The 72089-nt window shown below is 40.8% G+C and overlaps 1 protein-coding gene across 1 annotated transcript; it reads left to right on the top strand.

Moving 5' to 3' along the window:
* The first annotated feature begins 30309 nt into the window (after window positions 1-30309).
* Window positions 30310-55423, top strand: LOC148200647 (uncharacterized). The gene is made up of 5 exons (XM_088113018.1): window positions 30310-31729; window positions 33287-33730; window positions 34349-34491; window positions 54925-55025; window positions 55114-55423. Exons 1-5 carry the CDS (start codon window positions 30310-30312, stop codon window positions 55421-55423), a joined length of 2418 nt encoding a protein of 805 aa, XP_087969144.1.
* Window positions 55424-72089: the final 16666 nt, after the last annotated feature.

Raw genomic sequence — 72089 nt, 5'->3', positions numbered from 1 at the left:
GGAGAAGGTATGTGGGAGTGTTTGTGCAAAGAAAAGTCTGAAAGTGTGAAGAATGCGCAGCTTAGGGTTTAAAAATACCCTAATGGGCTCGGGTCCCGCTAAGGGGAACTAAAACCCTATTCTGCGAGAGTACCGCTCAGCGGTAAAGTACCGCTCAGCGGCACTTTCGTGAAGTGCTCTTCTCCTTCTTTTCTTAACCTACGTGCCTCCTAGACATGCCCCTCACTGGCTCCCTGCAATTCAATGTTCAAAATGCTTATGCAAACCCTACTAAAACAAACAAACAGAAATATTCAATCAACTGGGTTGCCTCCCAGGTAGCGCTTGTTTAACGTCACGAGCCTGACCAAAATCCACCAACACCCATCATAGGTGTTACAGCCATTGTATCCTTCAGTAGATACTTACCCACCTAGCATCCTTCAGTAGATGCTATCTCCAACAAAATAATTACAAAAATAATGTTCAAAAATTACAAATTACAAAACCAAATCAAAAGTTTTTAAATTCACTGGGTTGCCTCCCAGCAAGCGCTCTTTTAACGTCATTAGCTTGACCCAATAAAGTTCAAGTTCCATCTTCTTTGTAATTGATGTTGTTATTCCACCAATTCCTCAGCTGTTTCCTTTGAACTGTTTTGGTTCTTCTAGAACATGGAGACTCTATCTCTATCATCTCCTTCTCTTTAAAGCCCTTCACAACCCACAACTTGTTCTTGATTCTAACAGGTGTGCCAAGTTGGAGTCTTCTTTTCTTCCAGTCTCTAGGAATTTCTTCTCCTCTTCCAATCTCTTCTACCTTGGGTACCTGAAACAACAAACAATGGTTACCTGAAACCTCAAGATTTTCATCTTTACGGCTAGTCATGGGTGCATCTCGAAATGCAGCTTTATAACTAGCTTCTTCCTCCTTTGCTTGCATCTCATCTTTGAAAACATCTACCACCACTCTCTCCTCTCTATCCTGGAGCACCACTATACCTTCATTTACATCTATGATAGCCCTGGCCGTTTTCATAAACGGTCTTCCAAGTATGATAGGTATCTTTTCAGTCTCCATCTTCATCACCACAAAGTCTGCCAAGAACTGAAGTTTGCCAACACAAACTATAATGTCCTCTATTTTAATCTTTGCATGTTTCATTTTAACATTGCCGATTTGCTCCAGTAAAGAATAAGGTATCAAGTTAACACTTGAACCTAAATCAAGGAGAGCTTTCTTTACCTTTTTCTTCCCTATAGTACAAGGGATAGAAAAACTACCTGGATCTCTTTTAGCGCTTTAGGAGGGAATGACTCTTTCTTAACAGTTATACACTCTTTTGCCTCATCATCTCTACGTCTCTTCTTTGTAGAAATTTCTTCATCAGATTTTGTGTAAACTGCAATTTTCTGTAAAATCTGTTCCCAAGGTGCTTTATTATCCACCATTCTGAATAATTCTGTGAAATCCATTTGTTTCTCTTGATTTATTGGAAAAGGAAAATTATTTTTGCTCTCTATTCTTTCTTCTGTTTCTCCTTCTTCTAACTCAATTATCTCTTCATTCACACTCTTTACCACTTTGCACTCTTCTCTAGGGTTAACCTCAGTATTAGCCCCAAAATTTCTATTTGGCCTTTCTTCCAATTGCTTGGTAATCTGACCCATTTGAATCTCCAAATTCTTTATAGCAGCTTCAGTGCTCTTTTGAGAAGATTCGGTTTTCTGTATGAATTGCTGAAGAGTTTCTTCCAACCTTGTTGATTTTTCATTAAGCATAGATAACTGTTGCCAAAAGGTTGGTTGCTGCTGCTTATTATATTGATTTGCTTGCCCAGTTTGTCCTTGACCAATGCTTGGATGTGGTTTCCACCCTTGATTGTAATTCCCTTGACGGTATGGAAATTGATTAGCCATGAAATTAACATCCTCCAAGGCCTCCACTGGAAAAGCACATTGACCATTGATATGATCACCTCCACATAATTCGCACAACTGAGTTTGCACCTGTGCAGCAGTTTTCAACTCTTTAGGTAATTGTGCAAGAGTTTTAGTCAGAGTCTCCAGCTGTTGAGTTAGAATTTTATTTTGAGCTAGCAAGGCATCATGTGTCTGTAATTGGAGAACCCCTTTTTGTTGCATAGGAACTCCTCTTTCGCTGTTGAGCTCATTATCACTAGTAGCCATGTTGTCAATAATTTCTATAGCTTCCTCTGGAGTTTTCCATTTAATATTGCCTCCTGCTGAGGCATCAAGCATCATCTTGGTTTGTGAACCAAGCCCTCCAAGGAAAGTTAAGACTACTTCCTGTTCTTCAAAGCCATGCGTGGGTGTTTTTCTTAGCAGACTTTTGTATCTATCCCATGCATGCCCCAGTGATTCTTCCATGCCCTGCTTAAATGAAGATATCTCTTGCTTGCCTTTTGTCACCTTTGATTGTGGAAAGTACTTGTTCAAAAACTTTGTTACCACTGCTTCCCACTCTGTGAAACTTCCTTCTGGAAAAGAGTTCAACCAAAGCTTAGCATTGCCTCCCAATGAGAAAGGAAACAAACTAAGTTTGATTGCTTCGTCTGGCACCCCATTGATTTTCACTGTGTTGCAAATTTCATTAAATGTAGTAAGGTGCTCATATGGGCTTTCATGAGATAACCCATTGAATTGATTACTCTTCACCAGTTGGATCAATGCTGGTTTGACCTCCATATTGGCTGCATTGACTCTAGGTCTAGCTATGCTGTTAAAATGTTGAGGTCCAGCTACATTGGTGTAATCAGCAAGAGTTCTTCTGATATGATTATTCTCCATATTTTCTGTGCTATTGTCAGAACCTTGTGGTGATGGTTGCAACAGAGTTTCCGGAGGAGGGAAAAGTTCTCTAGATGTTCTGATTCTTCTCCTCCGTCTACTGTCTTCTAATCCTTCAAGCAACGGTTCTGTTGTTTTCTTGCTCCTAGTTCGAATTGCCTCCTGCATACACAAGAACACAAAACCCTAGAAGATTTGGTTAGCACAAAAAGATATAAAAGAAAATATAAGATTCAGAAAATAAAGACAGAAAACAGAAAAAAATAAAAAAATAAAAAAATTCGAAATTTAAAAATAAAATAAAAAAAATAAGTCAAAGATAATTAATAATCACACAAATTAACCAGTTAAACCACGAGTCCCCGGCAACGGCGCCAAAAACTTGATGGACAAATTTATGAACACCAAATTATGATGTCACAAACTTGTTTTCAATCGGCAAGTATGACCGAATCGTTCAAGTAATAAAACTTGGTAAGACCAAGTATCGTTCTTCCCAAAGGACTCACGGCCTAGTTTAGTTATGTGATTTCTTAATTAACTAAGACTTACAAACGAATTAATTGGGGTTTAAAATGCAAGACAGAAAATAAACATGTATGCATGAATTGTGATCAATGGCAAAAAGCAAAAGATAAACACTTTCAATGAAATTTATGTATGGATATGTTGTTGGGGTTCAATTTCATCTTATCCACTCTCATATATTTTAGGAATTCAACGATCAAATCACCATTGTTAATGCCACTCTCTAATGTACCTTTCCAGAAGGCTTCTCCCTAATCACGAGTTCATACAATTCCTAGCATTCCTAATGATTAGTTCATAAGTCAGGAGCTTAACGACAACCAATATAAAATTGGGAGAAATTCCCCGGATCTAGACTTCCCCGTACGTTCCCGTATCGACAAAACCAATAATCATGCATCGAATGAGTTAAACCATGCAAGCATTAAACAAAGAGGAAAAACCCTAACTAATGATGAAAGAAAGCATAAGTCTTAATTAAAAGATGTAAAAACAGATTCCATATATGAGAGTTTCACAAGACTACATTGATTCCCCAACAAACATAAGAGGTTAGTTCACCATATTCATGGTGAACCTAGATGAATTACAATGAAAGAATGAAAGATAGAAAAAGTGAAGAGAAGAGAGAAGCACCATCTCCAGATCTACCCCAAGGGGTGGAAGAGAGAGTGTTTGCTTCGTTCAGCCAAGATACCTAACCCTAGGAAACCCTAAAGCTTATGTATCATTCGTAAATTACAAAAAGTCAAGTCCAAGCCCATTAAAGTGCCGCTCAGCGGTAAACTACCGCTCAGCGGTGATTGCGTGACTTGTTTTCTCCCCTCAGCGGCCATTTTGCCCCTCAGCGGATCTCCCGTGACTTCCAGAGTACCGCTCAGCGGTAAAATACCGCTCAGCGGTGAGTGCGTGACTTGTTTTCTCCCCTCAGCGGCCATTTTGCCCCTCAGCGGACCTCCCGCAAACTCCTGAGTGCCGCTCAGCGGTAAACTGCCGCTGAGCGGTGACTTCGGCTTCTCCTTTTGCACTTTTTGTTGTCTTTTCTGATTTCATCTCTCTCCTTCTTCACTTCTTTCACCAAATTCACCTTAAAACCTGCACAAAAACACTGAAATCAAGCATAAACCTGTCCAGCTCTCTTATTTCCAAAAATATAAAGAAAAGCATGATTTCAAGCTAGTTTCTAAGTGTAAAGGTTGCTTTTAGTGTCAATTTTAATCATGAAAATAACAGTTTTTCAACTGTTATCACAACCCCAAACTTAAAACTTTGCTTGTCCTCAAGCAAATACGATGTAACTCTATCTTCAACCAATTCATATGATGATTTACTTCATTCAAAAATCTTCTTTTCAAGATAAGCAAAAACTTCACTCAAACTTATGACCAAGAGTTCAATCAAGATGTGCACATGCTTTAGTGTTCACAAATTCATTTAAATTCCAACAAATGCTATTTTCATGAATGATCAATCAATTAAACATGGATGTTCATGTGTTCATGTGATATTTCCTCACTAAGTCAAGTGTTTCACTCACACTCAAGTGTATAAGAGATGATCACTCATTCACTCTACTATCACAATGTTACATGAATTAACTTTGCCTTTCATTTTACCACAATCAAAAACATTCACAAGCATGCATCATCACAAGGACTTTTCTATGGCTTATAATGTGGCTGGGCTAACAAGAAAATTGGTTTTTCTGGATCACAAAATCCTTGAGTTAAGAGAATCATAACAACACAATCATCTTATTCTTCCCAACTTTCTTTTGCCTTTGCATTGAGCTTTGCTTCTTTTTCTTTTCTTTTCTTTTTCTTTGCATATTCTTACTTTTTAGCTCTTAGCTCAATGCTTTTCATGTTTTCCCAACAACCCCAAACTTGAACATTTAACAATACCACACAAGATCTTCTACTTAACTCAAGGTAAAGATTTTCAATCAAGGGTTTCAGTGTATATTCAAGGCTAAGGGTTCAAAGGATAGAACACACAGTGTTCTCTTTTAGTGGGCTAATTTTATGAATTTGGCCAATAAAAAGGTTTCAACAAATGGCCTTGATCACATGATGCAAAACAAGCAATTGATTCAATCATAGAAAACCTGGGCAAAACATTCATGCTTTCAAAGTAATAGCATTCAACAATAACAACTCTGGAGCTCAAAATCTCACATATAAGCTCATTCACATTTGACATACACATCCTGCTTAATTTCACAATCACAATCATGATATCATGCATTTGTTCACAAAGCTTGTGAATCACCTGTATAAGCATTTTAATGTGCACATCATCTCAACATCAATCAATCATAAGCATCATTCAGTATTACTTATCACACAATCACAGTTAATAGCAAACCATCACAAGAAACCAGGTTTCAAATAGAGTACATCAAACCCTAATCTAAAAACAAAAACAAATAAGTTCAGAAAACTTAAACCACAAAGCATAAGCACATGATAGCATTCATCAGTAAATGCTATCTCAGCTCCTCATCAATCTGAGCTGTCCTCTGTATCTTTCTCTTCCTCCTCATCTTCATCATCTTCAAATGCATCATCCTCATCAGCTTCATCTTCTTCCTATCTCTAGCTGAAGCTTCAGCTGCTCCAGCTCCTCCTCCATGCACTGGTCCTCTGGCCAAGCTACCACATTATGGAATTCATCCATAGTCCACCTGTGGGCTGGAGGTGTATCATACATCCCCACAATCATCTCAGCAGTGGCCACCTGCCCTCTGTGAATGGACTGCAACTGAGCCCTATAAGAGACATATACATGTCCCTCATCTGGAATGGTCTGCTTCATGTGTCTCAGCAGATGTCTGGCTCTGTGCTGGCCCTCTCTCTCTACGAGCACGGCGTGGTGGAACTGGCTGAGCTGCATCATCACCTCCACAGTACTGTCTATAATAGGCCTCATCAATAGCTTTTCTTGGCCTCTCAAATGGTGGAGCAGAAGTGTCCACCCCAGCTATCTTGCAAAGGTGCGTGATCAAAGAAGGATGTCCTAGTGGTGCTTTGTTGTTTGAAGTATTGGCGCACACACTAATCTCATCAGCTATCACCTGCCCAATATTAACATTCAAGTTTCTGATAGCACAGTAGATGAAGAATGCCCTGCTGAGAGTAATATCTGACACATGTGAACATGGCTGAATGTTGGCATGAGAAAACGCCATCCAATACTTTGCAAGAGGAGTCAAATCTGTCCTCCTAATGTTAACCACTGAGCCAGATCGATTCCTTTGGAAGTGTCCTCCAGGTATACACAGTACTCTCTCCACATCCTCATAATCAGCACCTTCCTCCATGCAAAGAGCAAACTGGCACTGCTCACCAGCCCATACAGTGTCCAGAAAGTTATTAATTGAATCAGGATCATACCTGATAGCATGGCCTCTGACATAGCCCAAATAATTCTCAGCTGGATAATCACCAATCTTCTTTGCATTGGTGTAAAATTCCTTAACCACAGCTATGTTGGCAGGTGCAGGATAAGTGGCTAGCTTTCCCCAGTCATTCCCTAACACTTGCTCTCCAAATTGAGGAGCAAGTTAGGTATCATTCCAACCTTTCTCTCCATCAGAAGTCTCCTGTCCTGAACCACTTTAAAGTGCTTCTCATGTTTCCTAGAGAGGAACCTGCTAGATGGGGTTGCTCTGGTTCCTTTTCCTTTCTCTTGGTTGCCATGGTTTTCAATCTTTTTCCTGATGAGGATGCCATTCCTACATTCAAAACACAAAACAAACCACAGAACATGATGTTAATCATTAGTAAAACAGAACACAACTCCTTTCGAAGCTAAACCACCGCTGAGGGCCAGAATTTCCCCTCAGCGCCACCAGTACCACATTCCAGATCACAAAACCAGAAAAATCAAATCTGGCAGAGTGCCGCTCAGCGGCAGTTTACCCCTCAGCGGTAACTCTGCAGATTTTTGAAAAACCTGTTTTAAAGCTTTCCTAACTCCACCCAAATGCAATTTTCAGTTTTCCAGTTCATAATCATGCAGTTTAATCGGTTCAAACATCAAATATATCATCAAATCATGCAAGAAATCAAAACCCCTAAATCTTCATGCTTTGACAATCATATTCAAAATCAAAACCCTAGAATGAACAAAATGCATTTTACTTACTTGGGTGGAGATACTAGATGCAATGAGAATGCTTCCAAGCTAGAATGCTCTCTTCCAACCCCAAACTTTGATGGCACACTAGTGAAAAAGTGAGTGGAAGAGAAATTTTCTTAAGAGGGAAGAGTGAAAAGATGTGGAAAACCTTGGAGAAGGTATGTGGGAGTGTTTGTGCAGAGAAAAATCTGAAAGTGTGAAAGAATACGCAGCTTAGGGTTTAAAAATACCCTAATGGGCTCGGGTCCCGCTAAGGGGAACTAAAACCCATCTGCGAGAGTACCGCTCAGCGGTAAAGTACCGCTCAGCGGCACTTTCGTGATGTGTCTTCTCCTTCTTTTCTTAACCTACGTGCCTCCTAGACATGCCCCTCACTGGCTCCCTGCAATTCAATGTTCAAAATGCTTATGCAAACCCTAACTAAAACAAAAAACAAAATATTCAATCAACTGGGTTGCCTCCCAGGTAGCGCTTGTTTAACGTCACGAGCCTGACCCAAAATCCACCAACACCCTTCAGTAGGTGCAAAATTTTCTTTCCAACACCCATCAGTAGGTGTTACAGCCATTGTATCCTTCAGTAGATACTTAACCACCTAGCATCCTTCAGTAGATGCTATATCCAACAAAATAATTACAAAAATAATGTTCACAAATTAAAAATTACAAAACCAAATCAAAAGTCTTTAAATCACTGGGTTGCCTCCCAGCAAGCGCTCTTTTAACGTCATTAGCTTGACCCAAGCTCAAGTTCCTTCTTCTTTTTCTTCTTTCTACTGAACTTCTTCAGAAATTTGATCAAACCAGGAACTTGTTGCAGTGTCTCAATCATAGGAACTTTAATCTCCAATTTCTTGAAGATTTCCATAAAGCACTTAATTTCTTTTCCTTCCTATGATTCTTCTTTAGATGAGGATGTGATTTTTCATATGATTTCTTCTTCTTTCCTCTCATCTTCTTTTTCTTCCTTTTTCTCTCCCTAAATTTTCTCTTTTTCTTTTCTTTTATTTTTTTCTTCCCTTTTCTTTTTCTCCTCAACTTCTTTATTTTCACACAAATTTTCTTTCTCTCTTCTCTCTCAACCACTTCTTTTTCTTTTTCTTCATCTTTATCTTTCTCACTCAACTCTTCTTTCTCTTTTCTCTCTACCCTTTCCTCATCTCCCTTAATTTTTCCTCATCAAGAATCTTGTCACTTTCAGTGATAATGACTTGCCCTTCCTCCTTAAGGTTAACTTCAGTATTAACATCATCATTCAATCTCTGATTGATGTAACGAAGTTGCATCTCCATTCTTTTACATGATTCTTCAATGCTTTTCTGAGTAGAGTCGGAATTTTTCAAAAATCGTTGAAGGGTGTCCTCCAACCTATCCAAACTTCCTGATAGAAAGGGTTGTTGCTGCCATTGTTGTTGTGGTTGGTTCTCAAATTGTCCAGCAGCTTGCCAAAATTGGCTTTGATCCATGCTTGAGTGAGGTTCCCACCAGTGGTTGAGATTACTTTGGTGGAATTGAGTGCCCATATAGTTAAATTCTTGACCAAATTGCATTCTGCAGACATTAGGCACAAAACCCTAAAAACAATTGTTAGCACAAAAAGATAGAGAAAAAAAAATCAAAGGATATAATTGAAAAGATAAGAAGATAGGAAATAAAAACAGAAAAATAAAAACAGAAAAATAAAATAAAATAAAATAAAATAAAACAGAAAATAAAATAAAATAAAATAAAATCTAATCTAATCAAATAAAATAAAATAAATCAAATAAAACCGAAAAATAAAAAACAGAAAATAAAAACAGAAAACAGAAAACAGAAAACAGAAATAAAAAATAAAATAAAATCAAATAAATACAAACTGAAAAATATAAACAGAAAAATAAAATAAAATAAAAAAAATTCGAAATTTAAAAAAAAATAAAAAAAATAAGTCAAAGATAATCAATAATCACACAAATTAACCAGTTAAACCACGAGTCCCCAGCAACGGCGCCAAAAACTTGATGGACAAATTTATGAACACCAAATTATGATGTCACAAACTTGTTTTCAATCGGCAAGTATGACCGAATCGTTCAAGTAATAAAACTTGGTAAGACCAAGTATCGTTCTTCCCAAAGGACTCACGGCCTAGTTTAGTTATGTGATTTCTTAATTAACTAAGACTTACAAACGAATTAATTGAGGTTTAAAATGCAAGACAGAAAATAAACATGTATGCATGAATTGTGATCAATGGCAAAAAGCAAAAGATAAACACTTTCAATGAAATTTATGTATGGATATGTTGTTGGGGTTCAATTTCATCTTATCCACTCTCATATATTTTAGGAATTCAACGATCAAATCACCATTGTTAATGCCACTCTCTAAGGTACCTTTCCAGAAGGCTTCTCCCTAATCACGAGTTCATACAATTCCTAGCATTCCTATTGATTAGTTCATAAGTTCAGGAGCTTAACGACAACCAATATAAAATTGGGAGAAATTCCCCGGATCTAGACTTCCCCGTACGTTCCCGTATCGACAAAACCAATAATCATGCATCGAATGAGTTAAACCATGCAAGCATTAAACAAAGAGGAAAAACCTTAACTAATGATGAAAGAAAGCATAAGTCTTAATTAAAAGATGTAAACACAGATTCCATATATGAGAGTTTCACAAGACTACATTGATTCCCCAACAAATATAAAGAGGTTAGTTCACCAAATTCATGGTGAACCTAGATGAATTACAATGAAAGAATGAAAGAGATAGAAAAACCCGTGAAAGAGAAGAGGAGAGCTGTCACCATCTCCCAATCTACCCCAAGGGGTGGAAGAGAGAGTGTTTGCTTCGTTTCTGCCAAAGATACCTAACCCTAGGAAACCCTAAAGCTTATGTATCATTCGTAAATTACAAAAAGTCAAGTCCAAGCCCATTAAAGTGCCGCTCAGCGGTAAACTACCGATCAGCGGTGATTGCGTGACTTGTTTTCTCCCCTCAGCGGCCATTTTGCCCCTCAGCGGATCTCCCGTGACTTCCAGAGTACCGCTCAGCGGTAAAATACCGCTCAGCGGTGAGTGCGTGACTTGTTTTCTCCCCTCAGCGGCCATTTTGCCCCTCAGCGGACCTCCCGCAAACTCCTGAGTGCCGCTCAGCGGTAAACTGCCGCTGAGCGGTGACTTCGGCTTCTCCTTTTGCACTTTTTGTTGTCTTTTCTGATTTCATCTCTCTCCTTCTTCACTTCTTTCACCAAATTCACCTTAAAACCTGCACAAAAACACTGAAATCAAGCATAAACCTGTCCAGCTCTCTTATTTCCAAAAATATAAAGAAAAACATGATTTCAAGCTAGTTTCTAAGTGTAAAGGTTGCTTTTAGTGTCAATTTTAATCATGAAAATAACAGTTTTTCAACTGTTATCAGTGATCTTCGTCAACTTCGTGATCTTCGTCAACTTCGTGATCTTCGTCAACTTCGTCTACTTCGTCATCTTCGTCAACTTCCTGCATTTCGTCCACTTAGTCCAGTTCCTCCACTTCCTCCACTTCCTCCACGTCCTCCATTTCGTCCAAATCGTCCACTTAGTCTACTTCCTCCACTTCCTCCACTTCTTCCACTTCGTCCACTTCCTCCGCTTCCTCCACTTCGTCCACTTCACCAACTTCGTCCACTTCGTTAACTTCCTGCATTCGTCCGCTTCGTCAACTTCGTCCACTTCGTCCACTTCGTCAACTTCGTCAACTTCGTCCATGATGGACAAATTTATGAACACCAAATTATGATGTCACAAACTTGTTTTCAATCGGCAAGTATGACCGAATCGTTCAAGTAATAAAACTTGGTAAGACCAAGTATCGTTCTTCCCAAAGGACTCACGGCCTAGTTTAGTTGTGTGGTTTCTTGATTAGCTAAGACTTACAAACGAAATATTGGTTTAAAATGCAAGACAGAAAATAAATATGTATGCATGAATTTTGATCAATGGCAAAAAGCAAAAGATAAACACTTTCAATGAAATTTATGTATGATATGTTGTTGGGGTCAATTTCATCTTATCCACTCTCATATATTTTAGGAATTCAACATCAAATCATCATTGTTAATGCCACTCTCTAATGTACCTTTCAGAAGGCTTCTCCCTAATCACGAGTTCATACAATTCCTAGCATTCCTAATGATCAGTTCATAAGTACAGGAGCTTAACGACAACCAATATAAAATTGGGAGAAATTCCCCGGATCTAGACTTCCCCGTACGTGCCCGTATCGACAAAACCAATAATCATGCATCGAATGAGTTAAACAATGCAAGCATTAAGCAAAGAGGAAAAACCCTAACTAATGATGAAAGAAAGCATAAGTCTTAATTAAAAGATGTAAAAACAGATTCCATATATGAGAGTTTCACAAGACTACATTGATTCCCCAACAAACATAAGAGTTAGTTCACCATATTCATGGTGAACCTAGATGAATTACAATGAAAGAATGAAAGAATAAACCCTAAAAAGGTGAAGAGGAAGCCTCAGCATCCAAGATCCTCCTTCAAAGGGGTGGAAGAGAGAGTGTTTGCTTCGTTCCAGCCAGAGATACCTAACCCTAGGAAACCCTAAAGCTTATATATCATTCGTAAATTACAAAAAGTCAAGTCCAAGCCCATTAAAGTGCCGCTCAGCGGTAAAACTACCGCTCAGCGGTGATTGCGTGACTTGTTTTCTCCCCTCAGCGGCCATTTTGCCCCTCAGCGGACCCGTGACTTCCAGAGTACCGCTCAGCGGTAAAATACCGCTCAGCGGTGAGTGCGTGACTTGTTTTCTCCCCTCAGCGGCCATTTTGCCCCTCAGCGGACCTCCCGCAACTCCTGAGTGCCGCTCAGCGGTAAACTGCCGCTGAGCGGTGACTTCGGCTTCTCCTTTTGCACTTTTTATTGTCTTTTCTGATTTCATCTCTCTCCTTCTTCACTTCTTTCACCAAATTCACCTTAAAACCTGCACAAAAACACTGAAATCAAGCATAAACCTGTCCAGCTCTCTTATTTCCAAAAATATAAGAAAAGCATGATTTCAAGCTAGTTTCTAAGTGTAAAGGTTGCTTTTAGTGTCAATTTTAATCATGAAAATAACAGTTTTTCAACTGTTATCACAACCCCAAACTTAAAACTTTGCTTGTCCTCAAGCAAATAAGATGTAACTATCTTTAAACCAATTCATATGATGATTCACTTCATTCAAAAATCTTCTTTTCAAGATAAGCAAAAACTTCACTCAAACTTATGACCAAGAGTTCAATCAAGATGTGCACATGCTTTAGTTCACAAAGTCATTTAAATTCCAACAAATGCTATTTTCATGAATGATCAATCAATTAAGCATGGATGTTCATGTGTTCATGTGATATTTCCTCACTAAGTCAAGTGTTTCACTCACACTCAAGTGTATAAGAGATGATCACTCATTCACTCTACTATCACAATGTTACATGAATTAACTTTGCCTTTCATTTTACCACAATCAAAAACATTCACAAGCATGCATCATCACAAGGACTTTTCTATGGCTTATAATGTGGCTGGGCTAACAAGAAAATTGGTTTTTCTGGATCACAAAATCCTTGAGTTAAGAGAATCATAACAACACAATCATCTTATTCATTCCCAACTTTCTTTTGCCTTTGCATTGAGCTTTACTTCTTTTTCTTTTCTTTTCTTTTTCTTTGCATATTCTTACTTTTTAGCTCTTAGCTCAATGCTTTTCATTTTCCCAACAACCCCAAACTTGAACATTTAACAATACCACACAAGATCTTCTACTTAACTCAAGGTAAAGATTTTCAATCAAGGGTTTTCAGTGTATATTCAAGGCTAAGGGTTCAAAGGATAGAACACAAAGTGTTCTCTTTTAGTGGGCTAATTTTATGAATTTGGCCAATAAAAAGGTTTCAACAAATGGCCTTGATCACATGATGCAAAACAAGCAATTGATTCAATCATAGAAAACCTGGGCAAAATCATTCATGCTTTCAAAGTAATAGCATTCAACAATAACAACTCTGGAGCTCAAAATCTCACATATAAGCTCATTCACATTTGACATACACATCCTGCTTAATTTCACAATCACAATCATGATATCATGCATTTGTTCACAAAGCTTGTGAATCACCTGTATAAGCATTTTAATGTGCACATCATCTCAACATCAATCAATCATAAGCATCATTCAGAATTACTTATCACACAATCACAGTTAATAGCAAACCATCAACAAACCAGGTTTCAAATAAGTACATCAAACCCTAATCTAAAAACAAAACAAATAAGTTCAGAAAACTTAAACCACAAAACATAAGCACATGATAGCATTCATCAGTAAATGCTATCTCAGCTCCTCATCAATCTGAGCTGTCCTCTGTATCTTCTCTTCCTCCTCATCTTCATCATCTTCAAATGCATCATCCTCATCAGCTTCATCTTCTTCCATATCTCTAGCTGAAGCTTCAGCTGCTTCAGCTCCTCCTCCATGCACTGGTTCCTCTGGCCAAGCTACCACATTATGGAATTCATCCATAGTCCACCTGTGGGCTGGAGGTGTATCATACATCCCCACAATCATCTCAGCAGTGGCCACCTGCCCTCTGTGAATGGACTGCAACTGAGCCCCTATAAGAGACATATACATGTCCCTCATCTGGAATGGCTCTGCTTCATGTGTCTCAGCAGATGTCTGGCTCTGTGCTGGCCCTCTCTCTCTACGAGCACGGCGTGGTGGAACTGGCTGAGCTGCATCATCACCTCCACAGTACTGTCTATAGTAGGCCTCATCAATAGCTTTTCTTGGCCTCTCAAAAGGTGGAGCAGAAGTGTCCACCCCAGCTATCTTGCAAAGGTGCGTGATCAAAGAAGGATGTCCTAGTGGTGCTTTGTTGTTTGAAGTATTGGCGCACACACTAATCTCATCAGCTATCACCTGCCCAATATTAACATTCAAGTTTCGGATAGCACAGTAGATGAAGAATGCCCTGCTGAGAGTAATATCTGACACATGTGAACATGGCTGAATGTTGGCATGAGAAAACGCATCCAATACTTTGCAAGAGGAGTCAAATCTGTCCTCCTAATGTTAACCACTGAGCCAGATCGATTCCTTTGGAAGTGTCCTCCAGGTATACAAGTACTCTCTCCACATCCTCATAATCAGCACCTTCTCCATGCAAAGAGCAAACTGGCACTGCTCACCAGCCCATACAGTGTCCAGAAAGTTATTAATAGAATCAGGATCATACCTGATAGCATGGCCTCTGACATAGCCCAAATAATTCTCAGCTGGATAATCACCAATCTTCTTTGCATTGGTGTAAAATTCCTTAACCACAGCTATTGGCAGGTGCAGGATAAGTGGCTAGCTTTCCCCAATCATTCCCTAACACTTGCTCTCCAAATGAGGAGCAAAGTTAGGTATCATTCCAACCTTTCTCTCCATCAGAAGTCTCCTGTCCTGAACCACTAAAGTGCTTCTCATGTTTCCTAGAGAGGAACCTGCTAGATGGGTTGCTCTGGTTCCTTTTCCTTTCTCTTGGTTGCCATGGTTTTCAATCTTTTTCCTGAAGAGGATGCCATTCCTACATTCAAAACACAAAACAAAAACCACAGAACATGATGTTAATCATTAGTAAAACACAGAACACAACTCCTTTCGAAGCTAAACCACCGCTGAGGGCCAGAATTCCCCTCAGCGCCACCAGTACCACATTCCAATCACACAAAACCAGAAAAATCAAATCTGGCAGAGTGCCCTCAGCGGCAGTTTACCCCTCAGCGGTAACTCTGCAGATTTTTGAAAAACTGTTTTAAAGCTTTCCTAACTCCACCCAAATGCAATTTTCAGTTTTCCAGTTCATAATCATGCAGTTTAATCGGTTCAAACATCAAATATATCATCAAATCATGCAAAGAAATCAAAACCCCTAAATCTTCATGTTTGACAATCATATTCAAAATCAAAAACCTAGAATGAACAAAATGCATTTTACTTACTTGGGTGGAGATACTAGATGCAATGAGAATGCTTCCAAGCTAGAATGCTCTCTTCCAACCCCAAACTTTGATGGCACACTAGTGAAAAAGTGAGTGGAAGAGAAATTTTCTTAAGAGGGAAGAGTGAAAAGATGTGGAAAACCTTGGAGAAGGTATGTGGGAGTGTTTGTGCAGAGAAAAGTCTGAAAGTGTGAAAGAATACGCAGCTTAGGGTTTAAAAATACCCTAATGGGCTCGGGTCCCGCTAAGGGGAACTAAAAACCCAATTCTGCGAGAGTACCGCTCAGCGGTAAAGTACCGCTCAGCGGCACTTTCGTGATGTGCTCTTCTCCTTCTTTTCTTAACCTACGTGCCTCCTAGACATGCCCTCACTGGCTCCCTGCAATTCAATGTTCAAAATGCTTATGCAAACCCTAACTAAAACAAATCAACAAAATATTCAATCAACTGGGTTGCCTCCCAGGTAGCGCTTGTTTAACGTCACGAGCCTGACCCAAAATCCACCAAACACCCATTCAGTAGGTGTTACAGCCATGTATCCTTCAGTAGATACTTAACCACCTAGCATCCTTCAGTAGATGCTATATCCAACAAAATAATACAAAAATAATGTTCACAAATTAAAAATTACAAAACCAAATCAAAGTTTTAAATTCACTGGGTTGCCTCCCAGCAAGCGCTCTTTTAATGTCATTAGCTTGACCCAATAAAGTTCAAGTTCCATCTTCTTTGTAATTGATGTTGTTATTCCACCAACTCCTTAGCTGTTTCCTTTGAACTATTTTGGTTCTTCTAGAACATGGAGACTCTATCTCTATCATCTCCTTCTCTTTAAAGCCCTTCACAACCCACAACTTGTTCTTGATTCTAACAGGTGTGCCAAGTTGGAGTCTTCTTTTCTTCCAGTCTCTAGGAATTTCTTCTCCTCTTCCAATCTCTTCTACCTTGGGTACCTAAAACAACAAACAATGGTTACCTGAAACCTCAAGATTTTCATCTTTACGGCTAGTCATGGGTGCATCTCGAAATGGAGCTTTATAACTAGCTTCTTCCTCCTTTGCTTGCATCTCATCTTTGAAAACATCTACCACCACTCTCTCCTCTCTATCCTGGAGCACCACTATACCTTCATTTACATCTATGATAGCCCTGGCCGTTTTCATAAACGGTCTTCCAAGTATGATAGGTATCTTTTCAGTCTCCATCTTCATCACCACAAAGTCTGCCAAGAACTGAAGTTTGCCAACACAAACTATAATGTCCTCTACAATCCCACATGGCTCCTTTGAAGATCCATCGGCCATTACTATTTTAATCTTTGCATGTTTCATTTTAACATTGCCGATTTGCTCCAGTAAAGAATAAGGTATCAAGTTAACACTTGAACCTAAATCAAGGAGAGCTTTCTTTACCTTTTTCTTCCCTATAGTATAAGGGATAGAAAAACTACCTGGATCTGACGCTTTAGGAGGGAATGACTCTTTGATGAGAGGGTCGCACCTCCCACAAAAGTCGTGCATAAAAGAATGCAGTATAGTACTAGGAAGTGACTCCTAGGTCGTCTCACAAGGACCAATATTGCAGTTCAGTCTCAGATCAACACGTAGTGGGGGGTTTTGAAAGTGTTCTTGTGAATGCAAATGACGAAATTAAAACTGGAAATTAAATACAACCAAACATAATTAAAAATGTGGAAAGAAATGTGGAAAACATGAAGACCGAACGGTCTCTAAACAGAGACCGAACGGTTTTAACATTGAGACCGAGCGGTCTCTAAACCAAAAGTGGAAATTGAAATGCAGCAAAGAAACTCATCTAACGCTATTGGACTACAACGGTTAGTCATCAATCAAAGCATCTCATTCACGGAAACAACACTAAAAGAAAATAATGTGTGAACAGTAAAATAAACTAGATGAGTCTAGATGAGTACGCTGCTAATGGATTCCAATCTATGACATATAAAAGGTTCTCGGTCCAAGCGTGAATTAAAAGAAAAAAACGAAACATCTCTTGGATAAATCATTTGTTGTGTGTACCTTTCTCCTAATAAATCAGCGCCTCCTCTAAAAGAAATTGAATGCTACCTTTATTTTCTCTTCTCTAAATCAATCAGCTTTCCATTTCTATAAGCAAAAAGTAAATGCCCGTGTGTGACAGTAGCTCCCTTCTTCATTGGATTAAAACATAATAAAAACTTCCAAAAAAAAAATAAAAAAAAAAGAAACGTGAGGTTGACGGCTCCCTTCACACGTCCAGCCCCACTAAAATTCACTCCACGTATCCCAATGCTCCAAGTACAAAGCTTCTCCAGCAGAAAATGAAAAAGTTTGTGTGCTTCATAGTTGCTAGAGTTGATGTGACCGTGTAGCAGGGGCAAAGCTCAATGACAATTGTAAATGCAATGCTTAGCTAAGTAGAATTAACACTCATTCTCAATCACCATGCGCCAGCCGTGACTGTCCCTGCACCGTGACACCTACGTTCTGCTACTTCCCTTCTCTTCCAGCTCAACAACGTACACCAACTTTCTCATTGAATCAGTGCTACTTTCCTAAAGCAAAATGAATTAGTTTCTCCTTTTTAAAAGAAAGAAAAATCGTGCACTCCACTGGACGGTGCTAGCTGGAATCAAACTCCAAAGGTGCATAAACCAAATGAGAATGAAAAAGGGAAATGAAAAATCAACGAAAAGAAAGCAACGTTCTCTTCATTCATTCGTTCCCCCATCAGCCTTTTTCCCCCAAAAACTAAAAAAAAACCGAGACCGAGAGTGTCTGTTTGAAAATGTGTGGCGGCTGCACTCTTCTAAGGGCCGTGTGTCCTTTGTTTTAGGGTAGGGTCCACACAAATAAAACCCTAGGGTGCCAAGTCATTAATTTCTAATTTTTGGTCTAATCTAATTTACCAAAAATTGACCCAAAATATAAAAGTTGAACAAAAAATTCTAAACTACTGAATTACATTTTAATTAATTCAACAATGTCTGTCTGGAGAGTCTTCAATTTATTTGGCACTCTTCCTGATGTCCTAAAATGTATTTCCGAAATTTTCCTGCACTTCAAAAATACACTTAATTAGCTCAGAAAACCCAAATTAGCACAATTACAAATTTCCGACCAAATTAAGCAAAATTCGGAAAACGAGGAAATAACAAACAATTAAACACAATTCCCTGGTTTATTTAAGTGCAATAAACTAAATATAATTCAAGAATTAACGACTCATCACTCTTTCTTAACAGTTATACACTCTTTTGCCTCATCATCTCTACGTCTCTTCTTTGTAGAAATTTCTTCATCAGATTTTGTGTAAACTGCAATTTTCTGTAAAATCTGTTCCCAAGGTGCTTTATTATCCACCATTCTGAATAATTCTGTGAAATCCATTTGTTTCTCTTGATTTATTGGAAAAGGAAAATTGTTTTTGCTCTCTATTTCTCTTCTTTCTTCTGTTTCTCCTTCTTCTAACTCAATTATCTCTTCATTCACACTCTTTACCACTTTGCACTCTTCCCTAGGGTTAACCTCAGTATTAGCCCCAAAATTTCTATTTGGCCTTTCTTCCAATTGCTTGGTAATCTGACCCATTTGAATCTCCAAATTCTTTATAGCAGCTTCAGTGCTCTTTTGAGAAGATTCGGTTTTCTGTATGAATTGCTGAAGAGTTTCTTCCAACCTTGTTGATTTTTCATTAAGCATAGATAACTGTTGCCAAAAGGTTGGTTGTTGCTGCTTATTATATTGATTTGCTTGCCCAGTTTGTCCTTGACCAATGCTTGGATGTGGTTTCCACCCTTGATTGTAATTCCCTTGACGGTATGGAAATTGATTAGCCATGAAATTAACATCCTCCAAGGCCTCCACTGGAAAAGCACATTGACCATTGATATGATCACCTCCACATAATTCGCACAACTGAGTTTGCACCTGTGCAGCAGTTTTCAACTCTTTAGGTAATTGTGCAAGAGTTTTAGTCAGAGTCTCCAGCTGTTGAGTTAGAATTTTATTTTGAGCTAGCAAGGCATCATGTGTCTGTAATTGGAGAACCCCTTTTTGTTGCATAGGAACTCCTCTTTCGCTCTTGAGCTCATTATCACTAGTAGCCATGTTGTCAATAATTTCTATAGCTTCCTCTGGAGTTTTCCATCTAATATTGCCTCCTGCTGAGGCATCAAGCATCATCTTGGTTTGTGAACCAAGCCCTCCAAGGAAAGTTAAGACTACTTCCTGTTCTTCAAAGCCATGCATGGGTGTTTTTCTTAGCAGACTTTTGTATCTATCCCATGCATGCCCTAGTGATTCTTCCATGCCCTGCTTAAATGAAGATATCTCTTGCTTGCCTTTTGTAACCTTTGATTGTGGAAAGTACTTGTTCAAAAACTTTGTTACCACTGCTTCCCACTCTTTGAAACTTCCTTCTGGAAAAGAGTTCAACCAAAGCTTAGCATTGCCTCCCAATGAGAAAGGAAACAAACTAAGTTTGATTGCTTCGTCTGGCACCCCATTGATTTTCACTGTGTTGCAAATTTCATTAAATGTAGTAAGGTGCTCATATGGGCTTTCATGAGATAACCCATTGAATTGATTACTCTTTACCAGTTGGATCAATGCTGGTTTGACCTCCATATTGGCTGCATTGACTCTAGGTCTAGCTATGCTGTTAAAATGTTGAGGTCCAGCTACATTGGTTTAATCAGCAAGAGTTCTTCTGATATGATTATTCTCCATATTTTCTGTGCTATTGTCAGAACCTTGTGGTGATGGTTGCAACAGAGTTTCCGGAGGAGGGAAAAGTTCTCTAGATGTTCTGATTCTTCTCCTCCGTCTACTGTCTTCTAATCCTTCAAGGAACGGTTCTGTTGTTTTCTTGCTCCTAGTTCGAATTGCCTCCTGCATACACAAGAACACAAAACCCTAGAAGATTTGGTTAGCACAAAAAGATATAAAAGAAAATATAAGATTCAGAAAATAAAGACAGAAAACAGAAAAAAATAAAATAAAATAAAAATTCGAAATTTAAAAATAAAATAAAAACAATAAGTCAAAGATAATTAATAATCACACAAATTAACCAGTTAAACCACGAGTCCCCGGCAACGGCGCCATAAACTTGATGGACAAATTTATGAACACCAAATTATGATGTCACAAACTTGTTTTCAATCGGCAAGTATGACCGAATCGTTCAAGTAATAAAACTTGGTAAGACCAAGTATCGTTCTTCCCAAAGGACTCACGCCTAGTTTAGTTATGTGATTTCTTAATTAACTAAGACTTACAAACGAATTAATTGGGGTTTAAAATGCAAGACAGAAAATAAACATGTATGCATGAATTGTGATCAATGGCAAAAAGCAAAAGATAAACACTTTCAATGAAATTTATGTATGGATATGTTGTTGGGGTTCAATTTCATCTTATCCACTCTCATATATTTTAAGGAATTCAACGATCAAATCACCATTGTTAATGCCACTCTCTAAGGTACCTTTCCAGAAGGCTTCTCCCTAATCACGAGTTCATACAATTCCTAGCATTCCTAATGATTAGTTCATAAGTACAGGAGCTTAACGACAACCAATATAAAATTGGGAGAAATTCCCCGGATCTAGACTTCCCCGTACGTTCCCGTATCGACAAAACCAATAATCATGCATCGAATGAGTTAAACCATGCAAGCATTAAACTAAGAGGAAAAACCCTAACTAATGATGAAAGAAAGCATAAGTCTTAATTAAAAGATGTAAAAACAGATTCCATATATGAGAGTTTCACAAGACTACATTGATTCCCCAACAAACATAAAGAGGTTAGTTCACCATATTCATGGTGAACCTAGATGAATTACAATGAAAGAATGAAAGAATAAACCCTAAAAAGGTGAAGCGGAAGCCTCAGCATCCAAGATCCTCCTTCAAAGGGGTGGTAAAGAGAGTGTTTGCCTCGTTCCAGCCAGAGATACCTAACCCTAGGAAACCCTAAAGCTTATATATCATTCGTAAATTACAAAAAGTCAAGTCCAAGCCCATTAAAGTGCCGCTCAGCGGTAAACTACCGCTCAGCGGTGATTGCGTGACTTGTTTTCTCCCCTCAGCGGCCATTTTGCCCCTCAGCGGATCTCCCGTGACTTCCAGAGTACCGCTCAGCGGTAAAATACCGCTCAGCGGTGAGTGCGTGACTTGTTTTCTCCCCTCAGCGGCCATTTTGCCCCTCAGCGGACCTCCCGCAAACTCCTGAGTGCCGCTCAGCGGTAAACTGCCGCTGAGCGGTGACTTCGGCTTCTCCTTTTGCACTTTTTATTGTCTTTTCTGATTTCATCTCTCTCCTTCTTCACTTCTTTTACCAAATTCACCTTAAAACCTGCACAAAAACACTGAAATCAAGCATAAACCTGTCCAGCTCTCTTATTTCCAAAAATATACAGAAAAGCATGATTTCAAGCTAGTTTCTAAGTGTAAAGGTTGCGTTTAGTGTCAATTTTAATCATGAAAATAACAGTTTTTCAACTGTTATCAGTCCACTTCGTCAATGTCGTCCACTTCATCAACTTCGTCCACTTCGTCAACTTCTTCTACTTCGTCCACATCGTCAACTTCGTCCATGATGAGAGGGTCGCACCTCCCAACAAAAGTTGTACATAAAAGAATGCAGTATAGTAATAGGAAGTGACTCCTAGGTCGTCTCTCAAGGACGAATTTGGGTTCAGTCTTAGATCAACACGAAGAGGGGGGTTTTGTGATTTTGTTTTGTTGTAAAAAAAAAAACTTAAAGTTAAAATTAAAATTAAACACAACCGAATTAAAAACGGTGAAGTAAATTTCAAAACAGTAAAAACCGAACGGTAAAAGACATCAAAATCAAATATACGCAAAACATTAAATGTGCAGAAAACGTAAACTTTAACGCATAATTAAAAGCATCAGTAAAAACAAACAGTTAAAAATTAAATCGCAGACAAACAACATCAGGGATTAAATTGCAGAAGAATCAATTACAACAGCTAAACAAAAACGGTAAACTGATCTGGAAATTTTAACAATAGAAAACGAAACACACTTTGCATTGAATTTAAATTGTGCAATAATTTAGTAAAGCAAACAAGAAAATTAAAATTGAAACATGCACACCACTTTGCCTCAACCGTAGTCCTCCATTAGAGTGTTTCCTCCTTCACGTTTCAGCTCCTACTATCCAGTTCCAGCTCTTGGTGTTCAGCATTCTCTCGGTCCTGCTCTCCTTCCAAACTCTCTACTATCTACTCCTACTCTACTCATTGAAACGTACACTGTTGAAAAGTTACACCACACTACCCATTGGAACTACACTGCTGGTGCTCCATCCTACACTACTGCCTCTCTTCTACTGGAGCCTAAAAACTACTAGAACCCTCGGCAACTCACACGGCTCTCTGCCCCTAAAATACCATGCACACCTATTACTCTCAAATGCAAAAAAGTTCATTTTCTTCTTCAAAACATTAACACCGCACATGTATATATTAATTAAAGAAAGACAATAAAAGATATCTCACTACTGGGTTATTACACTCCATTCTCCAAGAAAATAATTGTTTAACCTTCCTCCATGTGTGCAGCCGTGACAGCATTGGAATCTAAAGAATAAAAGAGTATTAAATGCAAAAGTGTTGAATCCTTGTTCATTGAATGAAAAACTAAATGGAACGTTCCAGCCCTTGCACAAAAAATAAAATTGGAAAAGTATCTCTCATTCCTCATGAAACCAGCGTATGGTGGCTGGCGCATGCCCCACGTCCATCTCCCTTTTTTTTCTAATTGAAGTGTGTTGCAGCTTGAATAAATCTGTCACTCCCAAAATCAATCATGTGCTTTCTTTGCTACTACCCGTAACCCTCCATGCTTTCTTTCTTTCTTCCGCTCTACTCCCTTTCCCCTGTTGGCTGCAGCTCTCGTGACTACATATTTTTAAAGCCAAAAAAAAAACATTTTTATAGGTGGCGGCTGGAGCTTCCTGATATCCCACAAAACCAGCCCTAGGCCGAGACACTTCAACCTGCTGGAGCTCTCTCCTGTAAATGCATCAACGCTGCTGCCTCCTCTTTGCTCATGGGCCGTGTGCTGCTGGATGAGCGTGAATTGCTGGATGTAACCCCTCCTCATACGTGGATTGCTGCTGGACGTGCTTCTTTCTTTTTCCTTCCTGCACCCCCTTCTTTCTTAAACAATGTTCCAATTAATCCCCCGTGGCAGCTAGAACTCCCTATTCTAAAAACTGTGTACACCCCTCTTCAAGGACGTGGCTTCCCTATATTTCCTAGCTGCTGACTTTGTCCTCTTTGCTGGATTGTGCAGGCCGTGAACTGCTCTTTCTCTTCTGTACCTCCATTCCAGCACCGCTTCTCATGTGGCCTCTCATACCTCCATGTCTTGCTGGCCATAGCAGTTACCAGGCCGTGCGTGACAGCACTTCTAAACTGCTGGACCAAGCTTGTCTTTTCCGGACGTGCACGCCCGCTGCTTAACGTGTTGGTGCGTCTCCAGCCCTTCTCTGTCCGCGTGTTCCTTCACTCAACATAATCACCGCTTCTTTATTGGAAGAAAGGAAGAGAAGCTTCACATCCCTGCTGCTTCTGCTGGATGTGAATCAGCCTGTGTTGCTCCCTGCTGGCAGCGTTGGTTCGTTTCTGGATCACCACATCTCAACGTGCTTCTGGAATCAACACCTCCTCGGTTCAAGCATTCCAGCCAGCATCACCGCTTCCTCTACCAAATGAAATCACCGTTCAGCAAGAAGAATGAATTTAGCCCTTGTTTTCTTCCTGAGCGTGCATCCTCTTTCTTCCGTAAGTGATTTCTTCAAAGTTAGCTGGATGGAAGTTGTTGGATTAGCTGGGAGCGTGACTGCTGGACGTGTTCAGCGCTTCTGCTTCATGCCACCATGAGCTTTCTCTTGGACCGTGGTGGACCTCGCTAGACGTGAACGCAGACACCAATGATGCCTCCTCTTCTTTTCTCTGCGTGAATCCAAGCTTAACCAGCTGCTGCACCCACAAGCTTCTGCCTGCTCTCGGAGAAGTGTTGGTGCTGCTGGATGCAGGCCGGACACCACTCCCCTTCTTGCTAGACTAGCTGGGCCTTACTGCTGCCTGAAGTTGGTGGACTGTGCATGAGTGTGGCAGCCATGGCTCTTCACGTGCGTGGCCTCCTCTTCCAGCCAGCTTTTTCTATGTGTTGTATCCGAGTGTCCAGAGAGTAGTGGCTGGAGCTTCCCAAAATGAAAGATGAATGACGCGTGGAGACTCCCGTGACACAGTAGCGTGTGCTGCTTCTTTCCAGCCCAAGTCGTCCTTGGTGGATCTTTCTTCCATGTGCACCTCCCATTCTCTCCAAGCACACACCTGTGTTGTTGCTGGATTCCAAACTTGCTGCGTGTCACACCCTTTCTCCAATGCATACACCACTCCCATGTGCATCAAAAATTGAAACCCACAACTCTCTTTCATTTTATTTTAAAATATATTTGATGTGGCATCTTCTTTTCACCTCCAAATGTCCCAAATATTATCCAACAATTTCCTACAATTAATAATGCAAATAATTAGCTCAAATAATTCAAATTAATTAAAATAAGAATATTTTGTGAAATTAAGCACAATTAGCAAAAACGGAAAAATACCGGACATTTAAGCACAATTCCCTGATTAAATTTAGCACAATAAGCTAAGTGAAGTGAAGAAAATATTGACTCGTCAAAATAGACCACACTTAGTCTTTTGCACTCCTGGGCAAAATCAAGACGTAAATCAAGGAATAGTTCAAAGGACATCAGGGAAGTGACACAAACTCAACACACAGAAAACAAAGACTCACAAGGACCGAAACAAACAGAATTACATAGTCCTCAATAAATCTGGACAAAGAAAAGAAGTAGACAATTCCAACACAAAATGAATCAGAGAAAGCAGATACTCATGAAATCATCCAAGCAATTCAAGACATGGCAAAATGATCAATCAGCTCAAGAGGTGAATCAAAAGTAACAAAACCTCACAGATGCACCATCAGTGTTTCTCTCAAGTGTTTAAGGTAAATCAATGTCACTCAATGCACTCAAGAAAACAAACACAAATAGACTTGGCAAGTCTCTAATATTAATACTCAAACACATGCATGTTCAAATCAAAAGGTCTTTTATGGGTGAAATGGGGCCAAGGACAAGGGAGGATAAATATGGATGAGAAGATAAAAACCAAAAAGAATAGAGGAGCAATGGGGAACAAGTGAAAACATAATCAAATACACCCAAAACCTCTAATTCAATCCTCTTCTTGACTCCATTATTCAAACTTTTTTTTTATTTTTTTCACTTTTTTTTTATTTTTCCCTATATTTTTTCTCATCCTGTCTCTTTTCTTTTCTCTCTTTAGCACACAACTGTAAGAGACAAGATATAAATCATATTTCTGAACACAAAACAAGAAGAGGAACCAACCAGCCAATTCATCAGAAACCCCCAGGAAGACCACACTTGTTCCCAAAATATTTCCAAAGCTCCAAAATTCCCTAAGGTTAAGGTAATCATGGTTTTTCACTTAAGGCTAGTGTATGGGCTTCAAAACAAAGAAATGAAGAAAGTATATGCTCAAAAGGGGTTATCAAAGGATTAGAACAAGGTAAGCTTATTTGGCTAGAGAGGCTCAAAAACAAAACTGCCTTTATCACTTCCAAACATGCATATCAATCAAGAATTATCAACAAGAGTCAAGCCAAGGCATATGTGCAAGCAATCAAGAGACATATCACACACAAGAAAGAACATCAAGTGGCTCAAATCTCACATAGGGTAATTTATGTCACAATCAAATCAACCTCTCAAACATCATAATCATCTTCTCAAGCAGAGAAAAGCAAGGATTTCAAACAAATCAGAGTATCAATGAAGTGAAAGATACATCTACAACCTAAACAAAGTCCAGAAATCAAGAGAAACATGTAAAACTGTACACAAGACACGACAAAAACAACCTAGAAAAGAAAAAAATTTAACCAAGAAAACAAAAACTAACGAAGAAAATTAAAAATCTCCCCCAATAGACCACACTTAAACTACACAGTGTCCTCAATGTGTCATAAGCATAAGATCAGAAATCATAACAGTCAACAGATCATGGACAAGTGCAATAAAAGTAGGGAAAGGGGGAGAAGAGAGAAAGAAAACTCCCCTGATCATGGTGGCAGTTGCCAATTTTGGACTTGTAGGGGGATGTCTTCCACCAATGGATCCAGCAAAGAAGTTTTGAGGAAGAACTGCTTCATCCTCCATATTTGATCGAGCAGGGAAATGTCTTCCACAGCTGGATCTAAGAAGAAGTGATTGTTGATGAGCGGGTTCAGCTGGTGCCTATTGATGTTGAAACTGTTGTGTATGTAAGCACCTTTTTCTTCCACTGTGGGTGCATGTTGGTCAAATTCATGTGTACCTCCTGCAACATGGTTAGTACATTGTGGTTCGAAAGAATTGACACACAGGGGTATAACACCCAATCCCAGTGTAACAGGCTGAACAACAGATAAACTGATGACTTAGGACATGGACCCATCACTAGAAGTATGGCTAGAAGAATTCAAGAAGAGATTGAAGATGTAGACACAACAGGACACGTTCTTTTCCTTCAATTTAAGTGGAATTTGGAGACAACAAGAGAAGGGTAAAACTGTCCAGTTGATGGTCAAAATTGCTAGCTGCACCACCCCTTTTTACTGCGCACACCACAACAGCACATCCGTTCCTCCACACCATTAGCTCACATGCTGCTTTGGTTTTAGGCACATTTTTATTAAATGTTTCACATTTTACACATGGTTAATGTGCTTTCTCGTTGCAGCTCCATGAATCTCCTATAAATTCATGGTAGCCACCATTGTAATGACACTTTTGATATATGGAATTTTACTTTGCTGATGCATTTTCCAGCACCTAAAACTCTGCCCAAAAGTCACTCCAAATTGAGCTTTCCCTCTCCATCTAGCTTCCTTCCAATGGAAGGCCTCCTGAGCTAGTTATCCACTTTCCAAAAAAAGCTCCTCTACCATCAACTATGCCACTGCACTTCCATTCTTCTTCTCTGCTGCCATCTCTGAAATCAACGTCTGCACTGCATTTCCAGTCTTCTTCTCTGCTGCCATCTCTGGATCTAACCTCCCGCTGCATTCAATCCTTCCTTCTAGCTGGAGCAACTTCATCAAGTGGTATTCAGAGCCTTGGTTCTGCATCACGCTCCAGCTGAGTATCTGTTTTTCATTCGCTGCATTCTGTCAACATTTCATTCTTGTTTTCTGTATTCTGTTGCACTGTTTCATTATTCTCTTCAATTCCAGTAGTTTTCATTTACATCGTTTCTTTGTTCCAGCTTTTACTTGATTTTATTTCCATCATTTTAATCGGTTCAATCTTTGTCTTGAGTATTTTAAATTTTTGCAATCTTATTCAGTCATGTCCAGTCATGTGTATTTGCTGCAATTTTGTCAAAATTCTTAGTAAGTTTGGTGCCTGGGTGAATCTGCATATCTGGAATGGTTTTTCAATAGATGCACATCACAAGAGTAATGATGAATGAGCTCAGTGCATCTTGAATTCCATCACAGTGCAGTTCCAGTTAATGCAGAATTCAATTCTGTTTTGAATTTGATTTAAAATGTGTTTTCTGAAATGCACCGTGTGAAATTAAAATTGGTGATGTTGGAGTTGCTGTAATGTGATGTGTGCATACCATATGAACAAGGAATTGTCCAAGACAATCAATCTGGTTGCACCATTATGCAGAATCCATAAATCATTCAAGCAGCTTGACCGAACTGCACCTATCCTTGCTTAATGTTTCTGAAGTTTTTCTGATTTTTGAATCTGTCCAGTTTAGAATTCTTTCTGGACATCTCTTAAATGCATTTCTAGAGTCTTGTTTAAGTTTGATTTGCTGTCCTATAGTCATTTTAATTGATTACATATCAGTTTGAATCCTCTGCTGAAGTTTGGTTAGTAATTGGTCAAATTTGGTGTTAAAAGGCAACTGAACCAGTAAAATTTTGATTTACAAGCATTTAGCCTCTGCTGGCAGTTTGCGCAAGTCATATTTGGTAAAACAAATTTGCTCAAATCATAAAATTAAGAGTCCAAATTCGTTTGTGCAAAATGACCATTAAAACTACCAAATTTTAAGCATCTTTTCTGGTCTAGTTGCAGAATTGTTAATTTGAAAGCTTGTTGTGATTACTGCATCAAAGTTAGTTCAGAATTGGTAGCAAAAGCTTGGTTCAATTGAATTAAAAGAAGTGCACAATTCAAATCTTACCATAAACTGCACTATAAAAAGCTGTGTGAACCAGTGCCAAGCCAAATTTAAAACTCTGATGCACATTTTTTTCAGCCTTCTACTAGGCATTTTATCAAACACTTTGCCTAGTTTGCATTTAGTTTCAAAATTGAACAAAGCTGCAACTTATCTTTGTTTCTTGTTTTTTTAAATCCACTCTAGATCCTTTCCTAAGTTCATTTTGAGTGCCACCATTCATTGGAAACCGATTAATTGTTTGATTTAAGTTGTTTGAAAATCCTGCACATAAGCTGTTTGAGAAAATTACAATTGTGCATTCTGGTTTAACAGTTTCTAGCAGCAGCAGTGTTGATTTTCTGGCTTAATAATTGATTATTGGTGGTCTGTATGAGCTCTTTGTTGGGTGCAGAATTATCTCAGGTGGTCCTATAACATTGGTAGCATCTTAGGCAGTGGATTGGAGCAAGGAAAGATCAACTTTGGAGTTGATTTTTGGTGCAGCAGGACCACATATTTTTCACTGGTCTGCATGAATTCTGGTGGCTGCAACAGCAGCATAGTTCACTCTACAGCTGAGAGATTTGCATGAATCACTCCTGATTCATTACTTGTTTGAGAGCAACCAAAGCTGCCACATTAAACTACCTTGTGTTCTTTCAAATTTTTGTTTTGTTGTTCCCTTTGTATTGCCTTTTGATTTTCTTTTTCATTCTTGTAAGTTGGCCATTTCAAGCAAGTGAAGTGGAAGAGCTCATAAGTGTTCTTCTCTCATTTGCTAACTTGACTTAAAGTCTCATCTTTTTTAAAATTGGTAGACGGTGAGTGTGTCTTAGATCCAAAAAGTCTAAGCCTCACCTAGGAGACCTCACCTTTGATTTGGTTTTAATTTTTTGCAAGTTTCGCATAGGAAGTCTTAGAGTCCGACTTTAGAGTCTAAGGTTTCTTTCTTTGTGTTTGTTTGTCTCCATATATTTAGTGAATTTAGAAGTGATTTTGAATTAAAGACTTTTAGTAAGTAACTAAGGCTATATTTGGCAAGGCAAGACTTGGTACTTAAGCGACCTACAAGGTCCACCTCTCTTACCTGGAATATTGTCCTCAAGTGAACTCTCTTAGTCTTTACTTCAAGAAAATTTTTAAGTTCATAAAATGTCTGGAAGACATTCCCTAGAATTAATGAGGAACCTAAAGAACAATTTTGTTTTCAAACTCTTGTCAATCAACTCAAAGAAATTGAAAGGAAAATAGGGCAAGAAAAGATTCAAAGAGAATTACACAATGCCATGGTTACTAATGAGTTGAAAATGCTAAGAGATGAACAAGTTCAATATAGGGAGAGAAGCCTGAGTGTAGAATCCCAAAGTGAGCAAGAAAACTTAAGAGTAGGAGATTACTATCCTTCTTCATCAAGAAGGCGTAGGCGTGACTATGAAAATCCTCCTCCTCCTCCTAAGGAAGTCAATGTGGTATTGCCTCATTTTCATGGGAAAGATAACATTGAGGCTTACCTTGACTGGGAAATGAAAGTAGAGCAAATATTTGCTTGTCAACAAGTGTCGGAGGAAAGGAAAGTCTCTCTAGCTACCCTTAGTTTTCAAGGGTATGCAATGTATTGGTGGACTGCTTTAGTCAAAGAGAGAATGAGACAACAACTTCCTCCCATTAAATATTGGAATGAACTCACAGCTGCTCTCAAGAAAAGGCACATTCCCTCTTACTATAAAAGGGAGCTTATGGATAAGCTCCAAAGGTTGCAACAAAAGTCTATGTCTGTTGAAGGCTATAGACAACAAATGGAGCTATACATAATGAGAGCAGGGATCACAGAGGCAGAGGAAACTACTTTAGCTAGATTTTTGAGTGGGTTAAATTTGGACATAAGGGATAAAGTTGAACTTCTACCTTATAGAGATTTGAATGAACTTGTTCAAATGTGTATAAAGGTAGAACAACAAAATCAGCGAAAAATTTCTGCCAAAAGATTTCAGTCTCCCTTTGAGCCGAAATTTACTAAAGCAAAAGAACCCCTCAAACCTCTAGCCAAAATAGTTGAAAAGCCAAACAAAGAGTCCTCTTCACACACTCGCACAAGTGATATAAAGTGTTTCAAGTGTTTAGGTAGGGGTCATATAGCTGCTCAATGTCCTACTAAGAGAACTATTCTTTTAAAGGGAAAGGACATCTATAGCAGTGAAAGTGAATCCCCTACCAGTGATAGTGAGAGTGAATCAGAAAAAGAAGAGGAAGTGTTTGCGGATGATTGTCAACTTCTCATGGTAAGAAGGGTGCTTAGCAGTCAACCAAGTCTGGAACAACTATCACAAAGAGAGAACATTTTTCATACAAGGTGTAAAATTCAAGAAAACTATTGTTCTCTCATTATTGATAGTGGTTCTTGCTGCAATTGTTGTAGTACCAGACTAGTTGAAAAACTGAATCTTGCTGTAATACCCCATCCCAAACCTTATAGACTTCATTGGCTAAATGAAGATGGGGACATTACAGTCAAGAATCAAGTTAAAGTGGCTTTATCCATAGGGAACTTCAAAGATGAAGTTGTTTGTGATGTAGTTCCTATGGAAGCTTGCCATGTGCTATTGGGAAGACCATGGCAATTTGATCATAACACTATACACCATGGTCTTACCAATACCATAACTGTGCACAAACAAGACAAGAAATTTGTGCTTCAACCTTTGACACCTACTCAGGTGGCACAAGATCAAGCACAAATGAAGTCCGCTAGGGAACAGGAAAAGAAACAGAAAAAGAAAAAAATGCCAAAACAACAGAGCGGAGAAGTCATAGAGTCCAGTGTTACTTCCCACAAGGTCACTCAACATGAAGTTCTTTTAAATAAAAAGACTTTAAACAATACACTTCAAGTTGAGCAACCTTCATACCTTCTTCTTTGCCAAGGAACACTCATCTGCACATCTAGTGAGACTCAGACTAATACTCTTTCTTTGGCAATACAAAAGCTTTTGAAAGAATTTGATGATCTATTTCCCAAAGAAATTCCAAATGGGCTTCCACCATTAAGAGGGATAGAACATCAAATTGATTTCATACCAGGGGCAACTCTTCCTAATAGGCCTGCCTATAGGACTAATCCCCAAGAAACCAAAGAAATTGAGTCACAAGTCCAAGAATTACTAGATAAAGGTTTGGTTCAAAAAAGCCTAAGCCCCTGTGCTGTACCAGTGTTGTTGGTGCCCAAAAAGGATGGGAAGTGGCGCATGTGTTGTGATTGTAGGGCTATCAACAACATCACCATAAAGTATAGACATCCCATCCCTAGACTTGATGATATGTTGGATGAATTACATGGGGCTCAAATTTTCTCAAAAATAGATCTTAAGAGCGGATATCACCAAATTAGAATCAAAGAAGGTGATGAGTGGAAAACTGCTTTTAAGACTAAATTTGGGTTATATGAGTGGTTGGTAATGCCTTTTGGTCTTACAAATGCCCCAAGTACATTCATGAGGCTTATGAATCATGTTTTAAGGGACTGCATTGGGAAGTTTGTAGTTGTGTACTTTGATGACATATTGGTATATAGTCAAGATTTGCAAAATCATGAAAAACATTTGAAAGCTGTTCTAATAATTCTTAGAACCAATAAATTGTTTGCAAATCTTGACAAATGTACTTTTTGTGTTGATAGTGTCATCTTTCTTGGCTTTGTAGTCAATAAAAGTGGGGTTCATGTTGACCCTGAGAAGGTAAAGGCCATTCAAGAATGGCCCATACCAAAGAATGTAGGAGAAGTTAGGAGTTTCCATGGATTGGCAAGCTTCTATAGACGATTTGTGCCTAACTTCTCTAGTCTAGCTTCACCTCTCAATGAGTTGGTGAAAAAGGATGTTACTTTCATTTGGGGGGACAAACAACAAAGGGCTTTTGAGTTACTTAAAGAAAAGCTTACTCAAGCTCCCATTCTAGCTCTGCCAAATTTTGCCAAAACTTTTGAGCTAGAATGTGATGCTTCTGGACATGGAATAGGTGCTGTGTTATTACAAGAAGGACACCCAATTGCTTATTTTAGTGAAAAACTTCATGGTGCCTCTTGTAATTACCCCACCTATGACAAAGAACTTTATGCTCTTGTGAGGGCTCTTCAAACTTGGGAACATTATCTTGTTTCCAAGGAGTTTATTATTCATAGTGATCATGAATCACTAAAATATCTGAAGAGCCAACACAAGTTGCAAAAAAGACATGCTAAGTGGTTGGAATTCATTGAACAATTCACTTATGTTATCAAATACAAGAAAGGAAAGGCTAATATAGTGGCAGATGCTTTATCCAGAAGAAACATTTTACTAGCCACTTTAGGAGCTCAAATTCTTGGATTTGATAACATAAAAGAATTGTATACTCAAGATAGTGACTTTGCCACCTTATATGAGGAATGTTTGCAAAAACCACAAGGAGGATTCTATGTGAGAGATGGGTATCTTTTCAAAGAGGGTCAAATTTGTATACCTCAAGGCTCACAAAGAAAACTCCTTGTCAAAGAAATGCATGAGGGAGGGTTGATGGGGCATTTTGGGGTTGATAAAACCTTAAGCATGCTAAAAGAGAAATTCTTTTGGCCCCACATGAGGAGAGAAGTCCAAAGGCATTGTTTCAAGTGCATTACTTGTTTAACATCCAAATCTAGAGCAATGCCTCATGGTCTTTATACTCCCTTACCCATTGCTTCAACTCCTTGGGAAGATATTAGCATGGATTTTGTCTTAGGACTACCCAAAACATCAAGGGGTTTTGATTCTATTTTTGTGGTTCTGGATCGTTTTAGCAAAATGGCTCATTTTATACCATGCCACAAGATAGATGATGCAAGCAATGTGGCTAGGTTATTCTTTCGAGATGTGGTTAGACTTCATGGACTACCTCGAGTCATCATTTCTGATAGAGATTCAAAATTTCTTAGTCACTTTTGGAGAACCTTATGGTCTCGATTAGGAACTAAGCTTTCTTTTTCTACTACTTGCCATCCTCAAACAGATGGTCAAACTGAAGTAGTAAATAGATCTCTATCCACTCTATTACGAGTAGTCCTCAAGGGTAACCACAAATCTTGGGATGAGTATCTTCCACATGTGGAGTTTGCTTATAATAGGGTAGTTCATCGAACTACAAAAATCTCTCCTTTTGAAGCTGTATACGGTTTTAATCCTCTCACACCTATGGATTTGATTCCCTTACCTTCTTCACATGATTTTGTTCATCAAGAGGGAATCTCTAAATCCAAATTCATTAAAACTTTTCATGAGAAGATTAGTAACCAAATACAACAACAAAGTGAGAGATATGCTAAGTATCATAATAAAGGTAAAAAGGAAGTCATTTTCAATGAAGGTGACTTAGTTTGGCTTCATCTTAGAAAGGAAAGATTCCCTATTCAAAGGAAGTCCAAATTAAGTCCTAGAGGAGATGGTCCTTTTAAAATCCTTAAGAAGGTCAACAATAATGCTTATCAATTAGACCTTCCAGCCGAGTATGGTGTCCATTCTACTTTTAATGTTACTGATCTTCGTCCTTTTGCAGGATTCAATACAGATGATGCTTTGGATTTGAGGACAAATCCTCTTCAAGGGGAAGGAGATGATGACTTAGGACATGGACCCATCACTAGAAGTATGGCTAGAAGAATTCAAGAAGAGATTGAAGATGTAGACACAACAGGACACGTTCTTTTCCTTCAATTTAAGTGGAATTTGGAGACAACAAGAGAAGGGTAAAACTGTCCAGTTGATGGTCAAAATTGCTAGCTGCACCACCCCTTTTTACTGCGCACACCACAACAGCACATCCGTTCCTCCACACCATTAGCTCACATGCTGCTTTGGTTTTAGGCACATTTTTATTAAATGTTTCACATTTTACACATGGTTAATGTGCTTTCTCGTTGCAGCTCCATGAATCTCCTATAAATTCATGGTAGCCACCATTGTAATGACACTTTTGATATATGGAATTTTACTTTGCTGATGCATTTTCCAGCACCTAAAACTCTGCCCAAAAGTCACTCCAAATTGAGCTTTCCCTCTCCATCTAGCTTCCTTCCAATGGAAGGCCTCCTGAGCTAGTTATCCACTTTCCAAAAACAGCTCCTCTACCATCAACTATGCCACTGCACTTCCATTCTTCTTCTCTGCTGCCATCTCTGAAATCAACGTCTGCACTGCATTTCCAGTCTTCTTCTCTGCTGCCATCTCTGGATCTAACCTCCCGCTGCATTCAATCCTTCCTTCTAGCTGGAGCAACTTCATCATAAACTCTCAGAACATGAATCAATTTCAAATTCAGAAACAATATCAACCACAGATTCAGATTCATGTTCAGTGCATGGAGAATAAACATACGAATTTGATATCAAAAATTGATTCTCATCATGCAGAGAGGAAGAATTAAAAACAGACTCATCAACAATACAATCACCAACATACCTATCAACAGCATAATCATCGACAGCATAGTCAAAATTAGGTATGTTTTCCTCCACTTCCCTAAAGATTGGAAAAGTGGTGGAAGATGAAAATTGTCTACCTGATTCAAAATTACTGCTTATACCTGCCTGGTCCTCAAGATCTTCAGCAGTCTCCTCAGGTGCAAGAGTGGGGCCATAGGGCGATGGGAAAGTAGGTGGCGCAACAATAAGCTCATGACTCTTCTCCCCATCTTCTATGTTGATGCCACTATCATCATTAGGAATTAGAACAGTCTGAAATGGTGATTCCTCTAAATCTTGAGACTGTTCCTGATTGAGTTGAGTGGTCATCTGCCCTATCTGATTGCTCAAACATTGAAGGTGTGCTTGATGGACAAATTTATGAACACCAAATTATGATGTCACAAACTTGTTTTCAATCGGCAAGTATGACCGAATCGTTCAAGTAATAAAACTTGGTAAGACCAAGTATCGTTCTTCCCAAAGGACTCACGGCCTAGTTTAGTTATGTGATTTCTTAATTAACTAAGACTTACAAACGAATTAATTGAGGTTTAAAATGCAAGACAGAAAATAAACATGTATGCATGAATTGTGATCAATGGCAAAAAGCAAAAGATAAACACTTTCAATGAAATATAGATATGAATATGTTGTTGGGGGTCAATTTCATCTTATCCACTCTCATATATTTTTAGGAATTCAACAGTCAAATCATCATTGTTAATGCCACTCTCTAATGTACCTTTCCAGAAGGCTTCTCCCTAATCACGAGTTCATACAATTCCTAGCATTCCTAATGATCAGTTCATAAGTGCAGGAGCTTAACGACAACCAATATAAAATTGGGAGAAATTCCCCGGATCTAGACTTCCCCGTACGTGCCCGTATCGACAAAACCAATAATCATGCATCGAATGAGTTAAACAATGCAAGCATTAAGCAAAGAGGAAAAACCCTAACTAATGATGAAAGAAAGCATAAGTCTTAATTAAAAGATGTAAAAACAGATTCCATATATGAGAGTTTCACAAGATTACATTCATTCCCCAACAAACATACAGAGTTTAGTTCACCATATTCATGGTGAACCTAGATGAATTACAATGAAAGAATGAAAGAATAAACCCTAAAAAGGTGAAGAGGAAGCCTCAGCATCCAAGATCCTCCTTCAAAGGGGTGGAAGAGAGAGTGTTTGCCTCGTTCCAGCCAAAGATACCTAACCCTAGGAAACCCTAAAGCTTAAATACCATTCGTAAATTACAAAAAATTAGGTCCAAGCCCATTAAAGTGCCGTTCAGCGGTAAAATACCGCTCAGCGGTAAGTGCGTGTCTTGCTTTCTCCCCTCAGCGTCCATTTTGCCCCTCAGCGGACCTCCCGCAAGCTCCTGAGTGCCGCTCAGCGGTAAACTGCCGCTGAGCGGTGACTTCGGCTTCTCCTTTTGCACTTTTTATTGTCTTTTCTTATTTCATCTCTCTCCTTCTTCACTTCTTTCACCAAATTCACCTTAAAACCTGCACAAAAACACTGAAATCAAGCATAAAACTGTCCAACTCTCTTATTTCTAAAAATATGAAGAAAAGCATGATTTCAAGCTAGTTTCTAAGTGTAAAGGTTGCTTTTAGTGTCAATTTTAATCATGAAAATAACAGTTTTTCAACTGTTATCACAACCCCAAACTTAGAACTTTGCTTGTCCTCAAGCAAACAAGATGTAACTCTATCTTCAACCAATTCATATGATGGTTCACTCATTCTAAAAATCTTCTTTCAAGATAAGTAAAAACTTCAATTAAACTTATGACCAATATTTCAATCAAGATGTGCACATGCTTTAGTGTTCACAAAGTCATTTAAATTCCAACAAATGCTATTCTTCATGAATGATCAATCAATTAATCATGGATGTTCATGTGTTAATGGAATATCTCCTCACTAGGTAAAGTGTTTCACTCACACACAAGTGTATAAGAGGTAATCACTCATTCACTCTACTATTACAATGTCACATGAATTAACTTTGCCTTTCATTTTACCACAATCAAAAATATTCACAAGCATGCATCATCACAAGGACTTTTCAATGACTTATAATGTGGCTGGGCTAACAAGAAAATTGGTTTTTCTGGATCACAAAATCCTTGAGTTAATAGAATCATAACAACACAATCATCTTATTCATTCCCAACTTTCTTTTTGCCTTTGCATTGAGCTTTGCTTCTTTTTCTTTTCTTTTCTTTTTCTATGCATATTCTTACTTTTTAGCTCTTAGCTCAATGCTTTTCATGTTTTCCCAACAACCCCAAACTTGAACATTTAACAATACCACACAAGATCTTCTACTTAACTCAAGGTAAAGATTTTTCAATCAAAGGTTTCAGTGTATATTCAAGGCTAAGGGTTCAAAAGGATTGAACACAAAGTGTTCTCTTTTAGTGGGCTAACTTTATGAATTTGGCCAATAAAAAGGTTTTCAACAAATGGCCTTGATTATGTGATGCAAAACAAGCAATTGATTCAATCATAGAAAACCTGGGCAAAATCATTCATGCTTTCAAAGTAATAGCATTCAACAATAACAACTCTGGAGCTCAAAATCTCACATATAAGCTCATTCACATTTGACATACACATCCTGCTTAATTTCACAATCACAATCATGATATCATGCATTTGTTCACAAAGCTTGTGAATCACCTGTATAAGCATTTTAATGTGCACATCATCTCAACATCAATTAATCATAAGCATCATTCAGTATTACTTATCACACAATCACAGTTAATAGCAAACCATCACAAGAAACCAGGTTTCAAATAGAGTACATCAAACCCTAATCTAAAAACAAAAACAAATAAGTTCAGAAAACTTAAACCACAAAAGCATAATCATATGATAGCATTTATCAGTAAATGCTATCTCAGCTCCTCATCAGTCTGAGCTGTCCTCTGTATCTTCTTCTTCTTCCTCATCTTCAGCATCTTCAAATGCATCATCATCATCAACTTCATCTTCTTCCATCTCTCTAGCCGAAGCTTCAGCTGCTCCAGCTCCTCCTCCATGCACTGGCTCCTCTGGCCAAGCTACCACATTATGGAATTCATCCATAGTCCACCTGTGGGCTGGAGGTGTATCATACATCCCCACAATCATCTCAGCAGTGGCCACCTGCCCTCTGTGAATGGACTGCAACTAAGCACCTATAAGAGACATATACATGTCCCTCATCTGGAATGGTTCTGCTTCATGTGTATCAGCAGATGTCTGGCTCTGTGCTGGCCCTCTCTCTCTACGAGCCCGGCGTGGTGGAACTGGCTGAGCTACATCATCACCTCCACAGTACTGTCTATAACAGGCCTCATCAATAGCTTTTCTTGGCCTTTCAAATGGTGGAGCAGAAGTGTCCACCCCAGCTATCTTGCAAAGGTGCGTGATCAAAGAAGGATGTCCTAGTGGTGCTTTGTTGTTTGAAGTATTGGCGCACACACTAATCTCATCAGCTATCACATGCCCAATATTAACATTCAAGTTTCTGATAGCACAGTAGATGAAGAATGCCCTACTAAGAGTAATATCTGACACATGTGAACATGGCTGAATGTTGGCATGAGAAAACGCCATCCAATACTTTGCAAGAGGAGTCAAATCTGTCCTCCTAATGTTAACCACTGAGCCAGATCTATTCCTTTGGAAGTGTCCTCCAGGTATAAACAATACTCTCTCCACATCCTCATAATCAGCACCTTCCTCCATGCAAAGAGCAAACTGGCACTGCTCACCAGCCCACACAGTGTCCAGGAAGTTATTAATAGAATCAGGATCATACCTAATAACATGGCCTCTGACATAGCCCAAATAATTCTCCGCTGGATAATCACCAATCTTCTTTGCATTGGTGTAAAATTCCTTAACCACAGCTATGTTAGCAGGTGCAGGATAAGTGGCTAGCTTTACCCAGTCATTCCCTAAAACTTGCTCTCCAAATTGAGGAGCAAGGTTAGGTATCATTCCAACCTTTCTCTCCATCAGAAGTCTCCTATCCTGAACCACTTTAAAGTGCTTCTCATGTTTCCTAGAGAGGAACCTGCTAGATTGGGGTTGCTCTGGTTCCTTTTCCTTTCTCTTGGTTGCCATGGTTTTCAATCTTTTTCCTGATGAGGATGTCATTCCTACATTCAAAACACAAACAAAACCACAGAACATGATGTTAATCATTAGTAAAACACAGAACACAACTCCTTTCGAAGCTAAACCACCGCTGAGGGCCAGAATTCCCCCTCAGCGCCACCAGTACTACATTCCAGATCACACAAAACCAGAAAAATCAAATCTGGCAGAGTGTCGCTCAGCGGCAGTTTACCCCTCAGCGGTAACTCTGCAGAGTTTTGAAAAACCTCTTTTAAAGCTTTCCTAACTCCACCCAAATGCAATTTTCAGTTTTCCAGTTCATAATCATGCAGTTTAATCGGTTCAAACATCAAATATATCATCAAATCATGCAAAGAAATCAAAACCCCTAAATCTTCATGCTTTGACAATCATATTCAAAATCAAAAACCCTAGAATGAACAAAATGCATTTTACTTACTTGGGTGGAGATACTAGATGCAATGAGAATGCTTCCAAGCTAGAATGCTCTCTTCCAACCCCAAACTTTGATGGCACACTAGTGAAAAAGTGAGTGGAAGAGAAATTTTCTTAAGAGGGAAGAGTGAAAAGATGTGGAAAACCTTGGAGAAGGTATGTGGGAGTGTTTGTGCAGAGAAAAATCTGAAAGTGTGAAAGAATACGCAGCTTAGGGTTTAAAAATACCCTAATGGGCTCGGGTTCCCGCTAAGGGGAACTAAAACCCAATCTGCGAGAGTACCGCTCAACGGTAAAGTACCGCTCAGCGGCACTTTCGTGATGTGTTCTTCTCCTTCTTTTCTTAACCTACGTGCCTCCTAAACATGCCCCTCACTGGCTCCCTGCAATTCAATGTTCAAAATGCTTATGCAAACCCTAACTAAAACAAATCAACAAAAATATTCAATCAACTGGGTTGCCTCCCAGGTAGCGCTTGTTTAACGTCACGAGCCTGACCCAAAATCCACCAACACCCTTCAGTAGGTGCAAAATTTTCTTACCAACACCCATCAGTAGGTGTTACAAGCCATATGTATCCTTCAGTAGATAATTAACCACCTAGCATCCTTCAGTAGATGCTATATCCAACAAAATAATTACAAAAATAATGTCACAAATTAAAAATTACAAAACCAAATAATCAAAAGTTTTAAATTCACTGGGTTGCCTCCCAGCAAGCGCTCTTTTAATGTCATTAGCTTGACCCAATAAAGTTCAAGTTCCATCTTCTTTATAGTTGATGTTGTCATTCCACCAACTCCTCAGCTGTTTCCTTTGAACTGTTTTGGTTCTTCTAGAATATGGAGACTCTATCTCTATCATCTCCTTCTCTTTAAAGCCCTTCACAACCCACAACTTGTTCTTGATTCTAACAGGTGTGCCAAGTTGGAGTCTTCTTTTCTTCCAGTCTCTAGGAATTTCTTCTCCTCTTCCAATCTCTTCTTCCTAGGGTACCTGAAACAACAAATAATGGTTACCTGAAACCTCAAGATTTTCATTCTTTACGGCTAGTCATGGGTGCATATCGAAATGCAGCTTTATAACTAGCTTCTTCCTCCTTTGCTTGCAGTCTCATCTTTGAAGACATCTACCACCACTCTCTCCTCTCTATCCTGGAGCACCACTATACCTTCATTTACATCTATGATAGCCCTGGCCGTTTTCATAAACGGTCTTCCAAGTATGATAGGTATCTTCTCGGTCTCCATCTTCATCACCACAAAGTCTGCCAAGAACTGAAGTTTGCCAACACAAACTATAATGTCCTCTACAATCCCACATGGCTCCTTTGAAGATCCATCGGCCATTACTATTTTAACCTTTGCAGGTTTCACTTTAACATTGCCGATTTGCTCCAGTAAAGAATAAGGTATCAAGTTAACACTTGAACCTAAATCAAGAAGAGCTTTCTTTACCTTTTTCTTCCCTATAGTACAAGGGAATAGAAAAACTGCCTGGATCTGATGCTTTAGAAGGGAATGACTCTTTCTTAACAGTTATACACTCTTTTACCTCATCATCTCTACGTCTCTTCTTTGTAGAGATTTCTTCATCAGATTTTTTGTAAACTGTAATTTTCTGTAGAATATGTTCCCAAGGTGCTTCATTATCCACCATTCTGAATAATTCTGTGAAGTCCATTTGTTTCTCTTGATTTATTGGAAAAGGAAAATTGTTTTTGCTCTCTATTTCTCTTCTTTCTTCTGTTTCTCCTTCTTCTAACTCAATTATCTCTTCATTCACACTCTTTACCACTTTGCACTCTTCTCTAGGGTTAACCTCAGTATTAGCCCCAAAATTTCTATTTGGCCTTTCTTCCAATTGCTTGGTAATCTGACCCATTTGAATCTCCAAATTCTTTATAGCAGCTTCAGTGCTCTTTTGAGAAGATTCAGGTTTTCTGTATGAATTGCTGAAGAGTTTCTTCCAACCTTGTTGATCTTTCATTAAGCATAGATAACTGTTGCCAAAAAGGTTGGTTGTTGCTGCTGCTTATTATATTGATTTGCTTGCCCTAGTTTGTCCTTGACCAATGCTTGGATGTGGTTTCCACCCTTGATTGTAATTCCCTTGACGATATGGAAATTGATTAGCCATGAAATTAACATCCTCCACGGCTTCCACTGGAAAAGCACATTGACCATTGATATGATCACCTCCACATAATTCGCACAACTGGGTTTGTACCTGTGCAGCAGTTTTCAACTCTTTAGGTAATTGTGCAAGAGTTTTAGTCAGAGTCTCCAGCTGTTGAGTTAGAATTTTATTTTGAGCTAGCAAGGCATCATGTGTCTGTACTTGGAGAACCCCTTTTTGTTGCATAGGAGCTCCTCTTTCACTGTTGAGCTCATTATCCACTAGTAGCCATGTTGTCAATGATTTCTATAGCTTCCTCTGGAGTTTTCCATTTAATATTGCCTCCTGCTGAGGCATCAAGCATCATCTTGGTTTGTGAACCAAGCCCTCCAAGGAAAGTTAAGACTACTTCCTGTTCTTCAAAGCCATGCGTGGGTGTTTTTCTTAGCAGACTTTTGTATCTATCCCATGCATGCCCCAGTGATTCTTCCATGCCCTGCTTAAATGAAGATATCTCTTGCTTGCCTTTTGTCACCTTTGATTGTGGAAAGTACTTGTTCAAAAACTTTGTTACCACTGCTTCCCACTCTGTGAAACTTCCTTCTGGAAAAGAGTTCAACCAAAGCTTAGCATTGCCTCCCAATGAGAAAGGAAACAAACTAAGTTTAATTGCTTCGTCTGGCACCCCATTGATTTTCACTATGTTGCAAATTTCATTAAATGTAGTAAGGTGCTCATATGGGCTTTCATGAGATAACCCATTAAATTGATTGCTCTTCACCAGTTGGATCAGTGCTGGTTTGACCTCCATATTAGGCTGCATTGACTCTAGGTCTAGCTATGTTGTTAAAGTGTTGAGGTCCAGCTATATTGGTGTAATCAGCAAGAGTTCTTCTGATATTATTATTCTCCATATTTTCTGTGCTATTGTCAGAACCTTGTGGTGATGGTTGAAACAGAGTTTCCGGAGGAGGGAAAAGTTCTCTAGATGTTCTGATTCTTCTCCTCCGTCTACTGTCTTCTAATCCTTCAAGCAGAAGGTTCTGTTGTTTTCTTGCTCCTAGTTCGAATTGCCTCCTGCATACACAAGAACACAAAACCCTAGAAAAGATTTGGTTAGCACAAAAAGATATAAGAAAGATATAAGATTCAGAAAATAAAAACAGAAAACAGAAAAACAGAAAAATAAAATAAAATAAAATAAAATCCAATAAAATACAAACTAAAAAATAAAACAGAAAATAAAATAAAATAAAATAAAATTCGAAATTTAAATTAAAAATAAAAAAATAAGTCAAAGATAATCAATAATCACACAAATTAACCAGTTAAACCACGAGTCCCCGGCAACGGCGCCAAAAACTTGATGGACAAATTTATGAACACCAAATTATGATGTCACAAACTTGTTTTCAATCGGCAAGTATGACCGAATCGTTCAAGTAATAAACTTGGTAAGACCAAGTATCGTTCTTCCCAAAGGACTCACGGCCTAGTTTAGTTATGTGATTTCTTAATTAACTAAGACTTACAAACGAATTAATTGAGGTTTAAAATGCAAGACAGAAAATAAACATGTATGCATGAATTGTGATCAATGGCAAAAAGCAAAAGATAAACACTTTCAATGAAATTATAGATATGAATATGTTGTTGGGGGTCAATTTCATCTTATCCACTCTCATATATTTTTAGGAATTCAACAGTCAAATCATCATTGTTAATGCCACTCTCTAATGTACCTTTCCAGAAGGCTTCTCCCTAATCACGAGTTCATACAATTCCTAGCATTCCTAATGATCAGTTCATAAGTGCAGGAGCTTAACGACAACCAATATAAAATTGGGAGAAATTCCCCGGATCTAGACTTCCCCGTACGTGCCCGTATCGACAAAACCAATAATCATGCATCGAATGAGTTAAACAATGCAAGCATTAAGCAAAGAGGAAAAACCCTAACTAATGATGAAAGAAAGCATAAGTCTTAATTAAAAGATGTAAAAACAGATTCCATATATGAGAGTTTCACAAGATTACATTCATTCCCCAACAAACATACAGAGTTTAGTTCACCATATTCATGGTGAACCTAGATGAATTACAATGAAAGAATGAAAGAATAAACCCTAAAAAGGTGAAGAGGAAGCCTCAGCATCCAAGATCCTCCTTCAAAGGGGTGGAAGAGAGAGTGTTTGCCTCGTTCCAGCCAAAGATACCTAACCCTAGGAAACCCTAAAGCTTAAATACCATTCGTAAATTACAAAAAATTAGGTCCAAGCCCATTAAAGTGCCGTTCAGCGGTAAAATACCGCTCAGCGGTAAGTGCGTGTCTTGCTTTCTCCCCTCAGCGTCCATTTTGCCCCTCAGCGGACCTCCCGCAAGCTCCTGAGTGCCGCTCAGCGGTAAACTGCCGCTGAGCGGTGACTTCGGCTTCTCCTTTTGCACTTTTTATTGTCTTTTCTTATTTCATCTCTCTCCTTCTTCACTTCTTTCACCAAATTCACCTTAAAACCTGCACAAAAACACTGAAATCAAGCATAAAACTGTCCAACTCTCTTATTTCTAAAAATATGAAGAAAAGCATGATTTCAAGCTAGTTTCTAAGTGTAAAGGTTGCTTTTAGTGTCAATTTTAATCATGAAAATAACAGTTTTTCAACTGTTATCACAACCCCAAACTTAGAACTTTGCTTGTCCTCAAGCAAACAAGATGTAACTCTATCTTCAACCAATTCATATGATGGTTCACTCATTCTAAAAATCTTCTTTCAAGATAAGTAAAAACTTCAATTAAACTTATGACCAATATTTCAATCAAGATGTGCACATGCTTTAGTGTTCACAAAGTCATTTAAATTCCAACAAATGCTATTCTTCATGAATGATCAATCAATTAATCATGGATGTTCATGTGTTAATGGAATATCTCCTCACTAGGTAAAGTGTTTCACTCACACACAAGTGTATAAGAGGTAATCACTCATTCACTCTACTATTACAATGTCACATGAATTAACTTTGCCTTTCATTTTACCACAATCAAAAATATTCACAAGCATGCATCATCACAAGGACTTTTCAATGACTTATAATGTGGCTGGGCTAACAAGAAAATTGGTTTTTCTGGATCACAAAATCCTTGAGTTAATAGAATCATAACAACACAATCATCTTATTCATTCCCAACTTTCTTTTTGCCTTTGCATTGAGCTTTGCTTCTTTTTCTTTTCTTTTCTTTTTCTATGCATATTCTTACTTTTTAGCTCTTAGCTCAATGCTTTTCATGTTTTCCCAACAACCCCAAACTTGAACATTTAACAATACCACACAAGATCTTCTACTTAACTCAAGGTAAAGATTTTTCAATCAAAGGTTTCAGTGTATATTCAAGGCTAAGGGTTCAAAAGGATTGAACACAAAGTGTTCTCTTTTAGTGGGCTAACTTTATGAATTTGGCCAATAAAAAGGTTTTCAACAAATGGCCTTGATTATGTGATGCAAAACAAGCAATTGATTCAATCATAGAAAACCTGGGCAAAATCATTCATGCTTTCAAAGTAATAGCATTCAACAATAACAACTCTGGAGCTCAAAATCTCACATATAAGCTCATTCACATTTGACATACACATCCTGCTTAATTTCACAATCACAATCATGATATCATGCATTTGTTCACAAAGCTTGTGAATCACCTGTATAAGCATTTTAATGTGCACATCATCTCAACATCAATTAATCATAAGCATCATTCAGTATTACTTATCACACAATCACAGTTAATAGCAAACCATCACAAGAAACCAGGTTTCAAATAGAGTACATCAAACCCTAATCTAAAAACAAAAACAAATAAGTTCAGAAAACTTAAACCACAAAAGCATAATCATATGATAGCATTTATCAGTAAATGCTATCTCAGCTCCTCATCAGTCTGAGCTGTCCTCTGTATCTTCTTCTTCTTCCTCATCTTCAGCATCTTCAAATGCATCATCATCATCAACTTCATCTTCTTCCATCTCTCTAGCCGAAGCTTCAGCTGCTCCAGCTCCTCCTCCATGCACTGGCTCCTCTGGCCAAGCTACCACATTATGGAATTCATCCATAGTCCACCTGTGGGCTGGAGGTGTATCATACATCCCCACAATCATCTCAGCAGTGGCCACCTGCCCTCTGTGAATGGACTGCAACTAAGCACCTATAAGAGACATATACATGTCCCTCATCTGGAATGGTTCTGCTTCATGTGTATCAGCAGATGTCTGGCTCTGTGCTGGCCCTCTCTCTCTACGAGCCCGGCGTGGTGGAACTGGCTGAGCTACATCATCACCTCCACAGTACTGTCTATAACAGGCCTCATCAATAGCTTTTCTTGGCCTTTCAAATGGTGGAGCAGAAGTGTCCACCCCAGCTATCTTGCAAAGGTGCGTGATCAAAGAAGGATGTCCTAGTGGTGCTTTGTTGTTTGAAGTATTGGCGCACACACTAATCTCATCAGCTATCACATGCCCAATATTAACATTCAAGTTTCTGATAGCACAGTAGATGAAGAATGCCCTACTAAGAGTAATATCTGACACATGTGAACATGGCTGAATGTTGGCATGAGAAAACGCCATCCAATACTTTGCAAGAGGAGTCAAATCTGTCCTCCTAATGTTAACCACTGAGCCAGATCTATTCCTTTGGAAGTGTCCTCCAGGTATAAACAATACTCTCTCCACATCCTCATAATCAGCACCTTCCTCCATGCAAAGAGCAAACTGGCACTGCTCACCAGCCCACACAGTGTCCAGGAAGTTATTAATAGAATCAGGATCATACCTAATAACATGGCCTCTGACATAGCCCAAATAATTCTCCGCTGGATAATCACCAATCTTCTTTGCATTGGTGTAAAATTCCTTAACCACAGCTATGTTAGCAGGTGCAGGATAAGTGGCTAGCTTTACCCAGTCATTCCCTAAAACTTGCTCTCCAAATTGAGGAGCAAGGTTAGGTATCATTCCAACCTTTCTCTCCATCAGAAGTCTCCTATCCTGAACCACTTTAAAGTGCTTCTCATGTTTCCTAGAGAGGAACCTGCTAGATTGGGGTTGCTCTGGTTCCTTTTCCTTTCTCTTGGTTGCCATGGTTTTCAATCTTTTTCCTGATGAGGATGTCATTCCTACATTCAAAACACAAACAAAACCACAGAACATGATGTTAATCATTAGTAAAACACAGAACACAACTCCTTTCGAAGCTAAACCACCGCTGAGGGCCAGAATTCCCCCTCAGCGCCACCAGTACTACATTCCAGATCACACAAAACCAGAAAAATCAAATCTGGCAGAGTGTCGCTCAGCGGCAGTTTACCCCTCAGCGGTAACTCTGCAGAGTTTTGAAAAACCTCTTTTAAAGCTTTCCTAACTCCACCCAAATGCAATTTTCAGTTTTCCAGTTCATAATCATGCAGTTTAATCGGTTCAAACATCAAATATATCATCAAATCATGCAAAGAAATCAAAACCCCTAAATCTTCATGCTTTGACAATCATATTCAAAATCAAAAACCCTAGAATGAACAAAATGCATTTTACTTACTTGGGTGGAGATACTAGATGCAATGAGAATGCTTCCAAGCTAGAATGCTCTCTTCCAACCCCAAACTTTGATGGCACACTAGTGAAAAAGTGAGTGGAAGAGAAATTTTCTTAAGAGGGAAGAGTGAAAAGATGTGGAAAACCTTGGAGAAGGTATGTGGGAGTGTTTGTGCAGAGAAAAATCTGAAAGTGTGAAAGAATACGCAGCTTAGGGTTTAAAAATACCCTAATGGGCTCGGTTCCCGCTAAGGGGAACTAAAACCCAATCTGCGAGAGTACCGCTCAGCGGCACTTTCGTGATGTGTTCTTCTCCTTCTTTTCTTAACCTACGTGCCTCCTAGACATGCCCCTCACTGGCTCCCTGCAATTCAATGTTCAAAATGCTTATGCAAACCCTAACTAAAACAAATCAACAAAAACATTCAATCAACTGGGTTGCCTCCCAGGTAGCGCTTGTTTAACGTCACGAGCCTGACCCAAAATCCACCAACACCCATCAGTAGGTGCAAAATTTTCTTACCAACACCCATCAGTAGGTGTTACAAACATAGTATCCTTCAGTAGATACTTAACCACCTAGCATCCTTCACTAGATGCTATTTCCAACAAAATAATTACAAAAATAATGTCCACAAATTAAAAATTACAAAACCAAAATAAAATCAAAAGTTCTTAAATTCACTGGGTTGCCTCCGAGCAAGCGCTCTTTTAAGGTCATTAGCTTGACCCAATAAAGTTCAAGTTCCATCTTCTTTATAGTTGATGTTGTCATTCCACCAACTCCTCAGCTGTTTCCTTTGAACTGTTTTGGTTCTTCTAGAATATGGAGACTTTATCTCTATCATCTCCTTCTCTTTAAAGCCCTTCACAACCCACAACTTGTTCTTGATTCTAACAGGTGTGCCAAGTTGGAGTCTTCTTTTCTTCCAGTCTCTAGGAATTTCTTCTCCTCTTCCAATCTCTTCTTCCTGGGGTACCTGAAACAACAAACAATGGTTACCTGAAACCTCAAGATTTTCTTCTTTACGGCTAGTCATGGGTGCATCTCGAAATGCAGCTTTATAACTAGCTTCTTCCTCCTTTGCTTGCATCTCATCTTTGAAGACATCTACCACCACTCTCTCCTCTCTATCCTGGAGCACCACTATCCCTTCATTTACATCTATGATAGCCCTGGCCGTTTTCATAAACGGTCTTCCAAGTATGATAGGTATCTTCTCGGTCTCCATCTTCATCACCACAAAGTCTGCCAAGAACTGAAGTTTGCCAACACAAACTATAATGTCCTCTACAATCCCACATGGCTCCTTTGAAGATCCATCGGCCATTACTATTTTAACCTTTGCAGGTTTCATTTTAACATTGCCGATTTGCTCCAGTAAAGAATAAGGTATCAAGTTAACACTTGAACCTAAATCAAGAAGAGCTTTCTTTACCTTTTTCTTCCCTATAGTACAAGGGATAGAAAAACTGCCTGGATCTGATGCTTTAGAAGGGAATGACTCTTTTTTAACAGTTATACACTCTTTTACCTCATCATCTCTACGTCTCTTCTTTGTAGAGATTTCTTCATCAGATTTTTTGTAAACTGTAATTTTCTGTAGAATATGTTCCCAAGGTGCTTCATTATCCACCATTCTGAATAATTCTGTGAAGTCCATTTGTTTCTCTTGATTTATTGGAAAAGGAAAATTGTTTTTGCTCTCTATTTCTCTTCTTTCTTCTGTTTCTCCTTCTTCTAACTCAATTATCTCTTCATTCACACTCTTTACCACTTTGCACTCTTCTCTAGGGTTAACCTCAGTATTAGCCCCAAAATTTCTATTTGGCCTTTCTTCCAATTGCTTGGTAATCTGACCCATTTGAATCTCCAAATTCTTTATAGCAGCTTCAGTGCTCTTTTGAGAAGATTCGGTTTTCTGTATGAATTGCTGAAGAGTTTCTTCCAACCTTGTTGATCTTTCATTAAGCATAGATAACTGTTGCCAAAAGGTTGGTTGTTGCTGCTGCTTATTATATTGATTTGCTTGCCCAGTTTGTCCTTGACCAATGCTTGGATGTGGTTTCCACCCTTGATTGTAATTCCCTTGACGGTATGGAAATTGATTAGCCATGAAATTAACATCCTCCAAGGCTTCCACTGGAAAAGCACATTGACCATTGATATGATCACCTCCACATAATTCGCACAACTGGGTTTGTACCTGTGCAGCAGTTTTCAACTCTTTAGGTAATTGTGCAAGAGTTTTAGTCAGAGTCTCCAGCTGTTGAGTTAGAATTTTATTTTGAGCTAGCAAGGCATCATGTGTCTGTACTTGGAGAACCCCTTTTTGTTGCATAGGAGCTCCTCTTTCACTGTTGAGCTCATTACCACTAGTAGCCATGTTGTCAATGATTTCTATAGCTTCCTCTGGAGTTTTCCATTTAATATTGCCTCCTGCTGAGGCATCAAGCATCATCTTGGTTTGTGAACCAAGCCCTCCAAGGAAAGTTAAGACTACTTCCTGTTCTTCAAAGCCATGCGTGGGTGTTTTTCTTAGCAGACTTTTGTATCTATCCCATGCATGCCCCAGTGATTCTTCCATGCCCTGCTTAAATGAAGATATCTCTTGCTTGCCTTTTGTCACCTTTGATTGTGGAAAGTACTTGTTCAAAAACTTTGTTACCACTGCTTCCCACTCTGTGAAACTTCCTTCTGGAAAAGAGTTCAACCAAAGCTTAGCATTGCCTCCCAATGAGAAAGGAAACAAACTAAGTTTAATTGCTTCGTCTGGCACCCCATTGATTTTCACTATGTTGCAAATTTCATTAAATGTAGTAAGGTGCTCATATGGGCTTTCATGAGATAACCCATTAAATTGATTGCTCTTCACCAGTTGGATCAGTGCTGGTTTGACCTCCATATTGGCTGCATTGACTCTAGGTCTAGCTATGTTGTTAAAGTGTTGAGGTCCAGCTATATTGGTGTAATCAGCAAGAGTTCTTCTGATATTATTATTCTCCATATTTTCTGTGCTATTGTCAGAACCTTGTGGTGATGGTTGAAACAGAGTTTCCGGAGGAGGGAAAAGTTCTCTAGATGTTCTGATTCTTCTCCTCCGTCTACTGTCTTCTAATCCTTCAAGCAGAGGTTCTGTTGTTTTCTTGCTCCTAGTTCGAATTGCCTCCTGCATACACAAGAACACAAAACCCTAGAAAAGATTTGGTTAGCACAAAAAGATATAAGAGAAGATATAAGATTCAGAAAATAAAAACAGAAAACAGAAAAACAGAAAAATAAAATAAAATAAAATAAAATCCAATAAAATACAAACTAAAAAATAAAAACAGAAAATAAAATAAAATAAAATAAAATTCGAAATTTAAATTAAAAATAAAAAAATAAGTCAAAGATAATCAATAATCACACAAATTAACCAGTTAAACCACGAGTCCCCGGCAACGGCGCCAAAAACTTGATGGACAAATTTATGAACACCAAATTATGATGTCACAAACTTGTTTTCAATCGGCAAGTATGACCGAATCGTTCAAGTAATAAAACTTGGTAAGACCAAGTATCGTTCTTCCCAAAGGACTCACGGCCTAGTTTAGTTATGTGATTTCTTAATTAACTAAGACTTACAAACGAATTAATTGAGGTTTAAAATGCAAGACAGAAAATAAACATGTATGCATGAATTGTGATCAATGGCAAAAAGCAAAAGATAAACACTTTCAATGAAATATAGATATGAATATGTTGTTGGGGGTCAATTTCATCTTATCCACTCTCATATATTTTTAGGAATTCAACAGTCAAATCATCATTGTTAATGCCACTCTCTAATGTACCTTTCCAGAAGGCTTCTCCCTAATCACGAGTTCATACAATTCCTAGCATTCCTAATGATCAGTTCATAAGTGCAGGAGCTTAACGACAACCAATATAAAATTGGGAGAAATTCCCCGGATCTAGACTTCCCCGTACGTGCCCGTATCGACAAAACCAATAATCATGCATCGAATGAGTTAAACAATGCAAGCATTAAGCAAAGAGGAAAAACCCTAACTAATGATGAAAGAAAGCATAAGTCTTAATTAAAAGATGTAAAAACAGATTCCATATATGAGAGTTTCACAAGATTACATTCATTCCCCAACAAACATACAGAGTTTAGTTCACCATATTCATGATGAACCTAGATGAATTACAATGAAAGAATGAAAGAATAAACCCTAAAAAGGTTAAGAGGAAGCCTCAGCATCCAAGATCCTCCTTTAAAGGGGTGGAAGAGAGAGTGTTTGCCTCGTTCCAGCCAAAGATACCTAACCCTAGGAAACCCTAAAGCTTAAATACCATTCGTAAATTACAAAAAATTAGGTCCAAGCCCATTAAAGTGCCGCTCAGCGGTAAAATACCGCTCAGCGGTAAGTGCGTGTCTTGCTTTCTCCCCTCAGCATCCATTTTGCCCCTCAGCGGACCTCCCGCAAGCTCCTGAGTGCCGCTCAGCGGTAAACTGCCGCTGAGCGGTGACTTCGGCTTCTCCTTTTGCACTTTTTATTGTCTTTTCTGATTTCATCTCTCTCCTTCTTCACTTCTTTCACCAAATTCACCTTAAAACCTGCACAAAAACACTGAAATCAAGCATAAACCTGTCCAGCTCTCTTATTTCTAAAAATATGAAGAAAAGCATGATTTCAAGCTAGTTTCTAAGTGTAAAGGTTGCTTTTAGTGTCAATTTTAATCATGAAAATAACAGTTTTTCAACTGTTATCAGTGCTCTGTTCTCTTGCTGAAACTGAAGGTTCTGCATGGTCATCTGCTCCAACAACTCCTGCAATGTAAGCTCAGAAGTAGAAGGTTGAGGAGCTATCTCGGCAGACTCATAAAGTTGCAGCTGTTGTTGTTGCTGGACTGGCGGAGGCATACAAGCATTCTGAGATGGTGCTTCCTGATATTGCTGTGGAGCATCATACCATCCCAAACTAGGGTCATTCCATCCAGGATCGTTGCTGTAACCATACTGAGCGGGGAAGAATTCATCCAAGAACATATGCTTAAGATCTTCCCAAGAAGTGATAGATCCTGGAGGAAGACAATACAGCCAATCCCTTGCTGCTTCTTGTAATGAATGTGGGAATGCCCTTAAGAACATGTGATCAACCGGTACATGTGGAGGCTTCATTGAAGAGCAAATGCTGTGGAATTCCTCCAAATGTCTGTGTGGGCATTCACCTGCAAAACCATGAAACTTAGGCAACAAATGTATCAGTCCAGTCTTGAGAACGCAATGAACATCATCCTCAGTAGGTGGAACCGGTTCCCAAAGAGAACTCTCAGAAGTCGGAGGATGAGCTATATTGCTCTCAACATACAAATCAGCAGAATATGAATCACAATCAAAGTAACATGCAGAAGGAGAATCATAACCAGAGGCACTGGCAGAATAAGCAGTATTCACAAAATCAAAATAGGTAGACATGGAAAGAGAAGGGGAAAGGTAGAAAGGGAATGCTAAAAATTACGAAACAAACAAAACACAACACAATTGAACATGTGACACGTACACACAAAACAAAACATCACATCACAAGACAAGACAAAACACAACACACACTAACACAACAAAAGACCTAAGACCGAACCGTTGGTCCCCAGCAACGGCGCCATTTTGATGAGAGGGTCGCACCTCCCAACAAAAGTTGTACATAAAAGAATGCAGTATAGTAATAGGAAGTGACTCCTAGATCGTCTCTCAAGGACCAATTTGGGTTCAGTCTCAGATCAACACGAAGAGGGGGGTTTTGTGATTTTGTTTTGTTGCAAAAAAGAAACTTAAAGTTAAAATTAAAATTAAACACAACCGAATTAAAAACGGTGAAGTAAATTTCAAAACAGTAAAAACCGAACGGTAAAAGACATCAAAATCAAATATACGCGAAACATTAAATGTGCAGAAAACGTAAAACATTAACGCATAATTAAAAGCATCAGTAAAAACAAACAGTTAAAAATTAAATCGCAGACAAACAACATCAGGGATCAAATTGCAGTAGAATCAATTACAACAGCTAAACAAAAACGGTAAACTGATCTGGAAATTTTAACAATAGAAAACGAAACCAACTTTGCATTGAATTTAAATTGTGCAATAATTTAGTAAAGCAAACAAGAAAATTAAAATTGAAACATGCACACCACTTTGCCTCAACCGTAGTCCTCCATCAGAGTGTTTCCTCCTTCACGTTTCAGCTCCTACTATCCAGTTCCAGCTCTTGGTGTTCAGCATTCTCTCGGTCCTGCTCTCCTTCCAAACTCTCTACTATTTACTCGTACTCTACTCATTGAAACGTACACTGCTGAAAAGTTACACCACACTACCCATTGGAACTACACTGCTGGAGCTCCATCCTACACTACTGCCTCTCTTCTACTGGAGCCTAAAAACTACTAGAACCCTCAGCAACTCACACGGCTCTCTGCCCCTAAAATACCATGCACACCTATTACTCTCAAATGCAAAAGAGTTCATTTTCTTCTTCAAAACATTAACACCGCACATGTATATATTAATTAAAGAAAGACAATAAAAGATATCTCACTACTGGGTTAGTACACTCCATTCTCCAAGAAAATAATTGTTTAACCTTCCTCCATGTGTGCAGCCGTGACAGCATTGGAATCTAAAGAATAAAAGAGTACTAAATGCAAAAGTGTTGAATCCTTGTTCATTCAACGAAAAACTAAATGGAACGTTCCAGCCCTTGCACAAAAAATAAAATTGGAAAAGTATCTCTCATTCCTCATGAAACCAGCGTGTGGTGGCTGGCGCATGCCCCACGTCCATCTCCCTTTTTTTTCTAATTGAAGTGTGTTGCAGCTTGAATAAATCTGTCACTCCCAAAATCAATCATGTGCTTTCTTTGCTACTACCCGTAACCCTCCATGCTTTCTTTCTTTCTTCCGCTCTACTCCCTTTCCCCTGTTGGCTGCAGCTCTCGTGACTACATATTTTTAAAGCCAAAAAAAAAAAACATTTTTATAGGTGGCGGCTGGAGCTTCCTGATATCCCATAAAACCAGCCCTAGGCCGAGACACTTCAACCTGCTGGAGCTCTCTCCTGTAAATGCATCAACGCTGCTGCCTCCTCTTTGCTCATGGGCCGTGTGCTGCTGGATGAGCGTGAAATGCTGGATGTAACCCCTCCTCATACGTGGATTGCTGCTGGACGTTCTTCTTTCTTTTTCCTTCCTGCACCCCCTTCTTTCTTAAACAATGTTCCAATTAATCCCCCGTGGCAGCTAGAACTCCCTATTCTAAAAACTGTGTACACCCCTCTTCAAGGACGTGGCTTCCCTATGTTTCCTAGCTGCTGACTTTGTCCTCTTTGCTGGATTGTGCAGGCCGTGAACTGCTCTTTCTCTTCTGTACCTCCATTCCAGTACCGCTTCTCTTGTGGCCTCTCATACCTCCATGTCTTGCTGGCCATAGCAGTTACTAGGCCGTGCGTGACAGCACGTCTAAACTGCTGGACCAAGCTTGTCTTTTCCGGACGTGCACGCCCGCTGCTTAACGTGTTGGTGCGTCTCCAGCCCTTCTCTGTCCGCGTGTTCCTTCACTCAACATAATCACCGCTTCTTTATTGGAAGAAAGGAAGAGAAGCTTCACATCCCTGCTGCTTCTGCTGGATGTGAATCAGCCTGTGTTGCTCCCTGCTGGCAGCGTTGGTTCGTTTCTGGATCACCACATCTCAACGTGCTTCTGGAATCAACACCTCCTCGGTTCAAGCATTCCAGCCAGCATCACCGCTTCCTCTGCCAAATGAAATCACCGTTCAGCAAGAAGAATGAATTCAGCCCTTGTTTTCTTCCTCAGCGTGCATCCTCTTTCTTCCGTAAGTGATTTCTTCAAAGTTAGCTGGATGGAAGTTGTTGGATTAGCTGGGAGCGTGACTGCTGGACGTGTTCAGCGCTTCTGCTTCATGCCACCGTGAGCTTTCTCTTGGACCGTGGTGGACCTCGCTAGACGTGAACGCAGACACCAATGATGCCTCCTCTTCTTTTCTCTGCGTGAATCCAAGCTTAACCAGCTGCTGCACCCACAAGCTTCTGCCTGCTCTCGGAGAAGTGTTGGTGCTGCTGGATGCAGGCCGGACACCACTCCCCTTCTTGCTAGACTAGCTGGGCCTTGCTGCTGCCTGAAGTTGGTGGACTGTGCATGAGTGTGGCAGCCATGGCTCTTCACGTGCGTGGCCTCCTCTTCCAGCCATCTTTTTCTATGTGTTGTATCCGAGTGTCCAGAGAGTAGTGGCTGGAGCTTCCCAAAATGAAAGATGAATGACGCGTGGAGACTCCCGTGACACAGTAGCGTGTGCTGCTTCTTTCCAGCCCAAGTCGTCCTTGGTGGATCTTTCTTCCATGTGCACCTCCCATTCTCTCCAAGCACACACCTGTGTTGTTGCTGGATTCCAAACTTGCTGCGTGTCACACCCTTTCTCCAATGCATACACCACTCCCATGTGCATCAAAAATTGAAACCCACAACTCTCTTTCATTTTATTTTAAAATATATTTGATGTGGCATCTTCTTTTCACCTCCAAATGTCCCAAATATTATCCAACAATTTCCTACAATTAATAATGCAAATAATTAGCTCAAATAATTCAAATTAATTAAAATAAGAATATTTTGTGAAATTAAGCACAATTAGCAAAAACGGAAAAATACCGGACATTTAAGCACAATTCCCTGATTAAATTTAGCACAATAAGCTAAGTGAAGTGAAGAAAATATTGACTCATCAGTCCACTTAGTCCACTTCCTCTGCTTCCTCCGCTTCCTCTACTTCCTCCACTTTGTCCACTTCGTAAACTTGGTCAACTTTGGCTACTTCGTCCACTTCGTCAACTTCGTGCACTTCGTCCTCTTCGTCCACTTCGTCCAAATCGCCCACTTCGTCAACTTCGTCATCTTCGTCAACTTCGTCTACTTCGTCCACTTCCTCCACTTCGTGGACTTCCTCCACTCCCTCCACTTCGTCAATTTCGTCAACTTAGTCCACTTCCTTCATTTCCTCCACTTCCTCCACTTCCTCCACTTCCTCCACGTCCTCCACTTCGTCCAAATCGTCCACTTAGTCCACTTCCTCCACTTCCTAAACTTCGTCCATTTCCTCCAATTCGTCCACTTTGTCCACTTCGTCCACTTCGTCCACTTCGTCAACTTCGTCCACTTCGTCCACTTCGTCCACTTCCTCCGCTTCGTCCACTTCGTCCACTTCGTCCACTTCTTCCACTTCATCCACTTCCTCCACTTCGTCCAATTCGTCCACTTCGTCAACATCCGCCACTTAGTCCACTTCCTCCGGTTCCTCCACTTCCTCCACTTCTTCAACTTCGTCCACTTCGTCAACTTCATCCACTTCATCAATTTCTTCCACTTCGTCCACTTGGTCAACTACGTCAACTTCATCCACTTAGTCCGCTTCGTCCACTTCCTCCACTTCGTCCACTTCACCAAATTCTTCAACTTCGTATACTTCCTGCGCTTCGTCCACTTCCTCCACTTCGTCCATTTCGTCCACTTCCTCCACTTCTTCCACTTCTTCAACTTCGTCCACTTCGTCAACTTCGTCCACTTCGTCAATTTCCTCCACTTCCTCCACTTTGTCAACTCCGTCCACTTCGTCCGCTTCTTCCACTTCGTCCACTTCGTCCACTTCTTCCACTTCTTCCACTTCGTCCACTTTGTCAACTTCGTCCACTTCGTCAACTTCGTCCACTTCGTGAACTTCCACTTAGTCACTTACCCCACTTCATCCACTTCCTCCATTTCCTCCACTTCCTCCACTTCCTCCACTTCGTCAACTTCGTCCACTTCGTCAAATTCGTCCACTTCGTCAACTTAGTCCAGTTCATCAAATTCGTGAACTTCGTCCACTTCGCCCATTTCTTCCACTTCTTCTACTTCGTCCACTTCTTGGACTTCTTCCAGTTCGTCCATTTCGTCCACTTCGTCAACTTGGTCAACTTCGTCCTCTTCGTCACTTCGTCCATTTCGTCAACTTCGTCCAATTAATCCACTTAATCCACTTCGTCAACTTCATCATCTCCGTCAACTTTGTCTACTTCTTCAACTTCCTCCACTTCGTCGATTTCCTCCACTTCCTCCACTCCGTCCACTTCCTCCACTTCCTCCACTTCCTCCACTTCATCCACTTCCTCCAGTTCCTCCACTTCGGCCACTTCGTCAACTTCGTCCACTTCGGCCACTTCGTCAACTTCGTCCACTTCGTCAACTTCGTCCACTTCGTCAACTTCTTCCGCTTCGTCCACTTCGTCAACTTCGTCCACTTAGTCCACTTCGTCCACTTATTCAACTTCCTCCACTTCCTCCACATCGTCAATTTCGTCATCTTCGTCAACTTTGACCACGTCGTCAATTTCGTCAACTTCGTCATCTTCGTCAACTTCGTCTACTTCATCCACTTCCTCCACTTCGTCCACTTTCTTAACTTCCTCAACTTCCTCCACTTCCTCCATGTCCTCCACTTCGTCCAAATCGTCCACTTAGTCCACTTCCTCCACTTTCACCACTTCCTCCACTTCCCCCGGTTCCTCCACTTCACCAACTTCGTCCACTTCGTCAACATCGTCAATTCGTCCACTTAGTCCACTTCCTCCACTTTCTCCACCTCCTCCATTTCGTCCACTTGGTCAACTTCGTCCACTTCGTCCACTTCGTTCACTTAGTCCACTTCCTCCACTTCCTCCACTTCCTCCACTTCCTCTACTTCGTCAACTTCGTCAACTTCATTCACTTCGTCCACTTCCTCCACTTCCTCCACTTCGTCAACTTCGTCAGTTTCGTCAACTTAGTCCACTTCCTCCACTTCGTCCACTTCCTCCACTTCCTCCACTTCGTCAACATCGTCCACTTCGTCCAGTTCGTTAACTTCGTCAACTTCGTCAATTTTGTCAACTCCATCAACTTCGTCAACTTTGTCAACTTCGTCCTCTTTTTTCTCTTCGTCCACGTCCTCCACTTCGTCCACTTAATCCACTTAATTCACTTTGTCAACTTCGTCATCTTCGTCAACTTCCTCGACTTCGTCGATTTCCGCCACTTCCTCCACTTGGTCAACATCGTCCACTTAGTCCACTTCCTCAACTTCCTCCACTTCCTTCACTTTTTCCACGTCCTCCATTTCGTCCAATTCGTCCAATTAGTCCACTTTGTCCACATCCTCCACTTCGTCCACTTCCTCCAGTTCCTCCAGTTCCTCGAGTTCCTCCACTTCCTCCACCTCGTCAACTTCGTCATATTCCTCCACTTCGGCCACTTCGTCAACGTCGTCCACTTCATCTACTTCATCTACTTCCTCCACTTCCTCCCCTTCCCCCAAGTCCTCGACTTCGTCCAAATCGTCCACTTCCTCCACTTCACCTACTTCCTCCACTTCCTCCGGTTCCTCCACTTCGTCCACTTCACCAACTTCGTCCAATTCGTCAACTTCTTCAATTCGTCCACTTAGTCCACTTCGTCCACTTCATCCACTTCCTCCACTTCGTCCACTTCGTCCACTTCCTCCACTTTGTCCACTTTGTCAACTTCGCCCACTTCGTCTACTTCGTCCACTTCGTAAAATTCGTCAACTTCGTCCACTTCGACCATTTCTTCCACCTCTTCCACTTCTTCCACTTCGTCTACTTCGTTAACTTCTCCCACTTCGTCCACTTCATCCACTACGTCAACCTCGTCATCTTCGTCAACTTCGTCTACTTCGTCCACTTCGTCCCCTTCCTCCACTTCGTCCACTTCCTTCAATTCCTCAACTTCCTCCACTTCATCAATTTCATCCACTTAGTCCAGTTCCTTCACTTCCTCCACTTCCTCCACTTCGTCCAAATCGTCCACTTTGTCCACTTCCTCCACTTCCTCCACTTCGTCCACTTCCTCCGCTTCCTCCACTTCGTCCGCTTCACCAACTTTGTCCACTTCGTCAACTTCCTCCATTCGTCCACTAAGTCAACTTCGTCCACCTCGTCAACATAGTCCACTTCGTCCACTTCGGCCACTGCATCATCTTCGTCATCTTCGTCAACTTCGTCTACTTCGTCCAGTTCGTCCCCTTCCTCCACTTCGTCCACTTCCTTCACTTCCTCCACTGCCTCCACTTCGTCAACTTCGTCCACTTAGTCCAGTTCCTTCACTTACTCCACTTCGTCCACTTCCTCCACGTCCTCCACTTCGTCCAAATCGTCCACTTAGTCCACTTCCTCCACTTCCTCCACTTCCTCCACTTCCTCCACTTCCTCCACTTCCTCCGCTTCCTCCACTTCGTCCACTTCGTCCAATTCACAAACTTCGTCTATTTCATCAACTTCCTCCATTCGTCCACTTCGTCAATGTCGTCCACTTCATCAACTTCGTCCACTTCATCAACTTCTTCCACTTCGTCCACTTCGTCAGCTTTGTCCACTTAGTCCACTTCCTCCGCTTCCTCCGCTTCCTCCGCTTCCACCACTTCGTCCACTTCTTCAACTTCGTCCACTTAGTCCACTTCTTCAACTTCGTCCACTTAGTCCACTTCCTCCGCTTCCTCCACTTCGTCCACTTCCTCCACTTCCTCCACTTCCTCCACTTCCTCCACTTCCTCAACTTCCTCCTATTCCTCCACTCGGCCACTTCGTCAACTTCGTCCACGTCGTCCACTTCGTGCACTTCGTCAACTTCGTCTACTTCGTCCACTTCCTCCACTTCGTCCACTTTCTTAAGTTCCTCCACTTCCTCCACTTCCTCCATGTCCTCCACTTCGTCCAAATTGTCGACTTAGTCCACTTCCTCTACTTTTTCCACTTCCTCCACTTCCTCCGGTTCCTCCACTTCGTCCACTTCACCAACTTCGTCAACTTCGTCAATTCGTCCACTTAGTCCACTTCCTCCACTTCCTCCACCTCCTCCATTTCGTCCACTTGGTCAACTTCGTCCACTTCGTCCACTTCGTCAACTTCTTCCACTTCGTCAAATTCGTCAACTTCGTCCACTTCGCCCATTTCTTCCACCTCTTCCACTTCTTCCACTTCGTCAACTTCTTCCACTTCGTCAACTTCGTCAACCTCATCCAGTTAGTCCACTTCCTCCGCTTCGTCCACTTCGTCCACTTCGTCCACTTCGTCCACTTCGTCCACTTCGTCAACTTCGTCCACTTTGTTAACTTCGTCCACTTCGTCAACTTCGTCAACTTCGTCCACTTCTTCAACTTCGTCAACTTTGTCCACTTCGTCAACTTTGTCCACTTCGTCATCTTCGTCCTCTTTGTCCACTTCGTCCACTTCTTCCATTTCCTCCGCTTCCTCCGCTTCCACCACTTCGTCCACTTCGTCCACTTGGTCCATTTCGTCCACTTCGTCGACTTCTTCAACTTCGTCCACGTCCTCCACTTCCTCCACTTCGTCCACTTCGTCCACATCGTCCACTTCGGCCACTTCGTCCACTTCTTCAACTTCCTCCACTTCGTCCACTTCGTCAACTTCGTCCACTTCGTCCACATCTTCAACTTCTTCGACTTCGTCCACTTCGTCAACTTCGTTCACTTCGTCAACTTCTTCCCCTTCGTCCACTTCGTCAACACCGTCCACTTCGTCAACTTCGTCCACTTCGTCCAATTCGTCAACTCCGTCAACTTCGTCAACTTCGCCAAATTTGTCAACTTCGTCCTCTTCGTTCTCTTCGTCCACTTCCTCCACATCGTCCACTTAATCCACTTCGTCATCTCCGTCAACTTCGTCTACTTCTTCAACTTCCTCCACTTCGTCGATTTCCGCCACTTCCTCCACTTCCTGCACTTGGTCAACTTCGTCCACTTAGTCCACTTCCTCAACTTCCTCCACTTCCTCCACTTTCTCCACGTTCTCCACTTCGTCCAATTCGTCCACTTCGTCCACTTCGTCCACTTCCTCCATTTCCTCCACTTCACGAAGTTCGTCGACTTCGTCCACTTCGTCCACTTCGTCCACTTCCTCCAGTTCCTCCAGTTCCTCCACTTCGGCCACTTCATCAACTTCGTCCACTTCGTCAACTTCTTCCACTTCGTCAGCTTTGTCCACTTAGTCCACTTCCTCCGCTTCCTCCGCTTCCTCCGCTTCCACCACTTCGTCCACTTCTTCAACTTCGTCCACTTAGTCCACTTCTTCAACTTCGTCCACTTAGTCCACTTCCTCCGCTTCCTCCACTTCGTCCACTTCCTCCACTTCCTCCACTTCCTCCACTTCCTCCACTTCCTCAACTTCCTCCTATTCCTCCACTCGGCCACTTCGTCAACTTCGTCCACGTCGTCCACTTCGTGCACTTCGTCAACTTCGTCTACTTCGTCCACTTCCTCCACTTCGTCCACTTTCTTAAGTTCCTCCACTTCCTCCACTTCCTCCATGTCCTCCACTTCGTCCAAATTGTCGACTTAGTCCACTTCCTCTACTTTTTCCACTTCCTCCACTTCCTCCGGTTCCTCCACTTCGTCCACTTCACCAACTTCGTCAACTTCGTCAATTCGTCCACTTAGTCCACTTCCTCCACTTCCTCCACCTCCTCCATTTCGTCCACTTGGTCAACTTCGTCCACTTCGTCCACTTCGTCAACTTCTTCCACTTCGTCAAATTCGTCAACTTCGTCCACTTCGCCCATTTCTTCCACCTCTTCCACTTCTTCCACTTCGTCAACTTCTTCCACTTCGTCAACTTCGTCAACCTCATCCAGTTAGTCCACTTCCTCCGCTTCGTCCACTTCGTCCACTTCGTCAACTTCGTCCACTTCGTTAACTTCGTCCACTTCGTCAACTTCGTCAACTTCGTCAACTTCGTCCACTTCGTCAACTTCTTCAACTTCGTCAACTTTGTCCACTTCGTCAACTTTGTCCACTTCGTCATCTTCGTCCTCTTCGTCCACTTCGTCCACTTCTTCCATTTCCTCCGCTTCCTCCGCTTCCACCACTTCGTCCACTTCGTCCACTTGGTCCATTTCGTCCACTTCGTCGACTTCTTCAACTTCGTCCACGTCCTCCACTTCCTCCACTTCGTCCACTTCGTCCACATCGTCCACTTCGGCCACTTCGTCCACTTCTTCAACTTCCTCCACTTCGTCCACTTCGTCAACTTCGTCCACTTCGTCCACATCTTCAACTTCTTCGACTTCGTCCACTTCGTCAACTTCGTTCACTTCGTCAACTTCTTCCCCTTCGTCCACTTCGTCAACACCGTCCACTTCGTCAACTTCGTCCACTTCGTCCAATTCGTCAACTCCGTCAACTTCGTCAACTTCGCCAAATTTGTCAACTTCGTCCTCTTCGTTCTCTTCGTCCACTTCCTCCACATCGTCCACTTAATCCACTTCGTCATCTCCGTCAACTTCGTCTACTTCTTCAACTTCCTCCACTTCGTCGATTTCCGCCACTTCCTCCACTTCCTGCACTTGGTCAACTTCGTCCACTTAGTCCACTTCCTCAACTTCCTCCACTTCCTCCACTTTCTCCACGTTCTCCACTTCGTCCAATTCGTCCACTTCGTCCACTTCGTCCACTTCCTCCATTTCCTCCACTTCACGAAGTTCGTCGACTTCGTCCACTTCGTCCACTTCGTCCACTTCCTCCAGTTCCTCCAGTTCCTCCACTTCGGCCACTTCATCAACTTCGTCCACTTCGTCAACTTCTTCCACTTCGTCAGCTTTGTCCACTTAGTCCACTTCCTCCGCTTCCTCCGCTTCCTCCGCTTCCACCACTTCGTCCACTTCTTCAACTTCGTCCACTTAGTCCACTTCTTCAACTTCGTCCACTTAGTCCACTTCCTCCGCTTCCTCCACTTCGTCCACTTCCTCCACTTCCTCCACTTCCTCCACTTCCTCCACTTCCTCAACTTCCTCCTATTCCTCCACTCGGCCACTTCGTCAACTTCGTCCACGTCATCCACTTCGTGCACTTCGTCAACTTCGTCTACTTCGTCCACTTCCTCCACTTCGTCCACTTTCTTAAGTTCCTCCACTTCCTCCACTTCCTCCATGTCCTCCACTTCGTCCAAATTGTCGACTTAGTCCACTTCCTCTACTTTTTCCACTTCCTCCACTTCCTCCGGTTCCTCCACTTCGTCCACTTCACCAACTTCGTCAACTTCGTCAATTCGTCCACTTAGTCCACTTCCTCCACTTCCTCCACCTCCTCCATTTCGTCCACTTGGTCAACTTCGTCCACTTCGTCCACTTCGTCAACTTCTTCCACTTCGTCAAATTCGTCAACTTCGTCCACTTCGCCCATTTCTTCCACCTCTTCCACTTCTTCCACTTCGTCAACTTCTTCCACTTCGTCAACTTCGTCAACCTCATCCAGTTAGTCCACTTCCTCCGCTTCGTCCACTTCGTCCACTTCGTCAACTTCGTCCACTTCGTTAACTTCGTCCACTTCGTCAACTTCGTCAACTTCGTCCACTTCGTCAACTTCTTCAACTTCGTCAACTTTGTCCACTTCGTCAACTTTGTCCACTTCGTCATCTTCGTCCTCTTCGTCCACTTCGTCCACTTCTTCCATTTCCTCCGCTTCCTCCGCTTCCACCACTTCGTCCACTTCGTCCACTTGGTCCATTTCGTCCACTTCGTCGACTTCTTCAACTTCGTCCACGTCCTCCACTTCCTCCACTTCGTCCACTTCGTCCACATCGTCCACTTCGGCCACTTCGTCCACTTCTTCAACTTCCTCCACTTCGTCCACTTCGTCAACTTCGTCCACTTCGTCCACATCTTCAACTTCTTCGACTTCGTCCACTTCGTCAACTTCGTTCACTTCGTCAACTTCTTCCCCTTCGTCCACTTCGTCAACACCGTCCACTTCGTCAACTTCGTCCACTTCGTCCAATTCGTCAACTCCGTCAACTTCGTCAACTTCGCCAAATTTGTCAACTTCGTCCTCTTCGTTCTCTTCGTCCACTTCCTCCACATCGTCCACTTAAACCACTTCGTCATCTCCGTCAACTTCGTCTACTTCTTCAACTTCCTCCACTTCGTCGATTTCCGCCACTTCCTCCACTTCCTGCACTTGGTCAACTTCGTCCACTTAGTCCACTTCCTCAACTTCCTCCACTTCCTCCACTTTCTCCACGTTCTCCACTTCGTCCAATTCGTCCACTTAGTCCACTTCGTCCACTTCGTCCACTTCCTCCATTTCCTCCACTTCACGAAGTTCGTCGACTTCGTCCACTTCGTCCACTTCGTCCACTTCCTCCAGTTCCTCCAGTTCCTCCACTTCGGCCACTTCATCAACTTCGTCCACTTCGTCAACTTCTTCCACTTCGTCAGCTTTGTCCACTTAGTCCACTTCCTCCGCTTCCTCCGCTTCCTCCGCTTCCACCACTTCGTCCACTTCTTCAACTTCGTCCACTTAGTCCACTTCTTCAACTTCGTCCACTTAGTCCACTTCCTCCGCTTCCTCCACTTCGTCCACTTCCTCCACTTCCTCCACTTCCTCCACTTCCTCCACTTCCTCAACTTCCTCCTATTCCTCCACTCGGCCACTTCGTCAACTTCGTCCACGTCGTCCACTTCGTGCACTTCGTCAACTTCGTCTACTTCGTCCACTTCCTCCACTTCGTCCACTTTCTTAAGTTCCTCCACTTCCTCCACTTCCTCCATGTCCTCCACTTCGTCCAAATTGTCGACTTAGTCCACTTCCTCTACTTTTTCCACTTCCTCCACTTCCTCCGGTTCCTCCACTTCGTCCACTTCACCAACTTCGTCAACTTCGTCAATTCGTCCACTTAGTCCACTTCCTCCACTTCCTCCACCTCCTCCATTTCGTCCACTTGGTCAACTTCGTCCACTTCGTCCACTTCGTCAACTTCTTCCACTTCGTCAAATTCGTCAACTTCGTCCACTTCGCCCATTTCTTCCACCTCTTCCACTTCTTCCACTTCGTCAACTTCTTCCACTTCGTCAACTTCGTCAACCTCATCCAGTTAGTCCACTTCCTCCGCTTCGTCCACTTCGTCCACTTCGTCAACTTCGTCCACTTCGTTAACTTCGTCCACTTCGTCAACTTCGTCAACTTCGTCCACTTCGTCAACTTCTTCAACTTCGTCAACTTTGTCCACTTCGTCAACTTTGTCCACTTCGTCATCTTCGTCCTCTTCGTCCACTTCGTCCACTTCTTCCATTTCCTCCGCTTCCTCCGCTTCCACCACTTCGTCCACTTCGTCCACTTGGTCCATTTCGTCCACTTCGTCGACTTCTTCAACTTCGTCCACGTCCTCCACTTCCTCCACTTCGTCCACTTCGTCCACATCGTCCACTTCGGCCACTTCGTCCACTTCTTCAACTTCCTCCACTTCGTCCACTTCGTCAACTTCGTCCACTTCGTCCACATCTTCAACTTCTTCGACTTCGTCCACTTCGTCAACTTCGTTCACTTCGTCAACTTCTTCCCCTTCGTCCACTTCGTCAACACCGTCCACTTCGTCAACTTCGTCCACTTCGTCCAATTCGTCAACTCCGTCAACTTCGTCAACTTCGCCAAATTTGTCAACTTCGTCCTCTTCGTTCTCTTCGTCCACTTCCTCCACATCGTCCACTTAAACCACTTCGTCATCTCCGTCAACTTCGTCTACTTCTTCAACTTCCTCCACTTCGTCGATTTCCGCCACTTCCTCCACTTCCTGCACTTGGTCAACTTCGTCCACTTAGTCCACTTCCTCAACTTCCTCCACTTCCTCCACTTTCTCCACGTTCTCCACTTCGTCCAATTCGTCCACTTAGTCCACTTCGTCCACTTCGTCCACTTCCTCCATTTCCTCCACTTCACGAAGTTCGTCGACTTCGTCCACTTCGTCCACTTCGTCCACTTCCTCCAGTTCCTCCAGTTCCTCCACTTCGGCCACTTCATCAACTTCGTCCACTTCGTCAACTTCTTCCACTTCGTCAGCTTTGTCCACTTAGTCCACTTCCTCCGCTTCCTCCGCTTCCTCCGCTTCCACCACTTCGTCCACTTCTTCAACTTCGTCCACTTAGTCCACTTCTTCAACTTCGTCCACTTAGTCCACTTCCTCCGCTTCCTCCACTTCGTCCACTTCCTCCACTTCCTCCACTTCCTCCACTTCCTCCACTTCCTCAACTTCCTCCTATTCCTCCACTCGGCCACTTCGTCAACTTCGTCCACGTCGTCCACTTCGTGCACTTCGTCAACTTCGTCTACTTCGTCCACTTCCTCCACTTCGTCCACTTTCTTAAGTTCCTCCACTTCCTCCACTTCCTCCATGTCCTCCACTTCGTCCAAATTGTCGACTTAGTCCACTTCCTCTACTTTTTCCACTTCCTCCACTTCCTCCGGTTCCTCCACTTCGTCCACTTCACCAACTTCGTCAACTTCGTCAATTCGTCCACTTAGTCCACTTCCTCCACTTCCTCCACCTCCTCCATTTCGTCCACTTGGTCAACTTCGTCCACTTCGTCCACTTCGTCAACTTCTTCCACTTCGTCAAATTCGTCAACTTCGTCCACTTCGCCCATTTCTTCCACCTCTTCCACTTCTTCCACTTCGTCAACTTCTTCCACTTCGTCAACTTCGTCAACCTCATCCAGTTAGTCCACTTCCTCCGCTTCGTCCACTTCGTCCACTTCGTCAACTTCGTCCACTTCGTTAACTTCGTCCACTTCGTCAACTTCGTCAACTTCGTCAACTTCGTCCACTTCGTCAACTTCTTCAACTTCGTCAACTTTGTCCACTTCGTCAACTTTGTCCACTTCGTCATCTTCGTCCTCTTCGTCCACTTCGTCCACTTCTTCCATTTCCTCCGCTTCCTCCGCTTCCACCACTTCGTCCACTTCGTCCACTTGGTCCATTTCGTCCACTTCGTCGACTTCTTCAACTTCGTCCACGTCCTCCACTTCCTCCACTTCGTCCACTTCGTCCACATCGTCCACTTCGGCCACTTCGTCCACTTCTTCAACTTCCTCCACTTCGTCCACTTCGTCAACTTCGTCCACTTCGTCCACATCTTCAACTTCTTCGACTTCGTCCACTTCGTCAACTTCGTTCACTTCGTCAACTTCTTCCCCTTCGTCCACTTCGTCAACACCGTCCACTTCGTCAACTTCGTCCACTTCGTCCAATTCGTCAACTCCGTCAACTTCGTCAACTTCGCCAAATTTGTCAACTTCGTCCTCTTCGTTCTCTTCGTCCACTTCCTCCACATCGTCCACTTAATCCACTTCGTCAACTTCGTCATCTCCGTCAACTTCGTCTACTTCTTCAACTTCCTCCACTTCGTCGATTTCCGCCACTTCCTCCACTTCCTGCACTTGGTCAACTTCGTCCACTTAGTCCACTTCCTCAACTTCCTCCACTTCCTCCACTTTCTCCACGTTCTCCACTTCGTCCAATTCGTCCACTTAGTCCACTTCGTCCACTTCGTCCACTTCCTCCATTTCCTCCACTTCACGAAGTTCGTCCACTTCGTCCACTTCGTCCACTTCCTCCAGTTCCTCCAGTTCCTCCACTTCGGCCACTTCGTCAACTTCGTCCACTTCGTCAACTTCTTCCACTTCGTCAACTTCTTCCGCTTCGTCCACGTCATCAACTTCGTCCACTTAGTCCACTTCGTCCATTTATTCAACTTCGTCCACCTCCTCCACTTCCTCCGCTTCCTCCACTTCGTCCATAACGTCAATTTCGTCAACTTCGTCCACTTCGTCATCGTCGTCAACTTCATCTACTTCCTCTACCTCCTCCGCTTCGTCGACTTTCTTCACTTCCTCCACTTCCACCACTTCCCCCATGATAACAGTTGAAAAACTATTATTTTTATACTTAAAATTGATACTAAAAGCAACCTTTATACTTAGAAACTAGCTTGAAATCATGCTTTTCTTCATATTTTCAGAAATAAGAGAGCTGGATAGGTTTATGCTTGATTTCAGTGTTTTTGTGCAGGTTTTAAGGTGAATTTGGTGAAAGAAGTGAAGAAGGAGAGAGATGAAATCAGAAAAGACATCAAAAAGTGCAAAAGGAGAAGCCGAAGTCACCGCTGAGCGGCACTCAGGAGCTTACGGGAGGTCCGCTGAGGGGCAAAATGGCCGCTGAGGGGAGAAAACAAGACACGCACTTACCGCTGAGCGGCACTTTAATGGGCTTGGACCTAATTTTTTGTAATTTACGAATGGTATTTAAGCTTTAGGGTTTCCTAGGGTTAGGTATCTTTGGCTGGAACGAAGCAAACACTCTCTCTTCCACCCCTTTGAAGGAGGATCTTGGATGCTAAGGCTTCCTCTTCACCTTTTTAGGGTTTATTCTTTCATTCTTTCATTGCAATTCATCTAGGTTCACCATGAATATGGTGAACTAAACTCTGTATGTTTGTTGGGGAATCAATGTAATCTTGTGAAGCTCTCATATATGGAATCTGTTTTTACATCTTTTAATTAAGACTTATGCTTTCTTTCATCATTAGTTAGGGTTTTTCCTCTTTGCTTAATGCTTGCATTGTTTAACTCATTCGATGCATGATTATTGGTTTTGTCGATACGGGCACGTACGGGGAAGTCTAGATCCGGGGAATTTCTCCCAATATGATATTGGTTGTCGTTAAGCTCCTGCACTTATGAACTGATCATTAGGAATGCTAGGAATTGTATGAACTCGTGATTAGGGAGAAGCCTTCTTGAAAGGTACTTTAGAGAGTGGCATTAACAATGATGATTTGAATGTTGGATTCCTAAAATATATGAGAGTGGATAAGATGAAATTGACCCCCAACAACATATTCATACATCTATTTCATTGAAAGTGTTTATCTTTTGCTTTTTGCCATTGATCAAAAACTTCATGCATACATATTTAATTTTCGTCTTTTGTATATATAAAAATCCAAATATTTTGTCTTTAAGTCTTAACTAATTAGTAACCCACACAACTAAACTAGGCCGTGAGTCCTTTGGGAAGAACGATACTTGGTCTTACCAAGTTTATTACTTGAACGATTCGGTCATACTTGCCGATTGAAAAACAAGTTTGTGACATCATAATTTGGTGTTCATAAATTTGTCCATCAAGTTTTTGGCGCCGCTGCCGGGGACTCTGGTTTAACTGTTAATTTGTGTGATTATTGATTATCTTTGACTTATTTTTTTATTTTTAATTTAAATTTCGAATTTTTTTTATTTTATTTTATTTTTCTGTTTATATTTTTCAGTTTGTATTTTATTTGATTTGATTTTATTTTATTTTTTTGTTTTCTGTTTTTTCTGTTTTCTGTTTTTATTTTCTGAATCTTATATCTTCTCTTATATCTTTTTGTGCTAACCAAATCTTTTCTAGGGTTTTGTGTTCTTGTGTATGCAGGAGGCAATTCGAACTAGGAGCAAGAAAACAACAGAACCTCTGCTTGAAGGATTAGAAGACAATAGACGGAGGAGAAGAATCAGAACATCTAGAGAACTTTTCCCTCCTCCGGAAACTCTGTTACAACCATCACCACAAGGTTCTGTTCATAGCACAGAAAATATGGAGAACAATAATATCAGAAGAACTCTTGCTGATTACACCAATATAGCTGGACCTCAGCACTTTAACAGCATAGCTAGACCTAGAGTCAATGCAGCCAATATGGAGGTCAAACCAGCACTGATCCAACTGGTGAAGAGCAATCAATTTAATGGGTTATCTCATGAAAGCCCATATGAGCACCTTACTACATTTAATGAAATTTGCAACACAGTGAAAATCAATGGGGTGCCAGATGAAGCAATCAAACTTAGTTTGTTTCCTTTCTCATTGGGAGGCAATGCTAAGCTTTGGTTGAATTCTTTTCCAGAAGGAAGTTTCACAAAGTGGGAAGTAGTGGTAACAAAGTTTTTGAACAAGTACTTTCCACAATCAAAGGTGACAAAAGGCAAGCAAGAGATATCTTCATTTAAGCAGGGCATGGAAGAATCACTGGGGCATGCATGGGATAGATACAAAAGTCTGCTAAGAAAAACACCCACGCATGGTTTTGAAGAACAGGAAGTAGTCTTAACTTTCCTTGGAGGGCTTGGTTCACAAACCAAGATGATGCTGGACGCCTCAGCAGGAGGCAATATTAAATGGAAAACTCCAGAGGAAGCCACAGAAATTATAGAAAATATGGCTACTAGTGATAATGAGCTGCACAGTGAGAGAGGAGCTCCTATGCAACAAAAAGGGGTTCTCCAATTACAGACACATGATACCTTGCTAGCTCAAAATAAAATTCTAACTCAACAGTTGGAGACTTTGACTAAAACTCTTGCACAATTACCTAAAGAGTTGAAAACTGCTGCACAGGTACAAACCCAGTTGTGCGAATTATGTGGAGGTGATCATATCAATGGTCAATGTGCTTTTCCAGTGGAAGCCGTGGAGGATGTTAATTTCATGACTAATCAATTTCCATACCGTCAAGGGAATTACAATCAAGGGTGGAAACCACATCCAAGCATTGGTCAAGGACAAACTGGGCAAGCTAATCAATATAATAAGCAGCAGCAGCAACCAACCTTTTGGCAACAGTTATCTATGCTTAATGAAAGATCAACAAGGTTGGAAGAGACTCTTCAGCAATTCATACAGAAAATTGAATCTTCTCAAAAGAGCACTGAAGCTGCTATAAAGAATTTGGAGATTCAAATGGGTCAGATTACCAAGCAATTGGAAGAAAGGCCAAATAGAAATTTTGGGGCTAATACTGAGGTTAACCCCAGAGAAGAGTGCAAAGTGGTAAAGAGTGTGAATGAAGAGATAATTGAGTTAGAAGAAGGAGAAACAGAAGAAAGAAGAGAAATAGAGAGCAAAAATACTTTTCCTTTTCCAATAAATCAAGAGAAACAAATGGACTTCACAGAATTATTCAGAATGGTGGATAATGAAGCACCTTGGGAACAGATTTTACAGAAAATTGCAGTTTACACAAAATCTGATGAAGAAATCTCTACAAAGAAGAGACGTAGAGATGATGAGGCAAAAGAGTGTATAACTGTTAAGAAAGAGTCATTCCCTCCTAAAGCATCAGATCCAGGCAGTTTTTCTATCCCTTGTACTATAGGGAAGAAAAAGGTAAAGAAGGCTCTTCTTGATTTAGGTTCAAGTGTTAACTTGATACCTTATTCTTTACTGGAGCAAATCGGCAATGTTAAAGTGAAACCTGCAAAGGTTAAAATAGTAATGGCCGATGGATCTTCAAAGGAGCCATGTGGGATTGTAGAGGACATTATAGTTTGTGTTGGCAAACTTCAGTTCTTGGCAGACTTTGTGGTGATGAAGATGGAGACCGAGAAGATACCTATCATACTTGGAAGACCGTTTATGAAAACGGCCAGGGCTATCATAGATGTAAATGAAGATATAGTGGTGCTCCAGGACAGAGAGGAGAGAGTGGTGGTAGATGTCTTCAAAGATGAGATGCAAGCAAAGGAGGAAGAAGCTAGTTATAAAGCTGCATTCCGAGATGCACCCATGACTAGCCGTAAAGATGAAAATCTTGAGGTTTCAGGTAACCATTGTTTGTTGTTTCAGGTACCCAAGGAA

The sequence above is a fragment of the Vigna umbellata genome, chromosome 4 (assembly GCF_029865625.1).
Source record: "Vigna umbellata cultivar VRB3 chromosome 4, Vumbellata_1.0, whole genome shotgun sequence".
NCBI lineage: Eukaryota > Viridiplantae > Streptophyta > Magnoliopsida > Fabales > Fabaceae > Vigna > Vigna umbellata.
The sequence above is the reverse complement of the archived record's forward strand: the minus strand, read 5'-3'. Positions and strand labels throughout refer to the sequence as shown.

Bases quoted from the DNA above. Each gene is read 5' to 3' on its own strand.
- LOC148200647 (XM_088113018.1), top strand. From the start codon at position 30,310: ATGAAAGTAGAGCAAATATTTGCTTGTCAACAAGTGTCGGAGGAAAGG. The intron at 33,731-34,348 runs GTCACTTTTGGA...GTCCTTTTGCAG, and splicing joins TAGAGATTCAAAATTTCTTA to GATTCAATACAGATGATGCT. The intron at 34,492-54,924 runs GTTCTTTTCCTT...TGGATTGTGCAG, and splicing joins ATGTAGACACAACAGGACAC to GCCGTGAACTGCTCTTTCTC.